The following is a 71210-nucleotide window of genomic DNA, read 5'->3' as shown; positions in this document are numbered from 1 at the left end:
TGATGATACCCCAATATGTCCCGGGCAGTTGATCCCGGGAATGCTAGGGTCATGGGTCAGGCCCATGAGCGATGCCCGGGTCAGGACAGCCCATCTCTCGAGTGGTTGATTCAGGACATAGCACCAGAGTTCTGGTATGACTTCTCTTCTGACATCTCGAAGCGAGGGAGGCATTTAATGATGTTGAAATACACGCGGCCGACCTATTAACATTAATGAGTGACTGGACAGATGGGATATGACCAATACATGATTTGACATGTCAGAACAATAGGGTATAATCAGCCGCCCTAGTATATTTAATGCGCACGTCCCAAAAAACGAGGTCATCATTATTTCCTCCACTATAAATACCAGGTTTTGCATTTATTCCTTCATTCAGATATTAATGAACATTTAACACACTCATTTATGGCACACCAATATCACAGCCATCACTTGGCTACATTGGTTTCTTGTTTGAGTACCCTGCTGACTTAAGCATCGGAGTGGCCACGCCGGGGACCCCCTCCGGCGCCCATTCACGTGGTTGTTTTTCTTATTGGCAGATCTTTCAAAGGTCAACGAAGAATCTTCTTCCCAATCCGCCGTCTTAGCTCATATTTCTTCCCGTATTCTTGATAGCTTACCTGGTAGAGTTACCGACCCGACTCCACTGTTCGACCCGGGTGGCATCATTGGCGCCGTCTATGGGAAATCTGAGTCCTAAGACGTGGATATGGCTCCTACTAGGAGAGCAAACCAAGACGCCTCTCGAGCTCCAGAGGAAAACAATACACGTCTCTCTGGCGCAGGTGGTCCCCCCCCTAATGATCCTCAACCCACCATTCATTTGACTCCCGAAGAATTGAAGAAAATCATAACCGATGCTGTCAACATGGCTAACGCCAAAAAGGCTGCTTCTCACCAGGCCAGTCAGCATGAACAGCAGCGTAAGCAAGCACAAGAGGAAGAGAGAAGGGAAGAAGAAAGGGAAAGCGCAGGTTCTAAATCCCCCACTATCGCTGGAGAATTGGAAGAATTAAGAAAAAAAGTGAAAGCATTGGAAGGGCAGGCTGTCTCCAAGGGCGGTATTTTCGTAATCAAAGGCTGCCCATTCTCTGACATCATCGTCCGGGAACCACTTCCCGGGCATTTCAAGTCGGCAAAAATCAAAGATTATGACGGAAGCTCTGACCCTGAGGAACACCTGGCGCGTTTCGAAAATATGGCCATGTTGCACTGCTATGAAGACCCAATCAAATGTAAAGTATTTCTTACCACTCTGGTCGATTCTGCACAGAGATGGTTTGAAGGGTTGGCGCCACAAAGCATCTGTTGCTTTGAAGATTTTCAAAAAGTGTTCTTGCATCAATTTAGCAGCAGTAAAAAGTACAAAAAGACCGCCTTCAGTTTATTCGAAGTAAAGCAAAGGCAAGATGAAACCCTGAGGGCTTATCTCAAAAGATTCAATCGGGTGGCCCTTGATGTGCCGACCTGTGCACCTGAGACAAAAACCACCGCATTTATGCAAGGGTTATGGGAAGGGGATTTCTTCCGATCCTTAACCAAAAAACTGCCTGAAAATTTTGAGGATCTCCTGTCACGAGCGGAGAAATACATCAATATGGAAGAAGCGCAAAACCAGAAAAGAGAGGCCTTGAAAAGAGCAAGAGGAGATCGGACTTACAAAACTGAAGAAAGAGCTCCTAAGAAAAGTGGTGGGGGTCATTTCCCCCATGTGCCTTTAAAGATGGCTCGGGACAGAGAGATTCAAGAGTGCAGGTCAAATGAAGTCCTTCCTCCCCGTTCAGAGGTCAGAATCTCCAAGCCAGAACAAAAAAGGTACTGTACCCTTCATAAAAATTGTGCTCACGACACTAATCAGTGCCGAGTCCTAGGAAGAAATGCTAATAGACGTCCCGTGTCCGCGCCTCACCCACCACGAGAACGATCTAAACAACCACCCTGGTTGTCCAGACGTTCATCGCTGAATATTCCCCAAAGAACGATGAGCACTTCAAGTGGAAGACGAGGAGGAGAAACGAGTACCCGGGAAGAGAGAATCAAGCCAGTGGGAGGAGAGGATCCTTCTCCGAGTCGAGGAGTAATCAAAATGATTTCAGGGGGAGCTACTGATGGCGACTCTAATCGGGCAAGGAAGGCAAGGGGTAGGAGGGAGTGTCTAGAAGTTGATAATAAAAGAAGAGACGAGCCGATTATAAGCTTTGGACCAGAAGATCTCCAAGGAGTGAGTTTACCTCACAATGATGCGCTGGTCATTCAGGCCCGCATCGCCAACTATGACGTGTTAAGAATTTTCGTGGATAATGGGAGCTCTGTCAATGTTATTTTCAAAGATGCCCTCATCCAAATGGATCTGCATGAATACCAGCTGGAAACTGTGGAAACCGCCCTGTTCGGGTTCGCTGGGCACGCCGTGTATCCAGAAGGGGAAATTGCTCTACCCCTGACTCTGGGCACTGGAGACTTGAGAAAAACTGTCATAACTACTTTCACAGTGGTGGACGCCCCATCTTCATATAATGTCATCATAGGGAGACCAGCCATGAATGAAATGAGAGCAGTGGCCTCGACGTACCACCAAAAGATCAAATTCCCAGTGAAAGGACAGGTCGGAGAAGTCAAGGGCGACCAGCCCTCTTCTCGAAGATGTTATGGAGAAACAGTCCGAATTGATCAGAAGAAGGCAAGAAGGGAAGGGAAGGGGAAAGAACACCAGGAAGAAGCCCGGGAAGGGGAAGTACACTTTGTGACGGAAGAAGAGCAAGAATCGGTGGAGATCGAGTCGGGAAAGACTATCCGGATAGCTCGGGACATCTGCGCCACCACCCGGGTAAAACTCTTGCAATGTTTAAAAACTAATGCCGATATCTTTGCTTGGTCTCAGCAGGAACTGACCGGGATCTCGCCCCAAGTGGCCGAGCATAGACTAAATATCCTCCCAGGGTCCCGGCCAATTAAGCAAAAAAAGCGACATTTCGGCCCGGAGAAAGATAAAATAATTGAAAAACAGGTCGAAGCATTGCTGAGGGCTGGACAAATTAGGGAAGTCCATTTCCCTTCTTGGCTATCGAATGTAGTTCTCGTCCCAAAGTCTGCTGGGAAATGGAGAATGTGCGTAGATTTCAGAGATCTGAATAAAGCTTGCCCGAAGGATTGTTACCCACTCCCTCGGATTGATCAGCTAGTCGATTCCACTTCTGGGTGTGAAATCTTGAGTTTTTTGGATGCATATCAGGGATATCATCAGATCCCTTTAGCTACAGAAGATCAAGACAAAGCTAGTTTCGTCACGTCTGGGGGAACTTTCTGCTATGTTGTAATGCCTTTTGGACTAAAAAATGCAGGGGCTACATATCAACGACTGATGAATCTTGTCTTTCAAAAACAGATAGGCCGAAATATTGAAGTATATGTTGATGACATTTTGATTAAAACCCGAGAAGTCGCCCATTTCATCGATGATCTGATCGAAACCTTCGCCACTTTGAAGCAGTATAGGATAAAACTTAACCCGGCCAAATGTGTGTTTGGGGTTAAGAGTGGCAAATTCTTGGGGTTCATGGTCACGGATCGAGGAATCGAAGTCAACCCAGAAAAAATCAGGGCCATCATGGATATGCCCTCTCCTCAGTCGGTTCGAGATGTGCAAAAACTGACAGGGAAAATTGCAGCCTTATCACGCTTCATTTCCCGATCTGCACACCGTAGCTATCCTTTCTTTCAAGTTCTGAGGAAAGCACAGAAATTCGGCTGGGATGATAACTGCGAGCAGGCCTTTCAAAATTTGAAAAAACACTTGGCTGAATTGCCTGTCTTAGCAAAACCCGAGCCCGGAGAAAAATTGTGGGTCTATCTCTCAGCCACCGAAATTGCTGTTAGTTCCGTGCTCGTCAAGGAAGAAGGGACCGATCAGAAGCCTGTCTACTATGTCAGTCACGCCCTTCGCGGAGCCGAAATGAGATACAGTGAAGTAGAAAAGATTGCTCTAGCTTTGGTAATGACTGCTCGAAAGTTGAGACCGTATTTCCTATCACATCCCATTGTGGTCCTCACTAATTCTCCTCTCGGCAGAATTATGACTCATGCAGAGGTCTCGGGGAGGATGATCAAATGGACTGTAGAACTCGGGGAATACGATATTGAGTATAAACCCCGGGCTGCAATAAAAGCACAAGCGCTATCAGATTTCTTAACAGAAATGATCCAGCCCGAGGAAGAAAAAGTGTGGAGGGTATTTGTTGATGGCGCTTCAAACATAGCAGGATGCGGAGTGGGGGTCGTCTTGATCTCCCCACTCGAAGAAAGGATTAAATTGGCTTTAAGGATTGACTTTAGGGTCACGAATAATGAAGCAGAATACGAAGCTGTCTTGGCAGGGTTGCGTGCTGCCCGAGAGATTGGGGCATCCCGAATCATCATTTATTCCGACTCCCAGCTGATTACTCAACAAATTAAGGGAGCTTACGAAGTTAAGAATGAAAAGATGCTCAAGTACTTGAATCTTATCACTTCTCAAGCGTCATCCTTCACAGACTGGAGTATCGAACAGATTCCCCGGGAAGAAAACACCGAAGCCGACACATTGGCTAAATTGGCGGCTTCCTTGACAGAAGTAAGCACCCGGGAGATTCTCTATTGTTCGAAGCTCGTATCCTCGCTTGAAGAAGAAACACCCCCGCTGAGAGAAGACTCTTGGGTGACTCCTCTCATAGAATATATAAAGGAGGGAAAACTTCCAGAAGACCGGACCCAAGCTGTAAAGATCAGGAAGCAGGTACCCCGATTTGCCCTTTTAAATGATGTTTTATATAGGCGATCCTTTCAGGGTCCCTTACTCAAGTGCCTATCGGGGGAAGAGACAGAGTATGTCCTTCGGGAAATACATGAGGGATGTTGTGGGGAACATCTCGGGGGAACGGCTCTATCGCGGAAGGTTATTTTAGCAGGATTTTGGTGGCCCCAAGTAAACCAAGATGCTGCCCGGCTCGTCCAGAAATGCCAAGGTTGTCAACATCACTCTAATTTCCACCACCGCCCAACTGCTAACATGCAACCGATCTCCGCATCATGCCCTTTTGACCAATGGGGATTGGACATCGTGGGTCCCTTTCCGCCAGTTCGCGCCCAGAAGAAGTTCCTCCTGGTAGCTGTGGATTATTTTTCTAAATGGGTAGAAGCCGAGCCGTTGGCAAGAATCACCGAGGATGAAATCATGAAATTCTTATGGAAAAACATTGTCTGCCGATATGGCATCCCCAGGAAATTGATTTCAGACAATGGCAGACAATTCCAAGGAAAAAAGATTACCTCTTGGTGTCAGGAAATGAAGATTATGCAATCTTTTACCTCAGTAGCCTACCCTCAAGCCAATGGCCAGACAGAGGTAACCAACAGGATCATCGTGCAAGCTTTGAAAGCCCGGTTGCAGGGGAAAGGAAAAGATTGGGTAGAAGAATTACCCAGCGTCTTATGGGCTTATCGGACTACTCCTCGGACATCTACTCGGGAAACCCCATATGGTCTGGTTTATGGATCTGAAGCAGTCTTGCCAGTAGAAATCGGGCAATCTTCCACTCGAGTGGAATCCTATTCGAGCAACAATGACTTATCTCGAGCCCTGGAGCTCGACCTTGTGGAAGAAAAAAGAGATCGGGCGGTCATCCGGATGGAAGCTTATCGCAGCAGGATCATAAAATCCTATAACAAGCACGTCCGAAGAAGTGATTTTCACGTGGGAGATCTGGTTATGAAAAAAGTTAAACCGGTGGGTGATGTGGGGAAGCTAGAAGCCAAATGGGAAGGGCCTTTCAAAGTAATCAGAAAAGTCAGTTCTGGTACGGCCTATTATCTCGAAGATCCTCAAGGACGTGTTCTTAAAAGACCATGGAATGCTTTTCATTTAAAGAAGTATTATGCTTAAGAAACATTTGTATCTATTATTTCTACACTGAATGAAGGAAATTACTCGAAAGAATTCTTTTAAGTCCAGGGACCCGTACCCTGGCCCGGTGGACCCGTACCCCGGATAATCTTTTAAGTCCAGGGACCCGTAACCTGGCCCGGTGGACCCGTACCCCGGATAATCTTTTAAGTCCAGGGACCCGTACCCTGGCCCGGTGGACCCGTACCCCGGATAATCTTTTAAGTCCAGGGACCCGTACCCTGGCCCGGTGGACCCGTACCCCGGATAATCTTTTAAGCCCAGGGACCCGTACCCTGGCCGGATGGACCCGTACCCCGGATTATCTTTTAGGACTTATACCCAACCCGGGTAAACCGTATCCCATTTAGCAATCGAAATTACGAAATTTTTCTAAAGGGAGCAAAATCGAAAAAAAGAAACATGCATACATAGATCAGAGGAAAGAGGTTACAAAAAAAAAAAAAAAAAAAGAGAGTTGTTTATTCCGCAGGAGGGTCCCGCTTATCCATATCTTCCTTGTCATCATCTGGGAGAGATGCAACAGCCTTCTCCAAATCTGGGAAATCTTCCATATCCGCTGGAACCAGGCCAGCTTCCTCGAATTGCTCCAAACACTTGTTAAAGCCTTGTTCAAAGTACGGGAAAGCTTTTCTGGCCAGCATTCGTTTAAAATCCGAAGACTTCAGGAAGTGTGACATCTGCTCTGTCTGGGTCTTCCTCAAAAGGGCCACTGCCGCCTGAAAGTCCTCAGCCCGGACCCGGTGGTATTCTGCATCTTCTCTGGCAGCCAGCATCCCTTCTCTAGCCTCAGCAGCCATCGCCTCGAAATCCTCGGCACGAGCCCGGGAGGATTCTGCTTCTGCCCTGGCCGACTGCGCCTCCGCCCGAACAACAGATAAGTTTGCCTGAAGCAGATCCATCTGCTGTTGCCAAATGGCCTTCTCCCGGGCCAGGACATTCTCATGAATTTCCCTGATCCGGTTTACTTCCTCTTGGAGCTGACCATGCGCTCCCTGAGCGGCCTTGGTTTGGGCATTAGCTCTCTTGGCTATCTTCGCCACTCGTTCATGCCCATGAAGTAACATTTGTAAACCCTGGTAATGAAAAGGTCAGGAAAATTTGCAGGAGAAAGGAAGAAGCAAGAGAGAGGGAACCCAAAAAAAATGAACTTACCGAGAAGGTCCGGGCCGCTCCTTCGCTTAGGAGCATATTAGGGTGCATTCCCTGAAGATGTGCCACCTCGTCAGGTCGGAGGAAGCTCCCGATCACTCCTAGTAGATCTGAACTGATGGTATCCCCAAAAATATTGGGTAGAACCAGAGGCCTCGTCGCCGAAGTGCCTGTAGAAGGATCAGCCAAAGCAGGGGAAGGGGTCATCCCCTCGGGCTCATCTTCCACCACTACCGTCTCCACCCGTGGCTCCGTGGTGGCTCTCCTCTTGCGACGGTTCAGGGAAGTTGAGTCTTCCTCCCCTCCCGAAGAGATAGGCCCCACCCTGGTAGAACTGGCCCCTGCTTGGGCATTACTCTCTGCTTCCCGGGCCAAATCTGCCTCGCTGGCTCTGTGTTCTTCTGTTTCTTGAGCTTCAGCTGCCTCCCTAGCACGGCGTGCTTCCAATTCACCAGCTTCGGCCGCAACCCTGGCCCGGCGCTCCTCCTGTTCCTGGGCTTCCTTCGCCCTTTTCTCCGCTCTAATCCTCTTTTGCTCCGCTTTCCTCTGAGCAGCAGCCTCTAGAAAGCTTGCTTTGATCATGTCTTCTTCGGCTACATCAAGAACACAGTGGGTCAGCAAGGTAAAGTTGCGAAAAAAAAAAAAAAAAAAAAAGCCAAGAAAAGCGATTTACCCGCCTGCGACCCGGGTTGATCAAACTCGTCGATGATCTGATCTACAGGGTCTTCAGGCCGGGACCCGATCCCGTAATAGGCCAGATTGTTCGACCCAATCAGCACTGAAGATAAGAAGGATTGCTTTCCTAAAGCATCCCAGGCATCGGTAAAAGGAGGAAGAAGTTTGAAATCTCGGGGAAGCTCAGGTTGTTTAGGCATGGAAGGAAGAAACCCCAAAGCACAGGTGGGGAGAGTCGGAAATTTAAGAAAGAAAAATTTTGTTTTCCATCCCTTCAAAGAAGAAGGGATGTCGGTTAAAAACCGATAGTGCATCCGGGCCATAAAAGAAAAAACCCCGTCATTAAATCGACAGGAATAAAAATAGTGAAAGACGGAGGAGTTAATGGGAATAAGTTTCATGCGGAACAAAACAAAAGTAGCTGCCATAATACGAAAAGCATTGGGATGAAGATGATTAAGAGGAAGGTTAAAAAATCGAGCAACTCCTTCAAAGAAATGATGAACCGGGAAACGGAGACCGCTCCTAAGCTGCTCAAGGAAGAAAGCGTGGTATCCGAGGGGAGGAGTATCAGGATGGTCAGTAGGTCCGGGAATCCTAATGTCATAAGTAGAAGGAATAGCCCCCAGGGACCGAATGTCTCCTAAACTACCCGGACGGAGAGTGGAAGACACCGTAGAAAACCAGAAGGGCCCTGTTATTTTACCCTTCCCTCTACTCGGGGAGCCCAGGGGTCGGGAAGAAGACGCTTTAGCAGTCTTCTTGGACAAAGATCGAGAGGGAATAGTAGGAATACCCCTCGGAATCTGAACAGACTGGTCAGAAGGGGTGGGAGAATTGTCCTCCGATAGGCCCCTAGCATTTTTGCCAGAGGTAGAAGAAGTGGAATTGGACATGATGGAAAAGAAGCAAATAAGACACAGAAAAGAGAGACTTACTGAGAGGAATTGAGGGTGATGGTTGATAGTCGGAGAGATCGCCGGAGAAATCTACAGGGAAGACCGAGGAAGAAAACAAGCAGGGCTTCGCCGAAGAATAAATTTGCAAGTGATTTTTAGAAAAAGCGATGGATCGCTATATATAAGGGAGAGATGGAATTTATGCCGTTGATCTAGCATAGATTGGACGGGCTAGATTAGCCTTGGAAGTTGAGCGGCATCATTCGGCGGGAAAATTGAAAAGACAGTTGCTCAAATCGAGGCGCCATGGTAGCTGAGAATACGTACGGGCTCTGACAACACGTCATCAGAATTCTATCATTATGACTGCGCAATGATTGACTGAAAAAGCGAAGAGAGGGATTGGGATAATGCCATATCTCGGCCTTATTCAGATCCCGGAAGAACTAAAGTTATCGAAGGAATACCCACTATACTCAGATTGGGACTTACCGATTTATCATATGACTATTCTTTTATATCCATGCGTGAAAAAGGTAAAGAGGTAATACGCCCCGATAGAATCCTTTTATCACAATCAAGAAAGAAAACATGCCAAGTCCCGGCCTCTTACGAGGTAACTCGGGAGCAGAGGATCCCATCACCCGGCTAAAAGGCCCGGACAGCATGGGACCCGACGTTCGGATATGTTTAGGCCTACCTTTTTCGGTTTTCGGATTGATGATTAGTTTAGCTGGTGTAAAAACATTTGCAAGGAATTAAAAGAAGACGCAGGAATTAATTGTCTAAATTTTCATTAAGGGAATGGTCGGCGTCTTATTACAGAAATTTCAGTGGCCACTCGACCTTTCCACTCATCCATCCAGTCAGTAACTTCTTGAATGCCAAGATTGACAAAGGAATCAGTGCTCGAGACCTTATTTAGATGCCGCCATTCCTTCCACAACATGGCATGCAGCAGGTTTTGGTCAGTCAGCAGCTCTTCAATGCGGGATACCCCTAGTTCCCGCCTGTATTTCCTCGTCACCATCCTTTGAGAACGAGTGAGGACTGTGCCGTTCAAATAAAGAAGGCCGATGAATTGAAGCTTATGCCAGGTACATACGACTTTGGCCAGAATGTACTCATCGACATTCTTTTTGAAAAGCTCTACATAGGGACGTAACTCCGCTGGGATTTGACTTTGCACACCAACAGAAGAGATGGCACTGCTGCAAGTGCTGGAGTCGCTGGAGCTCGACATTGTTCTGATTGATATGGGTGCATCTTATCCACTAATTTATTTATAGGAAAGAGAGGAAAAGACGTTTGGGATGAGGGAATGTGAAGAGCCTAAGGTTAATTAAAGCATGCCGTCATTTATTGGGAAGGAGAATGTATCATAGCCATTAAGACCAGTGCACGTGGGCGATTATTAAGGGCCTCGAAAATTACGTGGGGTAGACCAAAAGGCGGATGCAGTTATCAAAACGGCCCCGAATATGAAAGGTTTCCCGAGATAATGTTCAATGATAATGCATGCATCATTATGACTACCCGGATATCACAAACCTTGGAGCTTCATATCCTCTCTAAGAGATTGTCAGGGCCCAACGTAATGTTTCAAAGCAAAGCCGGTGATCAACCATTACCGTGGGGATACTTTTGTTTGGTTTGTTCAGCAGGTATTCAGTAATAAAGACTCATGCCAGATCTTAAAAATACAAAGCAAGGATGAAACAGAAGAATAACTTTATTCACTTGCTAGCATTTCTACTAATTACAGCGGAGTATTCTTCTTCTACAAAGAGTATCCACATGGTTTTCCATTTCCTTAGCTCATTTGGGGAAGACTTGAGGAAGCCCTCGGTGCTTGTAATGCCCGAGAGGATTTTCATCTCCTTAAGCAACATCAGCTGGTAGATGTAATCACCCTCGAAGATGTTCACCTCTTCAGTCACGTTCAGACGTTCCCGATACTTCTCCATCTTTACCACCAGTCTAGAAGCATTAGCTTCTCCGGTCTCGTGGAGAAGTTGTAATTTCTGAAGTCTCTCCCAGTAACGAACAATCTTATGGAACACTTCATCTTCTATCTCGGTTTTCTTCTTCTCAACTAATCGCCACGAGACTTCTTCCATATCTGAATTCGACGGATTACTGGAGCTCGCCATTTGACTCTTGTGACCAACTATTTAATGGTAACTTGGAAAAAATAAAAAAGATGTTGCTATATTTATAATAGCAAGGGGCTAATCACAACCGTCGAATCTTTGGATACATAGACGGTCAGGACGGACATTGGGAATTGCACCAGAAAGTTGAAAAGACGTACACGCCTATCGAAATATTGCGATAAATCATCCTCGAAAACATAAAAACGTGGGAGGTATGATTGATTGATGTACATCGCGAGTCCTCACCATACACCGACGTCTGTGTAGCTATGCTCAGTCCAGAAGGTGTATCAAAATGGCTTTCCTGACCGGGCACAAGGGACTAATCGGGACAGCGAGTAGACTCTAGCCCGACTATTTAAGGAAGGAGTGATGATACCCCAATATGTCCCGGGCAGTTGATCTCGGGAATGCTAGGGTCATGGGTCAGGCCCATGAGCGATGCCCGGGTCAGGACAGCCCATCTCTCGAGTGGTTGATTCAGGACATAGCACCAGAGTTCTGGTATGACTTCTCTTCTGACATCTCGAAGCGAGGGAGGCATTTAATGATGTTGAAATACACGCGGCCGACCTATTAACATTAATGAGTGACTGGACAGATGGGATATGACCAATACATGATTTGACATGTCAGAACAATAGGGTATAATCAGCCGCCCTAGTATATTTAATGCGCACGTCCCAAAAAACGAGGTCATCATTATTTCCTCCACTATAAATACCAGGTTTTGCATTTATTCCTTCATTCAGATATTAATGAACATTTAACACACTCATTTATGGCACACCAATATCACAGCCATCACTTGGCTACATTGGTTTCTTGTTTGAGTACCCTGCTGACTTAAGCATCGGAGTGGCCACGCCGGGGACCCCCTCCGGCGCCCATTCACGTGGTTGTTTTTCTTATTGGCAGATCTTTCAAAGGTCAACGAAGAATCTTCTTCCCAATCCGCCGTCTTAGCTCATATTTCTTCCCGTATTCTTGATAGCTTACCTGGTAGAGTTACCGACCCGACTCCACTGTTCGACCCGGGTGGCATCAGTGATCTTCATTAAAATTTATTAATACAAGATGTTTTGGATTGATATACTTCTGCATGCCCGCGATACAATCCTAAACGAAACAGGAACTGAAGTCCAATTTGGATTAGGTTAGGACTCTGTAATCAGTTATGTTGAGGGATTTGGATTCTTAATGGGAAAGATTTGTAAAATCATCAAACTACTTGAGATATAGATTGCATTCTGCGCACGTAACTTTTTGAATTCACATAAATTATGGATGGCGAAATTATAATTTTGATAATATATATAATTTATCACTCACTTTAGTCATATAAGAACTTTAAATTTGTATTTTTATTCCAGTATATTCTTCTTTATTTGCAGTTTTAATATTTTTTTATTGAAGTGTTGACGTTGTCAAACACATCAATAATTTTTTTTAAAAAAATAAATTAGAGGTGAGTAATCTTTAGAAAAATATAAGATTACCATTCATGCCCATGGTGCTAACTATTTACTTGATGATTTGCTGGAATGCATTTTATTGATAATATTGTTAATTTTTATACTCACGATATTAATTTTCTTTTATCCTTTTATTGCAATATTGTTGAAAATTTATGTCTATTTTTTTCTTATCTAAATGCATGAATTGAAAGGAATATTTTATTCCTAATTAATCTCTGTCTTTTATATAATACGAAATATAAGTGTTTTGCATTTGTTTGACACAATCTAATCTTGATATTTATCATACACAATTTGTGTTTTGATATTTATTCTTCAGATATAGTATCTTAGATTTGAAAAACACTTTCTAAACTTGTTTGACACAATATAATCTTGATATTTATCATACACAATTTGTTTTCGATATTTATTCTTCAGATATAGTATTTTAGATTAATTTGAATAGAGATTTATTTTAATAAACTCTTGTTTCCATGTTTGTAGGATTGGTTTTATGAAAAAATAATAGGCCAAGATATTTGTGAAGTATATCTACGAAATATTTATAAAAGAACAAGTGTAGCTACTGGAGTCTTTCAGAGGATATACAGATATCAGAGTTGAAGATTTTCGTGTGAAGAGTTTGTGTGTTTGATTCACATACTTTTCATGTTGATATTGATGTTGATGACACTAAAAAACAACACTGCGTGAAATGTTTGGTGGAGAGTTGTTTCGTTTGGTTTTAAGAAATACGATTTTTGTTTTATGCATGTAGTATTTGGTTTGTGTTTTTTATGCATTTTAATTCTTTGGAGTGTCAAGAAATTTATTTTGTTAATTTCATTAGTATTATTTTGTGTAAACGATTTACATATTTTCTATTGAATTTTTGACATAAGGCATTACATAAGTATTCGTACATGTACATAATTTAAATCTGGTGTTTATTTACTGAAGTTTACGTGTGTGTTAAATAATTAATTTCTGATGCATGTTATGTGCTGATGTTGACAACATCAGAGCACAATACTAATTTCTGATACACACACCATAATTTATTTCATGTTCGTTTATGATCAACAACAGCCTTTCATGAATTAATCTATCAATTTAAATTGTGAATTTACAAGTTTGCCATTTTATTCTCCAACATCATTGTATTTTAGTTAGGACATAAATGTAAATTACAATTATCATTATGTCTTACTAATTATATGATAAATAATATAATTATCATCAAAACATGAGCTTAATCTATCAATCTATTTTTTCGTATGTAAATGTGTTAATAAATATATTAGTTTAGAGTTATGAATTTACAAGTTTGCCCTTTTACTATTCAATATTGTTGTATTTTAGTTATGACATAAATGTAAATTACACTTATCATTATGCCTAACTAATCACGCAATAAATAATATACTTATGGACAAAACACAATTATGAATAACTTGGTTCTTTTAGTATTGAACATTATTGTATTTTAGTTATGACATAACTATAAATTACAATTATCATTATGTATTACTAATTATACGGTAAATAATATAATTATCATCAAAACATGGGTTTAATCTATCAACTTCTTGAACTTTATCACTCTAGATCAAGAAGATGTTTTGTGAGATAGTATCACGAATATTTATCTGTGAGACGAGTCAACCCTACCGATATTCACAACAAAAAGTAATACTCTTAGCATAAAAAGTAATAATTTTTCATTGATGATCTAAATAAGATATTTGTCTCACAAAATACGACCTGTGAGACCATCTCATACAATTTTTTTTAATCATAAATCAAAATATTTTTATTACTTATTTTGATAAAACATGAATTCATATTGTTGGCCCTAAAACTAGGAATTCGGCAAAATAAATATGATATATATAAAAGCCCAAGAAATTTGGAAATATTTTATGTGGCGGATTGACCAAAGTCGTGAGTTATTAGTTGGGCCGTGAAGCCACGATCCATGTCATGCAAAAATTTCCGAGAAGAGTCGAACAAAAGCGAGGAGGATCAGAAGAGAGGACACAACTCAATCTCAACTTCAGCATCTCTGTGACTGTTCGTATGTTTTCTGCAAATTTCCAACCTTTTATTTTTATCTTTCTAGCTTTTAAAAAATGTCATTTCTAATTTTAATGACATAGCCATGTCTCCTTGTCTTTTGAAGGATTCTCACTCCATTTTTCAGAATTCAATAGTTTTAGTCGCATCAAACCGAGGAGATCATATAAGCGAAACATATATAGTAACATTTTTAGGAATTCAATTTGTCACATGTATAGCACATACCTTATTTATAATCGAAAATTAAAAGTTAGTATATCCAAACAAAACTTCGTGGATCAAAACAAAAAAATTGAACAAGATAGTGTACCAAAAAATCTATTTTTCTAGTATCTAATATAAGAATCTTAGGATGAAATATAATTTAAACGAGGAAAATAGCCAATTAGTCCTCTAAATTACAATTTTTCTTTCCTGGTCTTCTAACTTGTACGTCAAAGATATATTTAGTCAATATAACCCTGATTTTGTTGAATTTTAGTCATATTTCATTGGAGTACTGCTGAGCGATCTTGATCGGGAGGAGAAGACTTTCTTGAAATATATATTTAAGGTTGGTTAAGAGTGGTGAACTTTGAGAACCTCTATGTATATATATGCCGTAAATTAAAATCTAATTAATTTTGGTACGCACTGTTGTTTCTTTTGGAGCATATTGAATTGTGGAATGAATGTATTTCTAATGGGGATCGATGAATTATGCCTTTTTTTCCCTTTACTCGGACAAGTTTATTTATAGTTGAAATGATCAACGTATGCTCATAATATTTCTCGTGCTGATTACGGGAAAAAAGAGTAGTCGATTTTTTGTTGAGATAATATAATTTTGACTACAATTTAAAGATATCTAGGTGAATCTACTTACGTAAACAAATTCAGCAATCCAATCTACCAACCAAGCAGTACCAACAAAATATTACACTGCCAAATTGAATCGAAGCAACATTTTTAAATTTCTTGTGAACTCAATCTAAATACATGTTGGGGGGCATACAAATGATACAATAGATCAAAATTAAAGATTTTGTTGGAGATGAGAAAGAAAAAACATATTTACAAAATCAAACTAAAAAAATCCTACACAGTGGGCACGTATCTTTCTCCATCAACCATGCTTTGATGCAGAGCGCATGAAACCTATGGTTACATGCTCTAATTCCGGCGCGGGTGTCGCGGTCTTTGTATTCTTGGAGACAGATTGCGCAGCCACCGGGTTCTTGCGGGTTTTCTTGAATGTAAGTGTCGAACACTATTTGTGCATCTAGTTCTGCATCCATTTGGGGCCGACTTTCTTGCTGTGTTTGTTCGTCGACGGCGGCATGATATGTGATCCAGATTTCAGGTCCAATATCCGGCGCCTCATCATCATTATTAGAAAAGCACGATTTAAAAAAGATCCAGAGAGCGCACAACGCGAAGATGATCTCCACGAACGATACTACTGTGAATCCCATATCTGCAAAAGATTTTCTGCTGCACAATTATAAGGAATTTTCGGAGAACTCATGAGAAAAAAGGCGTATGTATTTGTACGTACGAGATGCTTTAGGGTTAAATATAATATATAAACAGAGGTATTTGCGTCCTACTGCATGTCTGCTTTCAAAATCGCGAATGGATAAGGAGTTTTGAAATACGTAAGATTAGGATTTAGGAAAACATATTCAATCTTGATTATCTTAATGAAATATTATTGCATGCAGCCAACGATACAGGTGAAAGTAGATTTATTTATGAATTTAACTAAATGGCCGACAATAATATTTTCATACCTAGCTAGCAATTAATTTTTTTCCCTCTAGAAACCTAATAAAACTATTATTTTTTTAAATCCCTCCCTAATATTATAACTTTTGGACCCAAAAAACCATTTTTAAAGAAATAAAATGAATTTATTATCTGAAATTCACACCAAATTATTTTTACTACATTTATTGGATTTTGAATAAATTAATCCGATTCAAATAACACTTTGATTAAATTAATAGATGATATCCAATTTGTACTTTTATGTTAGGAAAAATTGAAAATTTAGTCACAATCTCTATGCAATTTTGATTATCTATATTGACAAATTTCAGATTTAGTCATATATTCTGTATTTTTTTTTTTTTTGCAATTTTTGTCATTTCACTGACAGGAAGTAGATATGACGACGATATGATATGTAAATGTGCAGTGTAACATACTACTTACTTCCAATGAAAATTGACTAAAAGTGACATATAAGACCCAATTTTATTTTAACATCATATATAGAAGACAAAATTTGCAAAGATATAAACGCAAATTATGAAAATCACAATTTTCACTGTTATGCTTTTATTCAAGATAAATAAATATTTGATTCCACGTCTTGTTACTATAATATGCATGATTTAATTTTCTGTAAATTTTACTATAAGGTTTCTTGATTTCAATATAGAGAGCGGTTCCCAAAAGCGAACAAATATTTAAATTTAAGGAATTACAATATTTAGTTATATATGTAATTTAGCAAATAACGGATATATGATTTAATTTTTAACTTAAATTTTTTTATTAATACATCATTTTAGCTTAAATTGAGACCCCGAAAGTAGGTTATACTATATACGTTAGTCATATGAATTGATTATATGATAAAAAATTTAGTTACGCAAACATCGTCTACCAAAAAGATATATTTAGAGAAATCAAAACAAAGAATTTCTGCAAAGTGGGCACGTATCGTTCTCCGACAACCACGACATGATGCAGCTCGCATGAAACCAGTGATCGCATGCTGTTCTAGCAAAGCGAGTCTCGTCATCTTTGTGTTCATCCAGACAGATAGTGCAGCCGCCGCCACTGGGTTCGTTCGAGTTTTCTCCAATCATGCAAGTGTCAAACACTATCTCCGCATTAGTTTCAAGCAGCCTTTGCTGCACCCTTCGTGCTGTGGCCTGCGGGGAGGTGGGCAGTTTCCGGCTCCAGCTGATCGATGGCCTTCGATTCGTCGTGTGGCCATCCAAAGCTTGTAGATGAACCATAGTGTTATTAGCAGGATGAACCTTTTTGCCATCACACTTGATGCCTAGATATGAACTTTTTCGACACCATGATTAAGGTTTTTCCGAGAAAGAAAATTGAAAGAGAATTATGACTTTGATATATATATAACAAAAACTTACGTGAGGTCAATTTTGTGATACAAATACTTTATTCGAATCATCCATAAAAATATATTATTTTTTATACCAAAATTATTACGTCGTATTATAAATATGAACAGAGCTAATCCATCTCATAATAAAAATCTGTGAGACCGTCTCACAACTATGAAGCCAACTGCTTGTTGGGATATTGTTAATTAGTTTTAGATTAGGACTAGGAGACAAAATATTTTTTTTCGTAATAATTGATTAAACAGATAATAATTTTTTAAATTACTATTTTTCAAGTATTTATATATATATGTTATCAAAAATTTCTAAAAAACGCATTTTTTAAGAGTGATATTTGTACGTAATTTCCAACATAAAAAAGTCTAATATCGTGTCGATAGGTGTAAGCAGGTTTTATTTTTATTATAAGAAAATAAAATTATATTGTCCATCTCGTTTAATTCATCATTAATATATAAAGTTGCAACCCAACGATGATTTCTGTTAATTGTAATATTTACTAAATTTACCAAATTATGTTAAAAGTAAAAAATATATTTTTTTTACCTAAAAAAACTTATATAATGTACTTTTAAAAAATAAATAAAATATTCATTATGCAATACAAATTGCAGATATTGTTTGTTGAGATTATATAATATCCGGTTTAAGTACTAAATTTTTAATTAAATAATTTGAGTTCTAAGTTCTAACTACTCAGAGCATGGGCTATTATAAAAGTGACAAAAACTTGTGTGAGACAGTTTCACGGGTCATATTTGTGAGACGGATCTTTTATTTGGGCCACTCATGAAAAGTATTACTTTTTATGCTAAGAGTATTATTTTTTATTTTGAATATGGGTAGGGTTGACCAGTCAATCCGTGAGACGGTCTCATATGAGACCTACTCTATAAAAATATATACGAAAAATTGGGTTTTTGGTCATGTATGTTTTTTTTTTTTTTTTGTGATTTTGGTTCTTTATTTTGTCAAAATTTCAGCTATAATCTGTCATTTTATTTTGTTTTTTTTTTTCGGCTTTAGTCTTTTTTATCTGGAATCAATGCGGAAAATGAATTGTTCGTATTTAATGAAGTTATAAATTAATTATTAAATGATCAAAAGAATTCCACGAGAACTTCTATGATAAGGTATTGAAGCCGATAAGATTCTAATGTTTAACTCGTACGATTGAACACATTTTATTTAAACTAGTGAATAACACACATGATTATTACACATATAAATCATTATTACAATCATTAATAGATCAAGTTTATTCATAAACTTTATTTACGCTTTTTAATTATTATTTGGATAATAATAATGCAATTATATTAAATATATAACTTGTAGATATAATATGTTTATTCTAAAGTAGATTAAATATTATAGTTACAAATGAAAAATATTATTTATCTAAATAAATAGAGTATTTTTGTAAAAACTAATTAATGCCACAAAGTTGGACGACTAAATATCTCAATATTTATATATAGTATATAGATTATCATCTAGATTTCAAATTTTTTGAATCATAATGAGTATGATCATGATAATGATGAACCAGACAAGGGAAAATCTTGATCTCTCACAAATGTATATCTTTAAAATATAGGTTTTGAACTTTTTTACAGATTTAAAATATCTAAACGGAAAACTATTTACTTTGATCCCGAAAAGAATATAATATTTATATTCCAATGTTACTTAGGTCATATATATATAGATATATAGATATAGATATAGATATAGATACACGGAGACACACATTTATTGTTTAAACCTTTTTCCATAAACACATACATCAATCAAGCCCCAAGTTTTTCATACGAAATAAAATTTACACATACACAAGATATCGGCCATCACCCATCACATAAATCCAGCAAGGAATTTGTGGCCAATGGCTGCCTTTATTCCATTAGCTTCAACCGCACACACTTGAATATTTATATTATATATGATATATTATATAATCACTTCTCCATCTTGGGGCATATATATATATATATAGATGTTGAATCAATCAACATTTGCAAGGATTGCAAGAGCAATTGGGTCCACACTTGCAACTGTTGCCTCCTTCTGCGCCAAAGCTTTTCTCTGATCCCTCAAAGAACCTAGAGAAACAAAAATAAATATATATATATAAACAAAAAAACGTATTAAATCATATTCTTGTAGCCTAAATTGTATTAGTCTACTAGAAGTTTATCGACCATATATCTTAGCTTACATCTTTACTGGCGCGACGCCTTCGATGATGGTTGAGGTCGTGGTCTTCTCCACATCTGGGTACATGCCACATCTGGAAATATGTATTTCGATCCGATGATAAAATTATACATAATTTTTTTTCTAATTTAATTAAATTGTAGGTAATGAAAGGGAGTGAAATCTTTAATTACCCACAGCCGTTGCCACACTTGCAGCCCGAACCACAGCTACAATTTCCTCCACAGCTAGACATTTTCTTCAACACAAAGAATTATTCTATGAAATTTTATTGACGTTGTTGCTCTTATTGTACGAAGTGGTAGCTCCTATTTATAGAGAAATATCCATAGTTTTTTTTATTGGTCAACATATTAAATGTTCGCGTACACGGAACTTGTAAGGGATTATAATTTTATAAAATAATTAATATGTCTCTTTCAATTTAATTTCTTAGATTGTTTCATTGTTTGAAACTAATATGAATATATGATTATCTTGTAATGATCGTGGAAAAAAAAGTAATTGAAAAATAAAATTCATTATGTTATAACTTTTTATTTAACCCTTGTACACGTTATTATAGATACATACGTACATACATATATATATATACATATACATACATATATATATATATATATGTATATATATATATAAGCTTTTCAATAAATTTTTGTAATCTAATTACTTGGAAAGAGAAACTGAAATATGATTTGAATTAATAAAATTGATTGGGGTCAGAGTGAAAAAAATTGAGTCGACCTTTAGGGGGAGGGGAAGTTGTTTTGAGTATTTCTAGAATTAAATAATAGTGTTTAGCTTATAGCTGAATTTGTCCTTATGCATAATTAATTAGTTCTTGAGTGCTAAGCAAATTATATTTAATCAATTAATTAATAATAATTTACGTATACATGTAATTAGAGAACGAAAAGAGGTGAGAAGCATGCTGCTAATGATTATTTGACATAGTCTTATATATATATGGTCCCATTTTCTAAGTATATTTATTATTATCCATCCCACCGGTAAGTGCTTGAAGTCATCGAACCATCTTTTAGAGTGAGTTGAAAATAGACCCTAAAAATAAGTTGATTTGACATCGTGAAATAACTATGAAAGATACATTGATTTTATCAAAAAATCAACCTTGTATGAGGTGTTACTACTTTGTTTGGTGCTAAGATTGCATTAACATTTCAAATCAGGTTAATTGTCTCACATCGGTGGGATAAATAACATGATTATCTAATTCTCTTGAGCTAGATTTTGGGGTTGAGTTAGGTCCAAGTTCCAATCTTAACATGGTATCAGAGTCTGGGTTCCACCGTTATGTGTTGGACTGCCTATAATTAGGTCATCCGTTCTGTTCATAATTGGGTCATTTGTAAACTCCACGCTCCATATGTTCGTTTTTGGGCGTGAGATGAGTGTGTTAATTGTCCCACTTCGGTTGGATAAATAACTTTAGAGTTCTATATATGAGGCTTGTACAATCCCCCATTGAGCTAGCTTTTGGGGTTTAGTTAGGTCCAAGTTTCAATATTAACAAATGAAAATTGATCAAAATTGTTAATGAAATATGCATGATTAAAACTAAAATGTTATAATATAGTATGATCAAGATCGCACAGAAATAATATATAAAAACTAAAAATCCAATTTCCCTAATTCATATCTACCTACAGTGAACTTGCACAAAATAATTGATTCTTCGAATATACGTAAACGCTTATAAATATAGTCTAAATAAAAAATAAATAATGCATTTAAACAAAAGAAAATATTTATGATAATTATTTAAGAAGGATCGAAATAGGAGTGAAAGTTAAGAAGATGAATATAATATGCTCTAATTATAAAAAAAAAAATATTACAGAAGATCGTGATATTATTATGTACACCAAAAGAACAAAGAACAAATTTCTTGTAAACTAAACTATCTATTATTCTCTAGCAAGCAAACTTTCAACATTTTTGGTTAAAGAAAAGGAAGAAATACAATACTTTCTAACTAATATACATGAAAATGTTAGTTGCCTTCCTTTGAGTGGAAATTCAAACTAAAAAACACACAAGTTCTTCCACAAGGTCATCAAGAATCATGTCTTCCAATTCAAGACCAATACACTCGCTCTCGAACTGAAGATTCATCCACCGATAGTCGTCCTTCAAGTCGCAAACCATAAGACGATCCAACGATTGCTTCTCATCCGTCCTCAGATTCAGTAATTTGCCTATGCTCTTGCTCACCTCCTCGACTATATGGTTTCCTGCTGGAAATGGTCGAACTTGGCAACTCGACGACAACGGTTTAGGATAATATGGGAGTGAAACATCATATGTTTCAACTAACGTTTCATTAACCAAATCAAAGAGCATCTGATGCTGCCAACATGAGCTGCAGAAATCTTGCCAACTGGTTATCTGATCGTGCTCATGTGGCCAGCAAGCTTCCAAGTCCTCGAGTATTTGTGGGCTTAGTGGCTGGTCTGATGCGTGCCACGCTCTTTCAGATGCGTCTTTTGCTATGCCAGATTGATCAAGAATAAGCCTCACATAACCTGAGTCTGTAGTGTGCCCAACACTTTTGACAAACTTGTCTGTTTATCAAAAAAAAAAAAAACTCAATTAAAACCACTTCTATATCGAGTCTAATGGAAGATCAGATCAAGTAGATCATATGGAAAATTTAATGATTAGGGTATAGCTTTGACCGAAAACGAGAGAATCTGAACAATACCTTCAGAAATTTTAAGCTGTTCGGAACCAGATAATTTTTCTTGTGAAATGGTATACGAGTCTGGAATCGAGCAAGGATCAGAGCCATTGATACTCTCCTGCACACAAATGAAATCGACGCTTGTCGGTTTTCGTGCTTCCTCTTCGAAATCTTCCTTTTTTTCACCACTTTCATCAATAGCATTCGAATTTAAGCCTGAATCATGGTCCATCTTTTGCATATCATCCACCGATTCTGTTTTGCATTTGACTGTCTCAATCAAATCCGGTGGCTCCTTCTCTGAATCGCTTGCAACTAGTCTGACTACGTTTTCTTCGTGTTCCACAACATCTTGACGAAAACTATCATCTTTTTCTATTACAAATGAGTCATTTCGAAAAGCATCATCACCAGCTACCCCGAGATTTAAATTCGAATAAAACGAATAAGCATTTGACAGGGAGCGGGAGCGAATCCTTCTTGAATACATCGAAGCATGGCCATTTTCGTTAGTTAACCTCAAGCTCCTAGACAGATTCAACTTGGCTTCTGTTCCATAACTGTTCTCGAACAACCGAGCATATTTATCTAGTGATTCATTTAGAGAAGAACTTCTGCTGTGGGAATAGTTCCTCATAGTATTTTCATCAACTCTGTCCATAGTAGTTTCTTCCCTTATATCAACAACGCTTTTTGCAATATCTAGAGGGGCCATCCATTCGTTTCTTTGTTGTATTTCCCCCTTCATCAGTGAATCTCGATCTTTTTCTTCCGAAATTGCTAATTTTTGTTCCAGACTAACAGCTTGCAATTTTTGCCCTTTAGGGAATGACCAAGTTTCCTTCTGCTTGTCTGCAAGTTTACTAGGCTTGAACTTTAGTCTCTGCGAAAAATTAAGATCGGGGAAAGATTTCGATTTGCTGAACTTTAGTTTTTCATTCGAAGCGAAACCATTATGGGAGAAACGAGTGACTCTTTCATCAGAAACTTGCAAATTTCTTGCAAACAACTCCTTGTCGATCTTGAGCATGTCCAAGAAATCAATCTTCTCTGACGATCCAATGTTAGCAGCACTAAAGATGTCGGATTCTCCGCCACTTGCCTCATTCTTGGTCTGAGTCATATGACTCATATCCACTGACGGAGGGGCAGAGTTCTCTACTTTACTGGGAATGAAAATGATCGGATTTTTCCAGTCTCTGCGGATTTTACTGATGCTATCATCAAGGGACTCCAGATGGTGTATGGAATAAGTTCTCTGTAATCTAGATTTGACCAAGAAACCTTTTTTGCCTTGTGCATCGTTGCTTTCCTTATATATCTCTTCCGCAATCAATGCTTTTATGCGTGATTTGAGAGATCGTTTGTTGTTTCCACGAGCTCTTTTCATTTTCTGATCAAACAAATGGATATAAACATCAGTCTCTGGTTCAGCCAAACTGTTGGGAAATTCACGTTGTTACAAGTTAACAAACACGAGAACTTACAAGAAATGGACTCTGTTTTTCATCCAATATCTTTTCAGCTTCACAAGAATCGTGACCAAGCAAGTTCGCTTTGGGACTCCAATCGCCTACAAACCAATAAGAAAATGTGTGATAAATCTGAGCTCGTAAACTTCTACTACAAAACGGTTAATGTTGAGGAGCAACACTTGTTTTCATTACTCTCATGTTGTTATTTTATGTGGCACAACAAATAAAAGATGGCAGCTACACTGTTACAAATCTGAAATATTTGACTAATTTGCATTGTTATAGTCAACTATAACTTTTCATTAACTATAATAATTCATTCTCACATGTTAGAAACATTGCAATGGTTTTAACATGATACAACAGTGTACAACCACAAAATGTTAAAGCTATCTCCAAGAGGGAAATTGAAACCCAGGCCTATTAAATGAGCTAACATATGCAAAACAGTAAGTTTCTCGTATGACTGCTTTTGATCTATACCTGTTTGGCCTGCATATTTGTTATGGTGGATCATCTTCCTGGTGTTAGAATGCCAATGATGATAGTCGAGAACGTTGATGAATCCGGAAATGCAACCTGGCTGCTTATGATCATGTTCGTCGCCTATGAGCTTCGTCCAGAAATGCCTTCCCATGTTACGAATCCTCCTCCCTAAAAACTTGGGGGGTTTTCAACTGTTTTAACTCGTTCAACCCAACCTGATTAAATAAACATTCAACAAACATATTAGTTAATATTTTTTAAACCACAAATCTGACTTGTTCTCACAGATCATAGGAAAAACATTTACCAGGATTTGTTTATATCTTTATCCTTCAAACCATGATGTGTGAAAATTTGACTATGAAAAGACAACCTTAATTTTCTAAACAAAACTTAACTCGTTCAATCAGAAAACATCACAAACTGATCATCACACACAGAAACAAGGCTGCCTTTACAGGTTAAAAGTACGAATTTATTCCTTCATGGGTTCGAGTTCAAGATTAAAACTCAGCCTTGTTATAGAATCTCCTCTGTTTGGGTAAGAAAAGGAAAGAAATAGAGCTCAAGAAAAATCACCCAAAAACGTATCTTAACACAAAGTCTAACCAAAAAATAGGGAGCTGAAAAGTCTTAGAAATTGGAGGGAAAAAAAGGGAACAAAAACAAATGAAACGCAGACAAAAGTTTATAACCTTCTTGGACAGAGAACTGCGCGAGTTTATGAGCTATGGCGGGTGAATGACATATAAGTTGGAGCCTGGAGGGAGAAGAGAGGCTTCAATACCAAAGATATAACTGCAACTACCATCTATATAAATATATACGTTTATAGCAAAATCATAGAATATAATTGGTTTATAGATATTAATGTAACCTTTCTATGTATAAATGAATGTACATATAAAATAAATAAACAGAAGAAAGAAATAAAGAAAGAAAGAAAGAACGAAAGGAAGGTAAGGAAAGGGCAGAATCGTGTATCAGTCTCTGCTTTGGAAAACGACCAGAAATCAGTCGCCAAAGCTTAACTGGTCAACGCTTCTAACCTTTCTTATTATTATTATTATAATTATTATTATTATTAAATATAATATGTCATGTTGGCAACTTTAGGTAGCGGTTTGGAGATGGAAAAATATGTTGCCTGGTTTTTGTTTTATTTATTTATTTATTTCTTTCTTAATAAATATGTCATTTTTCTCATATTCTTATTTCACTGTTTACATTTTCTAACATTTATTTAATTCATCATTAAAAATTATATGTGTATAATAAAATATCATTTTTATCAATAAATTATCATGCGACATGATTGTTAGGTTATAAAACTGCCCATAAAAATAAATTTTACTAAAAGTTTTCTGATCTAAATACTTAAAATTATAAGTAGATAGCCAACTTGCTAGTAATTAGAAAATTAATATCATGTTGTTCGAAATTAGGAAAAGTTCGGACCAACTACCGTTAGTTAAGGGGGGTGTATTGGTTATAGACTTTTAATGACTTTTATGGAGTTTAAAACTCTAGAGGTATTCAAACTAGACTTTTATATACTCCATAAAAGTTTCGCGGTATTCAATATAAACTTTTGTAGAATTTTAAAAAGTCATGTGGTATTCAAACTTGACTTTTAAAAACTCTACAAAAGTCTATGGGTATTCAAAATGTCAATAGACTTTTAATGACTCTATGGAATTCTATTAAGTACAAGAATTATAACCTAATGTACAACAATAAAATGTCAACAAAAGTCTTTGGTTCAACCTAAAGATTTGGATGTACATTTAATTGAGAAATCTCCCAAATTCACATATTCAATACAAACTTTCATTCTTTTCTCATCTATTTATTTTTCATTTTATTTGTACTTTTTAAAAACATAATTAAAATTTAATTTTTTTATTAATTATTATATAACATTTTATTTTTAATTATTTTCTTTAATTTTAGTTAATCTATATCTTAAATTATTGTATAAGCAAATTCATATCGATACTATACCAAAATTTTCGGTATATCGAACCAAAAAACCTTACATTTTAAAAAAAAATTATAATTTATTGTTTTAAAATATTATATATTTTAAAAATTTTGTATATTTTTTCGGTATTTCGGTATATACCAAAATTTTCAAATTGGATATGTTACTGTACCGAAATCTTCGGTATACTTAAAATTCGGTAAATTCAATATTTTTTTGTTACGGTAATCTCGGTATATCGAAAATTCGGTATTTTTTTCCACCCCTAATAGAGCTTGTATTGGCATGTGCTATATTACACAATTTTCTTTGAAAGAAGTGTCAATTTGATGAATTTCAAATTGAACTAGATAATGAAGCTCAATTGTCTTCATCAACACAAGTTTATGAAGGTGACGACTTTGATCAGTTATTTAATACTCAAAAACAACAACGAGCAAATGCTAATGCATGGAGGGATACCATAACCAATGAAATGTAGAACGATGTCGTTTAAATTGTCAGTAATGATTAGATTTTTTTTATAAAAGACTACTCATTATTTTGAGTGTTCTTTTAATAAAATTTTATTATGAACTTATAAAAATATTGTTCATTAATATATTGAATTGACATAAAGAATTGAAATTTTGATTTCAATAAATTGGATAGTTCATTTGTCGTTTTTCACAAATTAAATTTATTTAACCTTTAAATAAGTAAAATTCATTACATTTTCATAAATAAATAAAAATTTAAAATTGAATAGGTTATACGTGTCCAATAATTATTTAAAAAAAATTAATAAAAAAATAAATCACAATTACAAAAGTCTACAAAAGTCTACAAAAAAAGTCTATAAAAGTCTATGAAATATGTTTTACAATTCCATGAGATTCTATAAAAGTCAATCAAAATCCATCAACTCCACAAAAGTCCACCTTTTAAAAAAAGTCATTAAAAGTCATTAAAAGTTTAGATTGAATACACCCCCCTAAGTGTGCCTTTGTTTATATATTTTTTTTCCCGAGTTCATCATGCTTAGCGAGTGAGGCATAAGATTCAGTGTGATCATACAAAGTATTCTAAAATTTTAAGTAATGATTTCCAATTATTCATATAACTCTATGTCCATTGTTTCTGTTCTGATTCAAAAACTAATATCACACATAAAATTTCAAAAACAATCCATACAAATTACAACCCATGCATTCCGTGCCACCATAAAATCACCGATATAACGTCGAACAACAACGTTACAATCCAACTACTGCTTTAGCCCAGAACTTCTGCACAGTGGGAACGCTCGTTCCGACGAACGCTGGCTGTATGGTTTAAAATATTATAGTAATATTATTATCATCACTCTATCTTTTGATAAAGTGACAAACGTATGATTTACAGTTACTTTAATATCAAAAAAATTTGATTAAAATTTTAAATCCTCAAAAATAACAATTAATTACCTTTATTGATTAATCAGATATATCTGATAGTAGGTCTCTTGTAAGACGGTCTCGCGAATTTTTATCTGTGAGACGGATCAACCCTGTCGATATTCACAATAAAAAGTAATACTCTTATCATAAAAAATAATATTTTTTCATGGATGACTCAAATAATAAATACATATAACAAAATACGACATGTGAGATCGTCTCACACAAATTTTTACCTATATTTCTGATTAAATTTGAAACCGATGCAGTTACACTCATTAATCAGATGAGCGTGAGGAATGGTCCTAACTCCTAAGAGTCAATTCAATTCAATTCGAAAGTCACTCTCATCGGACCGTCACGAAGAAAAAAAATTGAATATAAGAATAAATAGAAGTCCACATTTCCTAGAAATTAATTTTTTCCCCATAATCTATCATGATAAATGATGGGAAATCCAAAATTTAGTTAATTACTTATATTATTATATTAAACACAAATACTAGAGGACGGCTTTAATTTGTTGCTATATTCATGTGATTTTTTTGATCAATTGACCGTAAACTATTTAGTATATCAAATATATTATTAGAAATTGATTTTTTTTAGAAGAATAGAAGATAATAACACTTTGAATTTTCAAATTCAATATCAATTGACAAATTTTATAATATTCAATATCAAATGTTACGAAAACGATTGGTTTTAATTAGACTGCCACCTTAATAATATCGTGTCTAACCAACAAAGGGTTTAGAAAAATGGCCAGCCAAATTGGGCAACTGAAAGTGACTAAAAATACATTGGATAAAAAGGATTTATTAGAAATTCCAATTTGGTGACTGAAACAAATTTCAATTAATAATAAATTATGTTTATATTTTTTTAAGTATGTTTCTTGTGAAATCGTCTCACAGGTTTGTATCAATTAGACAATTCGATAGACTTTATGTCTGCCATGAAAAATAATATTTTTTTACATAAAAAATAATATTTTTTCATGATTTATGTCGAGTTGAATATTTATCTCACAAAATTCACTCACTCACACCATCTTTTGTGATATTTTATGGATTAGTATGTGTGTTGTGTGCGTGTTTAAATAAATATTACAGTTGAAAATGGGTCGGGTTTACAAGTCTAAAGTTGCAACTTTCTAGATGGATAACAAATCAAAGTTCAATTTGAAAATTTCTTGAATTGACCAAGTCTTGCATGCAACTTTCGAAATAAATTAATTAAATTCTTAAAAAAGAATCAAGAAAATAGAAAATCCTTTGTCATTCTCACTTATCGGGTTATCCCAGCCCCTTGGTACTTTTTATACTTTGTTCTTGAAATAACTAAAATTTAAATTTTATAGTAATTTAAATTTTTAGCTTGAATTTTTATAATAATACATTGCTAGCGTTATTCTACAGTTAGGATATCACAAATTTATATTAACTGTTAACATACGAGGTTATTATTGACACGAGTTTGAGTATATAAAAAAAATCTAGGTGTCTTATGTGACATCTTACGTATTGTTGAATATTTTTCATAGATCGGTTGGATAGAAGATTCAATCTGACCCGTATTACAAAATTAGTTCATGAGATGGTTTCACATGAATTTTTATGTATAAAAAAGGGATAAAATTATAAATTTGGCCAAGAGAATATCAGAATCAAAGTTTTTTCCAGAAAAATTATGCACGGAATGCAGGTTGAGATTGCATAAATGGATTTACAAATATAATTTTTTTTAATTCCAGTCAACCTACCGGCTACCAACATACATTATAATTTATAATTATAATAAAAATAAGATTAAATATTGAAAATATTCCGATAATGGTTGATATTATTATTATTTTTATTTTCAATGCATCGCTAGTTGTATAAAATAATTAAAAGGATTAAAATTAATTATATCGTTACGAAACTAATTGTGATACTCGGAAATATTGGAAGAAAACAAAAACTAATGGTAATAATAAATAGTTAAGGCAAAAATTCGTGTGAGACGGTCTCACGGGTCATATTTTGTGAGACGTATATCTTATTTGGGTCATCCATGAAAAAATATTACTTTTTATACTAAGAGTATTTATTTTTTATTGTCAATATCGGTAGGGTTGACCCGTCTCACAGATAAAGATTCGTGAGACCGTCTCATAATAGACATACTCAATAATTAAATTATTATTAAAACTGTTAAATACCAAAAAGCTTCATATTTATATATACAAAGGACGAAACGAAAATTTATTAACTATTAGTTCAAACAAAAATCTGATATTATATGATTATATAAAGATTCTATCACCTAAAAGACATCGTCTTTTATTTCCAAAATTGTCCTTACACCAATATTTCTTTTAGTATTATTATTTCAACTTATTTTTAATATTACCCTTTCAAATTGCCCTATTATCTTTCACTAATTTCCTTCAATTATTTTTAAATTAAACATAAAAATATAACATTTCATAAAATTATATATAAACTAGTAAATTACTATTATGATTTTACACACACATCAACGTGTATATAATTTACCAGCGTATAATTGTTGTTAGAACATTTATACAGTATAAAATCGTTACAATTTTTATCGCGTGTGGGAATAAAAAGGCCATTGCTGAAGTATTTCATTATCGGGCCAAGTTTTGGGAGGCCCGACGTTAATAGCCCAAAGTATTAGAATAGGTGGTGGTGATCTATGATTGCATCTCACTGTAAGTATTTACAGTCAAGTGAATAAAATACTTGAATTATATTCGATTTATTATTGTTGTTCAATAGGGTGATGTCACATCGAGATGTCTATAAATTATTTTGACTTTGACTCAAATTTTACAATAATTTGAATGGGAAAAATAGCTACATAATACTTATTAATGTAGCCAAAATAAATTGTTACATGAATTAAGTAAATTCAGAGGAACACTAGAATGTTGGATCGGAGAATGTTCATGTCACACATGTGAAGCCTAAAAAAATTTGATGGATCGTCACATTCATCACGAACAAAACGGAAACGTTGGAAAGTGTCCGACGTATCCGACCCTGATTAAGTCAGCACTACATAGAGAACCAAGGAAGCAAAATACACGCAAATGAAATCTTACCTTTGAAATAGGTCAATTTACAAACTTTACAAGAGTTCAATGGACTTGAACCTAGGCGAGCTTTTATTAAAGTTACAAAAATAATAGTTAAATAAAAAGTAGGTTCAATTTTAATGGACTAAATAATTATCATAAAAAATTTTGAGAGACGATGTCATGAGTAAATTTTGTGATCTGTCTTTTATATGGGTTACTCATTATAAAATATTATTTTTTATGTTAAAAATATTATTATTTTTATTATAAATATGATCATGATTGACTCTTTTCACGAATAAAGATACGTGATATCGTCCCAACAATAACCTACTCGATAATTATATTGGATTATAAATTATAATTCATAGCTTACAACTAATTTTTTGTCAAATCTTTCGTAATGCCATCTAATCTCACTCTTAGAACAGTTACAATAGCATAAACCGAATCAAATACAACAGATAATTACATCATGGAAAAATTAAAATATAAGATAGAAGAGTATGGGTGCAAAATAATTGACCGATTCCCGAGATTTAGAGCCGAATCGATAGATATTTAATATACGAGCTATTGTTCGAAAAGTTCATGAATAAGTTCGAATATTTCGAGCCAAATTCGATCTCGAACTCAAACTTCAGCTGGAACCAAGATATTTGAATTTTTCGAGCTTTATATCGAAATTGAATTTAAATATATTTAATTTGAGTCAAATTCAAACTTTAATTTTTTATTATTATTTAAGTCGATTCGGTTTGTTTGGATCGAGAAACAGAAAATCGTATAAAGCGTGTTGGCTCTTGGAGATTAAATCAGCGGTGGGAGAGAATCAAGTATAAAGCGTGTTGGCTCCAACAAAATTAAAGGAAAAAGGATATTCAGCTCTCTCTCTCTCTCTCTCTGAGTAGCATAAGTTCTACGCGTCTATCTATCTATTGCATATTTGCATTCCTTCTAATAAATTACATTTGTTTCCGATGGACGTCGGTTTAGGCATTCACACTAATGGCGAATTGCGATCAGAATCAATCGTTTCCTTTGAAAACCGGCGGCGAGTGGAGGCACTGGGTGATCTATGCGTACTGCCGGATGAAATCTTGTGTTCTATATTAGCGAATCTCACGCCTCGTGATGTTTCTCGTCTCTCCTGCGTTAGCAGGTATGGTCGTCGATTCATCTTGTTTTCTGGTTAGATTAGATTTATAATGTTTTCAAAATTTCCTCCTGCAGTCATCATAGTGAAGATGGATAGACGATCAAATTTAGTCGCAGATATATAACCAGGACTAATACGATTTGAAAAGAAAAATGGCGTTCTTAACGTAAAAATTGTTTGTTTTGTTAGGGGATAGACTTTTAACGAGCACTGTAGATAAGAATTCAGCAAATTCGTGAAGCTCTCAGACGTCTTCTTGGATTGTTTGGAACTCAATTTCCTAGATTTTGTGTATCTGGATTGACCTGTATAAGCGAATTTTTCATATCCATTACGTGCTAATTGTTGACTTCTGAAGAGCAGAGAACTTTCAAGTTTCAACCTCAATTTGTTCACATAAGAATGGGCCATTGAACATTGTCTTTGATACCCAGGGTATGTTATACCCTGTATAATGTGGCTATGGCCATTGACCCTTAATTCGTCAAAACATGGGGTGGAGCCTTACTCATATTATCCAAGGGTATTGAGGGATGAGGGAGTTTTACCTAGAGCATAGCCATAACCTAAGAACGTCAAATGTTTCATGTTACGCCTGTTAAACTGTGAAAGAATGATTATATGTTGTCTCATCTTATACTCTATAAGTAGTACAACTTAAGCCATAGTTGCTTTGACACAGCTAAGAATGCTGCATATTCTTACTTGAATACATAACGATGAAATTGTGGAGGATATTGACTATTCAATAGGATTAAACTGGACTGCTGTTTATTTTATGCTTTTGTTGTTTGCACCATCTTGTTCATGTATACGTGCACACCAGGAACTTGGCAGTTTCTCTAAAAAATTATTTGGCTCCAAGTGTATTGAGATAATTAAATGATAATAGTTACAATAAAAATAATAATAGTTATAGTAATAATAAAAATAGTAATATATTCTGCATAATTTTATAACGAGAATAACATCTGAATCTTTCCATCTAGATTCCAGAAGAATAATGTTTCCACTCTTTCTGAGGGGAAAAATCCTTTTATTGCTGGTTAGGTGTGCTTATTCCATTTGTGAAGGAAACAAATCGGAAGAGTCTTTCTTTATCCCATACTTTGGCAATTTAATTTACTTTAAAATAGAATGACCTTCGGAGAAGATACTAACCATGTACTTCAAATTAGACAAATTGTTGAGTATCTAAAACTTCGTCCTTTGCCGTTCTTGTAATTTGATCTATAAATTGATTTTTTCCCCATACTCTGTAGGCTTATAAAGATTCAGAAACTTTCATTTCCATTTTAATATTTCTTGTTGATGAACAGTTCTGTAATTTATCTTCTTTTTTTCGCAGTGTGATGTATATATTATGCAGTGAAGAGCCCCTTTGGATGAGTCTATGCCTTCGCATCGTTAATCGCCAGTTGGAGTACAAAGGCTCGTGGAAGAAAACAGCTTTGCATCAGTATATGTTTTGTTGATTTTTTTCCCTTTGTTATCACTTCTCTACTATTCTTCCATTGAGTAACTTTTATAGAAGTCTGATAGTTTCATCTTATATGTCAGACTTGATTTGCCCCTTATATATGTTGAAGAATCTCAAAAGAAACCATTGCACTTTGATGGTATTCAAATTTATAATCTTTGTTTTGTTTTATTTTATTTTTTCTTTTGCGTGATGATAATGGCCTACCTGTTTTGATGGTCTTATCACCTCTTTCAGGATTCACTTCTTTATTTCTATACCAGAGGTTGTACCGATCTTATACCACATTAAATGGATTTAATTTCGATAGTGGAAATGTGGACAGAAAGGAGAATGTCTCTTTAGAAGAGTTTCATGAGGCTTATGATGGTCAAAAACCAGTACGTGAGCAGTAATTTGCCATCAATCTCATATTTGCAGTATATGCATGAAAAGTGCTATTTATTTACCTAATAATATTTACTTTCAAAACATTGTTAAAACTACACGATCCTGATGGGTTATTGTTCCATCGGGCTGTATTTTTTCTATCGATTCTTTATTTATTTTACTTTCTTCTTATTCCCACTAGCGTGGAGCAAATTTTTAATTTGCTTCAATTAGGAAAAGATTAATGTACAATTTACAAATTTCTGGTCACTGCTCGGTCTTGTCGATCTATCATTTGCTTGGTGTTTAAGACAGTGATGTACTTTAATTTCTCGATTTTTAACAGGTTTTGATAAATGGATTAGCTGATAATTGGCCGGCGAGGAAATCATGGACAAGTGAACTGCTTTTATCGAGATACTCTGATACAAAGTTTAAAATATCGCAGAGGAGTTCAAAAAAGATGACTATGAAGTTCAAGGATTATATTTCGTACATGAATGTTCAGCATGACGAAGATCCTCTATACATTTTTGATGAAAAGGTCTGTTAATTATACTCATTATTCGAAATTCAATGTTGAATTCTTGTCATAGTTGGTACAATTCTCTAATTCTGTTAATGCAGTTCGGGGAAACTGCTCCAGACTTATTGAAGGATTATAGTGTGCCCCAGCTATTTCAGGAAGACTATTTTGATGTTCTTGATGGCGAGCAACGACCACCTTTTAGATGGCTCATAATTGGACCAGAGAGATCTGGGGCCTCCTGGCATGTTGATCCATCTCTAACTAGTGCTTGGAACACACTCCTCTGCGGCCGTAAAAGGTAATTAATGTGGTTGACATTGAATTATCCTCATGTCATGCAACTTGCTCTCTCTCCGATAGTTTTTGGTTCTTCTTCAAATTATGTAGTTTCGAAAGTAATATCATATATCTTTAATAGGTGGGCATTGTATCCTCCGGGAAGAGTTCCATTAGGAGTGACCGTACACGTAAACGATGAAGATGGTGATGTCAATATTGAAACACCCTCTTCGCTTCAGGTATTGTCTGCAAAGATCTGCACTTTCTAAGCCCCTTCATTTTCTTTTTCCATATTTGTATTTTTTCCAAGTGTCGACATATTTTCGCAGTGGTGGCTGGAATATTATCCCCTTCTATCTGAACATGACAAACCGATAGAGTGCACCCAGCTTCCTGGCGAGACGATATACGTTCCCAGTGGGTGGTGGCATTGTATATTAAATTTGGAGACGACCATTGCTGTCACACAGAATTTTGTGAATTCTAAAAACTTTGAATTTGTATGTTTGGATATGGCTCCTGGTTATCGACATAAAGGCATTTGCCGGGCAGGGTTGCTTGCTCTTGATGAAGATGGTTTTGAGGATCTTCAGAAGAACGCTGTTAGAATGGATAATGATGACCTCACTAGGGTGGAGAAAAGGGCAAGAATGTGCCATTTCATTGAGAATAGATGCAATGGGAATGACACCGATGGATTGTCAACAAGTTGCAGTCTGGATAATCTAGAATATTCTTATGATATAAATTTCTTAGCTACGTTTGTTGATAAAGAGAAGGACCACTATAGTTCTTTATGGAGCTCTGGCAACAGCATAGGACAACGAGAAATGAGAAATTGGTTGTGCAAACTTTGGGTCGGAAAACCAGGACTTAGAGACCTAATATGGAAGGTATTACTTTTCTTGTTTATTTTTTCTTCATTGTTGGATGTTGCAAACTTTGTGTAGCTTGAATCCTATCTTTTGCATAAATTTCACTTGAATATATTTCATGTTCCAGGGAGCCTGTCTATCACTCAGTGCTGATAAATGGTTTGAACGCGTGGGAGAAATTTGTGCTTTTCACAACTTGCCCTCTCCTGTCCATGATGAGAAACTTCCTGTTGGCACTGGTAGCAATCCTGTAAGTTTTGTACTAAGATTTGCTTCCAAGGGATTACAAATTCTATGGTCTATTGTTTGTGGTAGAAATAAAATTCATATTTGAGATAAAGAGTGAATATTGTAATCTAATCTAAAAGATTATTAGAGTTTTAGCCCTTTGGGCACTGTGTCGTGGATATATTTCTTTATGGCTGAACCACATAGATATTGTATTGCGTTATGTACTTTCTTCACCATGTCCCAACCTATTGAAGGTACAAATGGTGTTGGAGCAGGAATCTTGAACTGTGGTTTTGTTTCTTGGGTGCTGTTTAAACTTCTATCCTTAAAAAAACGGAGAGGGGAGGGGGTTGCTGCCGACCTTAACAATTACTTAACCAAAACATTTGTCCTTTTCACTGCTCACGTGAACAGGAACCGTATGGCATTAAAAAACATGATTCTGCCTGCCAAACTGACACGTTCAAATGGTGGAATTGTTGGTGATTTTACGTTGTGTGTCTGATCTGACAAAAATGCTGTACAATTTATTACAGGTCTACCTATGTGCTGACTATGTAATAAAAATATTTGTTGAAGGAGGCCTGGAAGCATCTCTTTATGGTTTAGGCACTGAGGTATGATTTTATTGTTCCGACTTGTATCTAGTGGAATTTTCCCAACCCCCCCTACCCCCGGGGTGCAGTTTTACCGATCTTGACTTATTGTGGTCACAGCTTGAGTTCCATAATCTACTTCGGAATGTGAACTCTCCTTTGAAGAGATACATTCCGACTGTATTGGCCAGTGGGATTCTGCTTTCTGAAAATGGATCGTATAGAGTATTGCCTTGGGATGGTAGCTGCATACCTGAGGTGATTGACAGCCATAGTCTATCATTAAATCTTAAAGAAGTTGATTATCCATTTGGGGTCTGGAGTAAAAAACAATTTGAATATCAGAAAGCTCGAACACCATCATTCGAATCAGGTTCTTGTATATGGCCCTATATTGTGACAGAAAGATGCAGAGGGAAAATATTTGCTGAGCTGTAAGTATTACTCTTAACACTGATTTTTCTGCAGTGTTTTTTGAAGCATAGCCTGCTTCATGGGCTCAAATCAATGCGCATGCATTCTTTTTGACTGTCGCTTTGACATTGTTTGATCTGCAGTAGAGATACTCTTTCATCAGAAGAGGAGTTAAATCTGGCTTCTTTTTTGGGTGAGCAGCTGTGTAATCTTCATCTTCTTCCCCGTCCATCTCCTCAAGAGTCAATGCTAAGGGCTAGAGAAGGTCAAGCGCAGCTATCATATGGTGATGGATTAGAAAATATTTCCACTCATGTTGGCAATCCAGTTGAGTGGAAATTATTTATCAGCATTATAAACCAGAAAAGGAAGAATGTCCATCACCGCTTGACTGCATGGTATTAAAGGGTTTCTATCATCAATCTTTTGAGTTTCAGGTTTTACGAAATGAACTTTGTATATTAGTATGCAACCACAATAGTATTTTGGCCTTTCTCTTTGTCGTCGGTGAACTTGATGGTAGGGAAGACAGTATTTTACTCTTTTCATCTTTTGGGACATTATATGCTTCTTGATGTTGCATGCAAGGAGGTGCACACAACATATCGTGAATGAACTTTGAGGAGCTTAAATTAATTTAAAATCTATACACTTTCCTTCCTATCTTGCAGGGGTGATCCTATTCCTAGCAAACTGATAGAGAAAGTCGACGTTTACATCCCTCGTGATCTGACCATATTCATTGATATATTTGAGGTGATCATAGTTCTCTTACTAGTAATGATATCTTCAGTTTTTTTTATTCCTGACATCCAATTTCAAACTTTATCCTTGGCAATTATTAAATATCTTCAAGCTTTAATGCATGTATTTAATCTCTCTTCTCTGAAGAATGCTGCAGAAGCTTGCAAATCTTGTACCTGGATACACATGGATGTGATGGATGACAACATATACATGACACCATGTTGCTCGGCTTCTGTATCAGGGGAAATCGTTTCTGATTCTTGTTTAGCAGAAAGTGGTCATGTGGATGTGTCTAGTAGAACCTATAGAAGCAGCAGGCAAAGCTGTTCATGGTATCCTAGCCACATCCTTGACTTTAGTGATTTAACTATAGGTGAGTTTTTTTCCATGATGTCTGAGTTTGTTCAACTTCTTTTTGTTCTTCCTCAGCAACAAGATAATTGAAAATATATTTGCCTAGTATTTCTGTAAGCAGCCCCCCACAACTTTCATATTGAGATAATTTCACTGGTATTATTCATCCTATTTTCAGTGGGGTAGATGTTTTGTAGTAGAAGTATGAAGTGTTCAACATTCACATTTTTTTATCTTCAGTTGATATCTGAGCTTGTGGTGAAATTATTTGGATGAGTTTGTATACAAAAGAATATATGCTTCTTCAATGTTCAATAAAAGTCACCTGACTGACTGACTCATTAAAAAAAATGTTTTTCGTAATCCTGAGGATGACAATTGATTTGCAATATAGAGATATACTTAATTTGTGTGTTTCTCACCTGCAGCTATCTTCTTCTTTTCTTTCGCAGCAGGTGTCATATGAAGTCTACTCGTGTAAATAATGTCAATTATCGGCTATCAGAATGGAAACTAGTTACAGAATCGAATTCTATTTCCCTTGTGTTCATTTCCCTTTTAGTATAGACTCTGATATGATGGATAACTACTCATATTTGCTGTGGATACAAATTCAGTGGCTCAGTCTCAAGAAATATTTCTAGATTTGAGATAGCTATATGCTACATAGGATAAATATTTCATGTGCAGTTTGATGCATTAATACATGTGTGGGTTCTACATATGTTACATGTAGAGCGAATACGTCTGACGGTTATATTTTAAATAAGGAGTTCCTCTCCTGTTCAAGCATGGATTAATCCCAAGATTTGATGCACTTTATAGACAATGGCTCATCTTGTGTGCTTGCTGGTCTTGCGTGTACATCCTTTACTTGAATTTCATCAACAGAGATGTACTTGTACCAGAATCACCCAGAATTTTAATCTCCCTGCCTTCAATTTTCTAGTAAATTACTGATTGTGGATTTTATTCTTTCTGCCTTCAGTTGTTGAGTAAATTGGCATTATTCTATTCTACAGGGGATCCACTCCTTGACCTAATCCCGATATATCTCGATGTCTTCCGAGGAGATTCTCGTCTCTTGAATCACTTCCTTAACAGCTACAGGCGTCCATTTGTAGGAAAAGAATCACTGAAACCGTCGGTGGCTGATAGTAGGTTTGGGCGACTCTCATACAGAGCAATGTAAGTTCAGCTTTACAATCCCTTGTGTCCCTAATTGATCTTATAATTAGTCATCATGAATAAAGCGTAACTTATTATTTGATGCCTTTTCGATCTACTACTTTGCAATTATCAAAACTATGTTATTTTTCTTTCGTTTGTTCCATATTTCGTAATCTGTCTTTTCAGATGCGACTCCTTTCTCATTTATTTGGATTGGTTAATGTGTAATCAGGTGCTATTGTATTTTGCATGATGAAAACATTCTGGGAGCAATTTTCAGTCTCTGGAAAGAATTAAGGGTGGCAGATTCATGGGAGGAAGTTGAGGAAAAAGTTTGGGGAGAACTGAACCGTTACGCTGGTTGTTGATTTGTCTGATTAATACAAAATAAGTTCGACCCTACTATATTTGGGCAGTGTATACTTTCAAGAAGTGTCATTCGACTCTATTACGATGGATTTGTATGTAGGAAGTATTAATTATTTGATTAATTGGGACGTTTGCGTTTTATCTTGTGAGCAAAGGAAATAACTGTTGGTTTCGTCTCTTTGTAACATCTGCGTGAAAACTATGATATTAAATATATTTGCGTTGCCAAAAATGAACTAGAAATAATTAAATTTGGGGAAATTTGATAATGACCAAGTGGTCAATTTGATAATTCATTTTTTAAGTTATCACCTTTGTGTTTCGGTACAGACGTGTGACTTTCTTTTTATTGACTTACGGTTTCTGGTGCATCTTAAATTACTGTCACTAAATAATCTCACTCTTATTGATGACACCCATACGATTTATGCTGTATTATATTATTATTGAACAGATTGACAAATACAAATAATCAATTTGGTTACCTTTTAGTAGGTCTTGTCACAACTCCTAGAAAACGAGAATACTTCGAATAATTGAACAAAAAGTTAAATGAATATTATAGTATATAAACAAACTACCTTTTGAAATCGTTGACGCTTTAATTTTATTAAATATCATGCGTTGTAATAATGATTTAATGTATTAAAATTTTATTTCATAAACTACTGAATTGATATTGATTATAACGGTTATAATGCCGTGTATAATACAAGTGGCAATGTAAGTGTGTATCTTCAAGCGATATAAAATATTGGAAAAACTTCGTTTTTATTTTTATATATTTATTTATTTGTAAATTTGATTTTTTATATTGTTAAATTTTGATTTTTTGTTATGTATGTTTTAAATTTTTTTGACCATTTTATTTTTTCAGAGCATTGACATGATACAACATATGTCATCTCTATGTCGACATTATATCAACGTCATATATATATATATATATATGAAATGTCATAAAAATGAAAAAAATAAAGTAAAATAGCATATTAAAAGTGAAATAAAAAAAAAAAAACTGATATTATAAAGAGATATAAAACAAAACAAAAAAATACAAATTTTAATAAAATATTTTGTCTATCCCATTCACGCAAGAGGAAATGACGCAGTGAAGTGTGCAAACTTCAATCCATTTCATTTCAACTCCCAAATTCTGGTCTCACTCAGCTCACGTCAGGCGATCTTTTTCTTAATTCCCCCTTTCATCAGTATATAAAATAAATTAAATAATTGTTCAAAAAAAAAAAATTAAATAATAACTTCAAATATCTTGCCAAAGAAAATCCAAAAATTTTATTAGATTGAATATATATATATATATGCATTAAAAATCTTGGAATTCTGGCTCCCATCGTAATCGATTTCCATTCACACGCACAGTTTCTTCACTCCTACCTCCAAGACACAGAAATGGCTATCCGAAGCTTCATTCCCCATTCTACCCCTATCACTTTCCTCTTTTTACTACTCCTCTCCACTTGCCCACTCTCCGTTTTCCCCTTCAACATCACCCATCTCCTTTCCCCATTTCCCGATCTCTCCGATTTCACCTCGCTACTTTCCTCCACCGCCGTCGCCGCCGATCTCGCCGATCGATCCTCCCTCACCCTCCTTGTTGTTCCCAATTCACATCTCCGCTCTTCCGTCCGCCCCTCTTCCGCAACCCTCGCCGATGTCCTCCGCTACCACGTTCTTCTCGAGTATCTTTTCTGGTCTGACCTTCGCCGCCTGCCCTACAACGGTAGACTCGTCACCACCCTCTTCCAGACTACCGGACGCGCCACCTCCAATTCTGGCAGTGTCAACATTACCTTCGATGCCCACTCCGGAGACGTCACCGTACATTCTGAGACCTCGAATGCCACCATTCTCTCCCTAATTGAAACCATACCCTACAACGTGTCAATCTTCTCGCTCAGCTCACTCTTAGTCCCTTACAACCTCGACCTCATGGCTTCCGAAACCCGCCCCACTCTGGGGTTGAACATCACGAAAGCGCTTATCGATGGGCACAATTTTAATGTGGCGGCATCGATGCTCACCGCCTCCGGTGTTGTTACCGAGTTTGAAGCTGACGAGGGCGGTGCTGGGATAACCCTTTTCGTTCCTACAGATGAAGGGTTCGCCGATCTACCTTCGTCCGTCAGATTTCAGTCATTACCTGCGGACAAAAAGGCCATGGTGCTGAGATTTCATGTCTTACATTCATACTATCCGCTGGGCTCCTTGGAGTCGATCGTGAACCCAGTTCAACCCACTTTGGCCACGGAGCAGAAGGGGGCTGGCAGTTTTACCTTGAATATCTCTCGGGTTAATGGGTCCGTCGGCATTGATACCGGAATAGTTCAGGCATCCATCACGCAGACTGTGTTCGATCAGAATCCGGTGGCTATTTTTGGGGTATCAAGAGTGTTGCTGCCCAGAGAATATTTCGGGAGGAATCCGATTGAGGCGAAAAAGCCTAGTAACAGCGGTGGAGCGGTGGCTCAGCCACCGGATATTGCACTTCCTCCGGGAGATTCTCCAGCAGCAAACGGTCGGCCCAGTCATTTGTCATCACCGCCGGGGCTGGAAATGCGGTCGGAGGCGGGTAAAGCAATTAGGGTGCTGCGTACTGTGTTGGGTTTGTGGTGCATTGGATTATGTTGTCTGTTGCTATAGCTACAAGATTGGGCTTCATTTGGAAATTGTGATCGTACCATTTTTAACACGGAATTGCTGCCATTGTTCGACTGGGATTTGAGCATTCCAGAGGTGAGAATGTGCTTATTTGCCGATAATCTAGGCTTTATTTTTCATTCATAATTTAATTGTTAAAAGATCATCATTTCTTGATTCTGCATTCCCGTTGCTTGTATAGAACTTGGATTTTTTGGATTAAATTGTGTAATTTAATAACAAATTTTGGGGTACCAAGTGCTTCTAAAATTTTTGAGTTTTTGTTGCAAAAATACCAGTACATACACTGTTTGTACTCCGTATTTAAACAGATTGCAGGAAAAGCTATTTGTTCTTATTTTGAACAGAAGGCCAGAAAAGACTGCAGCTTTTTTGGAATTGTGATTCATTGGAAGAATCACCAAAAATTTCATGTGCATGTTTCTGATTTGTAATAAAGAGCGTAAGAAGTTCTCGTTTCTTGTTCTATTTTGGTAGAGTATCTCGCCTGGGAATTTTATCGATTTCCTGTCACCATACTTGTTTATTTCCTTTATTCTTGGCTTTTTGTATTTTAAAAAATGAGATTTTATATCAATTTGAATCCAGCAGGCTAGAGTTTTTAGGCGCATATGATACTAGTTTAGCGAAAAATATGCCCGGTGAGCTCCCTTAGCACCCATAAGTATAATAACTGAATTAGGAGGTCGTCTGGCCGGTCTGGGCGTTGGTCTTTAATTTCTAGTACAGTATACAAAAATGTATCCCAGTTTCATAATCCATCCCAGCGGAACAACAGGCCTAGTCCATGAATAAAGCTTGTTTTTTTCCATTTACATGGATGGACAGAACATGAAAGTAGAACCATTAATTATAACCGAGATTGAGCTGTCCAAAGTAGAGAACCAAGTTCAGTATGCACGCATAGATTTATGCACCTGGAGATGGCAAATAGTGATGCTTGAATTCCCACCTTCCATCCACTGTTTCTTGCTAAGGCTTAACTTGTACCCCTTATCCGCAGTTTCGTGGTAAATTTCTCGATTTTGTAGGTCACATATGTCACAATGAATTTGATTAATTATTTGCGCAACTAGATGTTCATCTCGACCAGAATTGACACCCTCCATTTAATCGCGCGTTCCGTAGAGCGGATCCGTGTTTCATCACTCACAGTAGTCACACCTGATCAAGATTCACATTCTTCTTTACATGTTAAGACTACACTGCTATCTGGTGAAGTCCATAGTATCGCACATTCTTTTGAGAAGAAGAATGGAGATGGAGGTATTTAGAGGGCAATACATCAGATGCATGCATGTCTATATTTCGTGAATTGATTATTGAAAAGGTTTACTCATTCACATGAAATTATTCAGAAATGTTTGATTGCATACCCCATTTTATTGTCGACTTTTAGAGTTTTAAATTAAAAATATTATACAAGCATATTTGAAATGCTCTGACATCTGATTGATTCTAGAGCAATACCGATCTCCCTCAAATATTTTTGAAAGATCTTTCCTTCTTTGGAAAACCAAATCGATTAAAAATTTAATTATTGCCATGATAGCTGGTATACATGTATACACCTCTATGAATTAAAAGAAGAAGAAAAAAAAGAAAAAAAAAAGAATGGAAAAAAAAAAGCTGTTACAGTTTCCCTCCATTGCTGATGACAGTTCAAAAGTAAATTGGGCCTTATTTTACTTTTGTAAGAGGCCCAGTATAAGCATTTTTAGTTGTCCTTTTTGGGGTATTTGAGGCCCACATTTTGAAAAGATAGAGGCTTTGATCCAAGGATTTTAAAAGTTTTTCTTTATAAGTTGGGTATTATTATCAGCAACATTTTCTTTTAAAAGTAATATTATAAATTATAACGACTTTCTTTTTAAAAAAAAAACAAGAAGAAAGAAAAACGACGGTGTTTTGTGGGTTTTGACTGGAAATAGACCTTTTAAGAAATGGGAAAAGAGTTAATCTTTTTGTTGTGAACATTCACTGATCTAAAGAGCCTTTGGTTTCGAATATTACGATGTTATTTAGCAAATAAACACACGTGGGACAACTCAGAAAATACAGAAAAAATCTTTTTTTCCTTTTTGCCTTTTTTATTTATTTATTATTTATTTTGATTGGAGGAGGTATTCACTACAATTTCTTCTAAAATGAAAAATTTTAAACTGCATTACATATTTTGGTACTCTGATGTTTTTTCTTGTCTTATTATATTTTTCTCTCCTTTACATGTGCAGATAACTGAATCATAAATCGGTTAAAGAAGAAATATTTCAGTCAATTTCCAGTTGTACGTTGTCCATTGTCGGTTACGTTCTAGTCAAACAGAACTTTGACCTTTTTTTGTACAATTTGGTCCTATTAAATTTTGACAATTACTAATTATAATATCATGAAATTTCTTCGTGGATGTGCATATGTTGAATTATTTCATTTATCGTTGTGGTTATCTTAATTTATATATTTATTCATTTTAATTCTACACTTTATATATATTTATATTTGTGTTGTTCTGATTATAAATATGTATTTACATATATATACTGAATAAACTAAAAATATATAAGTACTAAATAAATAATAAAATTAAGTGATAATTATTAGAGTACAAAATTGTATAACTAAATTATTTGAATGAATAATATCATATGTACATTCAATTTTTTTACTTATTTACAAGAATTTATTTTTTAAAAGTTCATGTTATAAATGATATTTATCATATATCTTGATATATTAAATTCTTAAAATGATTTTTAATATTTATATAGTTCATATTGTACAAAATATAACAAAAAAATTTAAAAAGTACGTTAAATAATATTTACATTTTCAATGTTCATCCCAATCTATTTCAAAATATTATATTGGATACGTGTCTTAATTTTACAACCATTTATAATTTTTGTTAAAATAACAAATGTTTGATCCAACAATGACATGATAGAAAATCTAGCATTCGAATTGATAGGCACGTCTGGTCAATTTGTAATTGTGATGGTGTTTGACTTCCTGCTACACCAGCAAATGGACTTAGGATCCGAATCTAGCTAATTTGGTACTAAAAAATAGGGGTTGGGTCAGATTTAAATTAAATGCCACGTTATTATTATTCTTATTATTATTATTGCATCCCAGTTAAAACTTTGCAGATACCTCACTTTTCAAACTTTATAAATATACTTGATTATTTTTAACAATCATATCATAAAATCTTTTAAAATCGATCGTTGTTATACGGGCTCATTGCATCAACATCTTCGTAAAAAATAAAAAAAAAACAAAAAAATACTCTGTATTAAATTAATAGTATTTTTGACACCGTGTTTTTTATGATCAGACATAAAATTCCTATGGTGATGATAAATTTGCCTGAATTTTTATAACATGATGTGAAATGTGTTTTATTTTGTATAAAATAAAAAAATATATTGACATATTAAAATTTTTAAATAGTTTTATTTATATTAGACTTTAAGATATGTATTTAATTATATAGATTGATTTATTTTTTTATTGCATTTAAAATGATTAGGTACGGAGTATAGGTTTAGGTGAAAATGATAATAAAAAAGGAACACAAATTCAATTACGTGAGAGGGTGAGTCAAGTAAGAAGAAGACAACAGCAAAAATGGGGGATTGAATGTGAATGGTGGGAGAAGGTGGACTATGAGTATTGCCCACTTGCTTACATTTCAATTATTATATTTTTTTAAATGTAATAAAAATGTTTTGTTTAAATAAAATTTGCATGGTCAGCCATTTCCATTATTTATGGGTTTATTTTCTTTCACATTAAGTAACGATAAAATTCTCTTTGGGTTAAAGAAAACGACGTGTGGGTAACAGTTCATATATACATTCATACTTATATATATATACTTATAGTATATAGATTTATTGTGAGACGGTCTCATAAATCAAATTGATTCATATTTATAATTATAAATATTATTTTAAGCATAAAAATTAATACATTTTCATGGTCCAGATAGAATATATGTCTCACAAAATTGATTCGTGAGACATTCTCACAAAAGTTTCAGTGGAATATTTATATATTATGTTTTGGATTGACACAGAAAAATTAGTATTATGGTATATATAGCAATGAAAAAGAAATTTTTTTATTTAACAATTTTTTGAAAAAAACTTCATAAAAATGTAAATTTTAGTGTCATAGTAAATTTTTCAATCCCCAAAATACATCTTACTTTTGTGGTATTACAAATCAAATTTATGTGAAAAAATGTTTTTAAAAAATTATCAAAAATAAGAAAATTTTAGATTGTATTTTTCTTTTTCGTATTAAAAATTTAATTTATAATTTTTTTTACAAGAATACTTATACAAAATAATAGAATAGTAATCTAGTATATATGTATTAGCTACGCAACATATATTCTCTTTTGAATGAAAATAAAATATTGTATTCGAATATTTGGTATTATTAGATTTTTTGTGTAATTTCTTGAAACTTCCAATTTTTATTTTTATTTTTTACTTTTTAAAGGTTTTTTTTTTTTTACTTTTTAATATATTAGAGAGACAAAGTCAAAATTTCGGAATTTTTTGTCGGATGAATCATTGTTAACCTACCATTTTTCTTCTTGAAAATAAAACAAATGTCTGATGTGAAAATGAATATAAAGTACGAAAACTGGACAACATCATTAGACTTCGATACCCTTGTGTCTGAACTTCGAAATAATGTGTAAAACAAATAATATATTAAATAAATAAATTAAAAATAAATAAATATCACTCTATAATTAGCATTTGAAAATGAAGGCGACTTCGAAGGAGATCTGTGGAGGTCGGGTGAAGACTGTAGCTTGACCTATGACGATGGTAAATAATATTTATTTTTATTATAAATATATGATTATATAACATCATCATGTGCTACTTTTAAAAAAATATACGCGTTAATCTTTCAATTAAAAATAAATAAATAAGGATATCGAATTATTTACAAATTCCAAATGTTTTAGCCGTCACTAGGGATGACAATTTTTTCCAAACTTAACGGATAATCTCATACCTACCCAAATTGAAAAATATATTGAAAATATTTTTTTACCTGATTAGATAAACAAGTGATTAAGTATGAGGATGCATGTGTTTAATGATTTTTTTGGGTGTTGTGTTTAATTCTAATACGGTTTTTTTGAATTATATTAGTTGGATGAAATGGAAAAAAATTATTAGTATACATATGATGTTATTTTTGTAAGATAAATTGCTTTTAATGCGTCATAAATATTTTTAAAAGAATTAGTTATATGACTGACAATCTCACATGTTTATATTTGTAAGATGAGATGATTTGATCTATATTTATATAAAAAATAATAATTAAAATTTATGAAAAAGAACTCCACCTCGATTCGTTCATAAAAATATATTATATTCATTAATTTAATAAATTTTATATTTAGTTTTTTTCGTTCCGATATCAATAATTTAGTAAATATTTATAGCTCACTAAAAATAATTCAAATTTGAAAAAAAAAGTGATAATATGATATCTGGATATAAAGTGAATATACAATCTTTCGATGTGTATAAGGATATATAGATTTCTTCATATTACCTCATACGAGTAGTGTTCTTATCCATTTAGTACATGATATATGTGATGAGTGAATAAATCATGATCAATTATTGAACAATGATATATGGATGAGTGATCATAACATGATAAATCACTCAACACACGTGTCATTCACTGAATCGATGAAAACACTACCAACATAAATAACATCTACTTACCGGTAACGTCGATGCTACCTGTGGGGGCAGTGCCCTCACAGGATCTCAGCTATTGATTTTACATGGTGATTAAATTTAGGCCTTTGATCATTTCATAGGGTGTATGTGTGTGTAAATCTGGGCCTTTGATCACCTCATGGGACAGTGCCTCACAAGATAAGGTGAAATGAACCTTACTTACCCTCGTAGCCACCTAAAACACCAAAGCTGCAATAAATGTATCATTCATGATATTCAGTGGCCACGCAACAACTCCACCTCATGAAATGAAATTAAATACATAGAACTAACTCCTTTCTAAATGTATTTATACAATTTATTTATTTTTTGACGCAAAAGTCAAGTGGAGCAAGTGAAATGTTCGGGGACAGGTTGACAAAATATGATTAATGGATTTGGGAAATTGGGTTTGCCACGTTTCATTTGCATGTTGTGTCATCCAACTTCAGCTAACGGCGGCTGTGGCACGTTTCACCATGACCATTTATTCCCATTTCTATTAATTATGACTGCTTTATTTCCATTTTCCACCGTAATTAAATCCAGTAATTATTTAGTAAAACAACTTAATTAATTATTTCAATATATATCCAACGTGTTATTCATATGCAAAAAGATCTTTCCCGTTCCCATTTCTTATGTCAACGTAATTAATTCGAAATTCACTTGTCTAAACAGGTCAATTTATGCACAGGAAAATTCAATATGAAACATATTTTTATTATATATAAAATAAAAGAATTATAATTAATTTAAGAACATAAATAACAATTATTATTTAATTAAAAAAATGTAGGAATCAACGCAACAATTATCCATGTACTTACTATACATAGACCAATTCACGCGTTTTTCCTTTGCTGTTGTTTAGACTTCGCACATTAAAAATTATAAAATCAACGTCCATGAAATTTATTTATTCCTAATATTATTGTTGTTTTCTTCACCAATTGTGGATTTAAAAAAAACTTATAATTAGTCGTTCATATAATTTTAGAGGAAACGTAAACATATAAAAATTAAACAAAACCGAAAAATAGTTGAAAAAAATTTAATTTAGGAACATATGTTTTGTAAATAATAATAATAATGTGGATTAAAACCATCATATATATTCTTATGATTCGACGACATTTAATTTCTATTATATCTTCAAATATACCAGATCCATGAATAACTATTATTTTTGTTTGTAAATATGGATCAGTGTCGTAAGATTTTGTCTTTTAAAGTGCAGCTCATCTCACGGATATAGATATGTAACACATCTTCACAAAAGATTAACTCAGTACCGTAAAATCAAATAACATGTAGCTATTTTTCGATATTAATTGAACTATATATTCAAAAGCAAAAATGGATTAAATACGTTAAATACAAATTTGGTCAAATTATGTTTTGACAAAAATGTTTCCTCCCGGTTAATAGATATAAGAGTAGGTCTCATGTGAGACCGTCTCACGGATCATAATATGTGAGACGAGTCAACCCTATCCATATTCACAATAAAAAGTAATACTTTTAGCATAAAAAATAATAATTTTGCATGCGTGACTCAAATAAGAGATACGTCTCACAGATACGACTCGTGAGACCGTCTCACACAAATTTTTGCCTACATATAAATGTTGATGATAATTCATGTAGAATTTGAGGCAAGCGAATTTATAAATGTTGACTCCTCGTTTACGTGTGATAATAGATAAGATCGTCACATATTTTCAAAGTTATGTAATTGAAAAACTTTTGTGCCATACTATTTCAACGGGTTGTCGCATCTATTTGTCTTATGTCATAAAACAGAAACAAGTCAAAATGAGACCTTAACATTCTTTATTGAGACCATCCACGTATTTCAATTCCATTTTATATATTATAACATTATTATGCTGAACATTTTAAAGTTGAAAACAAATTTTCGCACTTCATAAATTATAATTCAATACCAAAATATATTTGGTCGTTCAAAATTTATATCGCCTAGTGGCTTAATTTTTGGTGTTGAGGTGCAGTAATTGTCTGAGTTCGATTCTCATTGAATGTAAATAACGCAATTATTGGGAGGGAGATTGATGAGGTGAAATAATTGTCCCTGCCAGGTACAACAATCGAACCATGACGCTTGAGTTGCTATAGATTTAAAAGATTTGAGTTGCACAATTACCACCAACAATAACTTTTGGTAAAGCGCTTGCTACATTTAGTGGAGATTTTTCCACAACACATTCACGTGATCTACAACCTAAAGATACCAAGACTCTATAAACTATATTAACAAATTCAAATTCGATGCAAATGATAAATATTTGTCTTTAACACGAATATTTATCGCACATTGTGCTCAATATGAATCCAAACGTTCTTCATTTGAGAAGAAAGAAGAAGAATTTCCAAATGTTCTCCATATGCTATATCATCTCATTTGATGTTATTTTATATTTAAATCGTATTATTTTATTTAGATGAATTGATACTTAAGTGACAAATCAAAAAATATGACAAAAAGATATTTTTTTGTGACAAATATCCATGAAAGCTTGTAACAGGAGGCATCTAGGTGCCTTCCTTGTGGTCTGATTTTCTCCATACTACTTTGGGGCGTTGAGGCACCCACTATCGTATGGAACAATCCATTTCGAGTTTTATATACTTTGTAGCTTAATTTCTATTCATTAAACTTTAAATTTATCCAATAATCTATCACATAAATAAAATTAATGCATGAATGAACATGATGTTAAAAGATAGTTTATACGAAAAGTCACCGCATCATGAGACGTAGCTTTGACTTTTAACATTCCTTAGTAGAATACTATCAAATTTACCAGATCAAGAAATGAATATGATATCTTGAACTTCTTGGCGTTTTATGTAAAATCAAACAACAATACATCTACGATGATTTCCCTATAATTTTCTTTTGGTATCCCCGCTGTGTCCGTATTGGACTTGAGACACATCTTGGATTCATAAAGCTTTCGTTGAGAAGGCTTGTCCTCACAAAGTGGTCTTCCTTCGAAGAATATCCTATCATATGCTGTTTTTTACAAGCAAATGAACTATTAAAAATATAAACTTATCATCACTATATTCGTAGGAACAACACTTTCCATCATAGAAATGGTAATAGAGAAATTATCAAGTGCTAACACATGTTCTCATTATTAAGTTGTCCATTGAATCAAGATCTTATGATCTTCGATCAACAAAGTTGGAGTTGCTATAGACTTTCTTTATCCAAAGCTTTTTACTACGGATATGTCAAATTATTTTATGATTTCACTTAATCAAAATTGAAAACACTACTGAAGATCAAGTTTAGTATGATATTTTGTATTTGATGCACGCGTCCATACATATCATCATTAATTTAATTTTCTTGTCGTATTTTAACATGATATTTCTACTTTAGATATGAAACCCCCACACTTTGAGTTATTTATATAACTTTATGATATTTTTTAAATTACACAAACTATGAAAAATATAGAGCGCTATTAAACTTGAATTATAAGTATTAAAACTTACAATTCCAATTCCAAGAATTAATTTTTTGCAAACTTTGGTTTGAGCACATTTACTTAAAAAATTCGAAACAAACTTATAATTTAATTCTAAAGTTCGAATTTTAATTGCACAATTTAGAAAATTCAAACTCAATAATTAATACCTTGTAAATTTTGGATTTTATGCATGAAATCTTGTAAAATTCGAATGTATAATTAAATTAGAAATAAAAGATAATGAAAAATGATGCAATTCAATTACATTTGTGAAATGTTTCTCCCACAAATTTGGATAAACACAAAATTGAAATTTTAAGCATGCACAACTTACAAAATTCAACTAGATTCAAATAACATAGAATACAAACATTTTCACCACTTACACAATATATTGTATATAATTGGTACATTACTATTTTGTCCGTCAGAAGCCACAAAAACTTCATCTTTCATTTCGCAAGATATAAATCTCATATCTTATAATGTCATCAATAAACATGATGAAATATCATGTTTTCCTATTTAAAGAGCCATATAACTTTCTAATAAATGCATTAATACCATTTAAATTTCAATGCATATCTCATTTGATGTTGTAAAATTATAAACATATGATTGATTATCTTTCTCAATTCATAGTCTAAATTTAAGATCTTGAGTCTCATGTTTTATGTTTCATTAGTTTCAAGAATCTTCTTAAAATCAATACACAAAATATTGAATTTTTGAGCCAATAAACCAATTGAATGGAATTACTCATATTCATGTGTTTACCACAATACACGTGGTCCATAATTTTCAATATTTGTATATTGCAGAGAAAAATCAACATATTCCTAATTTTTTAATCGAAAAATTCGTAAGAACATCACATGTAATGATTATAACAAAAAGAATCAATGAAAAATTCGAAAACGTAATATTTGAAATTAAGATATCACAAATCATCATATTTTCGTGAGATTGCATAAATTGATTTCGTTCATATTCATGGTCAACATATCTTCAAATTGCAAAAAAAATAAAAAAATAACAATTACAAACTTCACCTTAATATTATTTGTGGGGATTTCTCCATAATACCTTCACGAGATCTCCAAACTAAAGATAATGAGACCCAAGAAACTCTGTTAACAAATTTGAAGTTGTATAAAGAGAGAACTTTTCATCCTCAAGACGAACTTGCTCCGCACACGGTGTTAATAGGATATGTCAACCGTCTCCCAAAATACGACTTTCAACTTGTGATAGTAGCACTATAAATCACGAGTTCTATAACCAGTGAATCAAGTGAACTCTGTTTTGAGAAGAAAAAAGAAGTTCAATATGAACACAAATGCTATTATTTTGTCTGATCCTCTCAAAGTTGATGTTATTTTGTCTCTAAATTATATTAAATCATTCTGATGGATTGATATTTAAGTAAAAAATACCAAATATGTTACCAAAGGCGCCTTTTTGTGTTAAAGATCAATGAAAACTCGCAACTCTTATAGAATATCATCGCCAAACATCTCAGCACCACTTTACAAGCCGCATTCAATTGGAACAATTCGTTTCGATGCTTACCGGTTTTATATAAAGCGATGCTTACCGGTTTTATGTGATGAAATAATTTTTGGCAATTGGATATTTCGACAATCCTCTATTTTGACTTGAAATTGTTGCCAATTTCATATGTAACGCGTTTTATCCACGACTGATTAATATTCGACATTCCTGCATTCAGACTGTCTCAGAAGCTGTTGATCCCAAACTTTGGACCACTCTCATTCTGTTTATTATTTTTAAAATCTATTGGTTTTCATGTTTTATTTTGTTCTATAAAAATGATTAACCAATTATAAACATTTATTTTTAACTATTATTATGAGTTTTAGAGATCACAACACTGATTGGTGGGTATAGATATCATTCATTTGAAATCAATTCTATTTAATTTTTTGAGACATTTCTCATAGTATCAAGGAGTTTGAGTGATTAATCTTGAAAAAATATATTTAGATGTTAATAACGATAATTTGTACTATATCTATATATGTGTATGATATTTGAGTAGGTCTGTAGGTGTTATGTGAGACGATCTCACGAATATTTATCTGTGAGACGAGTCATCCTTATCGATATTCACAATAAAAAGAATTACTCTTAGCATAAAAAATAATATTTTTTCATGGAGAATCTAAATAAGATATTCGTCTCATAAAATACGACTCATGACATAAATTTTTATCTGATATAAATTATGTGTGAAAAATTGCTAGCTTTTGATAATCGAAAATGTAGCATAACAATATTTTAGATTAATATAACCAAAGTTGAATGTATGGGCACGCGCAGCGTAATGAGTGTGGGGAAACGAAAACCTTACCCCGTCCCACTATCAAAGTTTCAAACTTTAGCAGTCAACCTCTGTCCCCTTCCTCAAATAATAATAAAAAAATACAAAACAAATGGGGGAAAAGCATCCACCTCGCCCCGATTCCAGTCCTCTGTTTTTATTCTCTCCATCAAAACCACAAAGTCAACGCCTCTCACCAGCTTATTGTGTCCTACTTCATTATTGCACATTTTATTGCTTCATTTCAACTGAAGTTACTCCATTCTCTCTGTTTTCTGTATTGGAGTTTTTTTTTTTGTTTTTTAATTTTTTTTTTGCTTTGGAACAAGTGAGTAAATGGGCAACAGAGTGGGGAAGATGACGGTTTGTTTCACCGGAATGGAGCCCACCGACGACTATGCACGGCGTAGGAGGAAGGATATGGCGGCGGGTATGATGATATCGGACCCTTTGGATGATCTGGGTCATTCCTTCTGCTACGTCCGGCCAGAGTTGGCGCGGCTTTCATCCTCTAAAGTTCATTCCGAATTCGACGAACCAGCAACGACGACGTTTAAGTCGATTTCTGGCGCTGCGGTGAGTGCCAATACTTCAACCCCGCTCTCAACGGCTTCGCTCGACCTTTACTCTTACAACAGTATAGACCGGGCCTCCGCGTTTGAGGGCTCGACCTCCTTTGCTTCCCTTCCTCTTCAGCTCGTACCGAGAAATTCGTCGATTTATTCTGGACCGTTGTATAACTCCGGCTTGATTCCGAATTCAGGCCCGATGGAGAGGGGATTCATGTCAGGCCCGATCGAGAGAGGCTTCATGTCGGGCCCACTTGATCGTGGGATGTTCTCAGGCCCTCTTGACAACGGCGGCTCTGATCAGTTCAAGAGAAGCTATTCCCATGGTGGATTTGCGTTCCGGCACAGATCGAGAAAAGGGTCGTTCATTCGGGCCGTTAAACGGGCCATCTCGAAAGGCATCAGTAGAGGTCAGAAATCCATTGTTGCACCAATCAAAGGCGTTGTTTCGATGAAAGAACACGATTGGATGGTGGGTTCGGAAAAGCAAAATGAATTAACATTCAGTAGTGTTAATTTCAGCAGCGAATGTAGTTTGGATGACTGTGATTCACTAGAAAACCAGAATCTTCAGTGGGCTCAGGGAAAAGCCGGCGAGGATCGAGTTCATGTCGTAGTTTCCGAGGAACATGGATGGGTTTTCGTGGGGATTTACGATGGATTTAATGGCCCCGATGCACCGGATTATCTGTTGTCCAATTTGTATTCAGCTGTACATAAAGAGCTGAAAGGTCTGCTTTGGGATGAGAATAACAAATCTGATAATTCATCCATTTCAAATCCATGTTCGGCAACGGAAACGGATTCTAATCCAAATCCTATTTTGACCGATGATTCTTTGCGGGATAGGGCGATCAATAGCTGCTCAAAATGTATAGAACAAGAGAATTACTCTCATATAAACGGGGATAATTGGTACAAGAAAAGGAGGGGTAGACATTCAAAGATTAAGTACCGTAGCGTGGCGAAAAAGTGGGAGGAGAATCAGAAGAGATGGAGGTGTGAATGGGATCGGGAAAGATTGGAACTTGATAGAAGATTAAAGGAGCAATTGAACAAAAACAGGTTGAATGGCGCAGGTGCGACTAATCATACCGAAGTGTTAAAAGCTCTTTCGCAGGCATTGCAGAAAACAGAAGATGCTTATCTTGATCTTGCTGATAAAATAGTTATGGATAATCCGGAGTTGGCCTTGATGGGTTCTTGTGTTCTTGTGATGTTGATGAAGGGAGACGACCTTTACCTGTTGAATGTGGGCGATAGTCGAGCTGTTTTGGCTCTGAAGAAAGAGCCCGATCTTTGGAGACAGGATTTGGAGAGAATCAATGAGGAAACGTTGTATGATCTCGAGTCTTTCGATGGTGATAGGTCAATTTTGCAGCCGAGTTTGGCTAGTTTCCAGTTAACCATGGATCATAGCACCTCAATTGAAGAGGTAAAACCCCTCGAATGAAACCCTTTTTCGTTCATTTGTTCCGGCGTTGCTTATGTTTGATTGATCATTTTGCTGCATATTGTTGTGTTTTGTTTCCAGGAAGTTATGAGGATTAAAAACGAGCATCCCGATGATGCTTCGGCTGTGATCAATGACCGTGTAAAAGGCTCGCTAAAGGTTACCCGGGCTTTTGGTGCTGGTTTTCTCAAACAGGTGTGGCTTTTTAGTTTTTTTAATAAGCAGATTCCACTTTTATTCATGAAACTGAAATGTTCCACCAATGAGTAGAGATCGAAAGTAAGACAAGTGGTGTATTTTGAGAACCCGTTAGAACGCCCCGAGGCAGAGAAAATTGGCTTTTCTTTACATGTCTAAAGGCATATTTTCGTGTTTTCTGATTGTCCATTGATATTTTTATGATAAAACATATACGTAATTCACTATCATCCGAATGCGATATACAACTACACGGGTCTGTAGGAATTTTGTAGAGATTATGTAGAAATTGATTGGCTACATTTGCTAAAGAGTGGAGTAGATTTTTTTGAAATGCAGCTAAAGAAGAAAATTTGGCTTGTTTGTATCTCTTTGAATGATAGAATTCATCAAATACTTTTATCGAGTTTTATTTTATTTTCAATGTTTCGTCAGTTCTATTGTTCATTTTGCTGTTCGATTGTGTTTCTGCAGCCTAAATGGAACGATGCACTGCTAGAAATGTTTAGAATCGACTATGTAGGGAAGTCTCCATATATAAATTGCATCCCTTCACTTCACCATCACCGGTTAGGATCACGAGATCGGTTTCTAATACTGTCGTCGGATGGACTTTACCAATACTTCACAAACGAAGAAGCTGTGTCAGAAGTCGAACATTTCATTTCTTGGTCACCTGAGGGAGATCCTGCACAACACCTGGTTGAGGAACTGTTGTTTCGTGCAGCAAAACGAGCAGGTACGTAACTTTTACGTTCAATAGAATGTTTGATATGAAATGTATGCATGCTAAAACGTTGCATCTGCTGTTTATGTTCGATTTCAGGTATGGATTTTCATGAGTTGCTCGAGATACCACAAGGTGATAGACGTCGCTACCACGACGATGTCTCGATTATTGTCATCTCTTTGGAGGGAAGAATTTGGAGATCTTGTGCATAATTTGTGAGAACCAAGTAGAATAATATTATTTAATGTTCAAGAAAAAAAAGTAGGGGACACCCATTTTTTATTTTCTTCTATGAAAGCAACCAAGTTTTGAGATTTAAGAGAAACTTGGTCGTTTGTTCTTTGGGGAGTCCTTTATTGTAAAGATGAACATTTCTCAATCACCTGTTGCCATAGAAAATTGAAATATTTTTTTTGAAATAAATTACATCCCAAGAAATATTGAGGCCATGAAATTAATGAACTTCTATTATAAAAACTTAAATTCTTTCACAATCTCCTATATTTAGGTTTGTTTGTATTTTCTCATTTATCAAGAAAATTATTAGGAATAAAAAAAGTTTTAGCGAGTGTGTTAATAGACTTAATATGATATAAAAACTTATTGAGAACAACTAATATATTTAGGGTGTGTTTGGTTGAGTGGATTAACTAAGGATAGATTAATAGTCCAATATTTATCGTTAAAATTTTAAGTTGTTTTAATAATCATTTTGACCCGGTTTAAGATCTAATTTTATGGATAATTATTTGATTAATAAATATGGATTGTTAAAATAATAGAGAAAATATAAATACTCGATCATATATTAAGAATTTTTATATTTGAAATTGAGTGACTGATAGAAATAGATGTAACATGGCAATATATGGACGTCAGGTTGCTTAAAAAATTCCTCAAAATTGTAGGGAGTTGCAATGTGGTCGAACCCTAAATTCTTAACTGCTAACCAATCGAACAAATAAAGGAATAAATGCGTTTGTAGTTGGGGATGGAGTAGATATCAGATATGCATCAGTAATGGTGGTGGAATCTGTCACACAATCATTAATATTGGACCAACAATTCCAGTTGCCTATACTTGGATGCAACTGTTTTCTTATTAGCAGTAAGATGTATTTATCGGTGCGCAATTTTTAGGCTGTAAAATTTCGTTGATGTATGGGGTTTTGTTAATACTACATACATGGATAGTAAGTATTTTGATCTGTTCAGTACATGTGTCATGTATTAGGTAGATGAGAGTACTACCTATATAAGTAGCATCTACCAAATCCATATTTGGAGAGTGAAACCACACAAGATATGTCATATCATTGAGTATACGACTCTTACATTGTATATATAAAGACCCGAGTTTTCACTTAAAAGGAGTTTTGTTATAAGAGCATATCCAACCGTCCTCCACAATGGAGACCGTGCTCTATTTGTTTACTCCATTTTAGAGTATGCAACAGTGATCCTCTATTTATAGAGAGGATCACTGTTCATATGGAGGATTGAAAAAGAGTGAGAAATAATTACAAATTATCAAATAGATAATTTAAAAATTGCAATATATTCTTTTATTGATCGACTAGTGGCTTGAAGAAGAAAAGATCCACCCACACACAATCTTAATAGACTCACACACTCACACTTGAGTCGACCAAAGCAGATTTGGTGGTACTTTGGTCGACCAACCAAAGCACCATGCTTTGGTTGTGCTTTGGTCAACCACAGCCAAAGCAAGATGCTTTGGTATCTTGCTTTGGTCGACCAAGATAAAGCACCAAAGTGGGTCGACTTTGTTGTTCAAACTTTGTTTTAATTTTTTAATAAATTAATTATATAAGATATGAGTTGAAAATGAAATAAATTAAAGAAACAAAGTATTTGATAATATTTAGATGATATGGGTTGAAAATAAAATAAATTAAATAAATAGAGTATTTGATAATATTTAGAGGATATGGGTTGGAGAAGGTTTTTGAAAATAGAGATCATGGATTAGAGATGGCCTAATGAACTTCATACGCAAATCTTCTTATGATATTGTTCAGTTTCAGATTAAGTTCTGATTGATTTATTTTTGGACTTTATATCAATGAAAATGTATTTTATCTTATAAACTTCTGATCTTCTTTGTATATTTTCAACGTGAAAATTCAGTTGCATTATCAATGCTTACGAACGAAAAATCATAGCTGTTTATTGCATGCCATATTTTTTATTTGATGTGGCATGAATTTGACCTTCGGGTACTTTATTATTCAGTCAAATGAGTATTAGCCTCTGATGATGTTTCACAATGTTGACCCATTGATGGATAGATCGTCCAACATGACCATATCTTAATGGAAGGCTCTGCCTCTTACTTTTGATTTAGTTTCTTTAATGATTTTAGAACTGGGAATTCCATCCTAATCTTCAAAGTGTTAATTAGTGATCCTAAAACTTATTCGGGATTAAATTTATTAATCCAAAACTATTGGATTATTTCATATTTTGAGTATGCAATGATTTTTTGTTTATCCACGTTACATGGGGATAATTTCTTCCCGTATAGCATTAAAAATCATGTCACCGATCTTTATTTGTGAGACGAGTGAACTATGTTTATATTTACAATAAAAATTAAATAAGATGATTGGTTTCAATAAAAATTACATCTGATTATTGACTCTTATAAACTTTCTTGTTATAAATAATTATCATTATTTATTTAATTTTGTTATCAAAATAATATCTGTAAATATTATATTATGTTATTTTCCCCATGATTGATTTCAACATACTACAAATTATATTATATCTTATTCATCAATCTCTTTAAATTATCAATATATTAGATCTTATATTATATATTAATTATGGATTTCTTTCAATTTTTTCATTAATCTCTTTTGATTCTCAATCAAGAATGGGTATCATGTGAGGCCGTCTCATGAATCTTAATCTGTGAGACGGGTCAACCCTACCCATATTCACAATAAATAGTAATACTCTTAGCATAAAAAGTAATATTTTTTCATGGATGACCCAGATAAAAGATCAGTCTCACAAATACGACCCGCTGAGACCGTCTCACACAAGTTTTTGTCCTCAATATAAAATAATAGTGTGCTACTTTAGAGCCATAATCATCATAATACTTCACATACATCAATGTATCGCTAATTATAATTTTGCTACTTTTAGAGTACCAACGAATATATTGTTAAACTGGATATTGACAACACGTTGTACTACTTCAACAACATCAATAGATGAGAATTACTTTCATCCTCAGTTAGTTAACAGGTAAGTACGGAAAAATAGTATCCAAACTGATATTTAGATGCAATGATTGATAATACTGCTATATCCTAGTACTAAATGATTATTGATGATCCGATACTATTATTTGTAAAGTATGCTCGACTGATTGAATTCTTCAAATTCAGATATCTAGAAGTTGAATGATTGATTCTCAGTAAAAGTCACCTTACTAAATTGAATCTTTTTTTTATATATATAGATGTTTTAAAATAGACCCATCTCAAACAAAAATTGTCAGTTGGCTTTTCTTTAGTTCATCTTCTGACAGTGTACATTGTTGTGATCAGGTTTGTACGAAATTTTTTTATCCAATCATCAGTTTGGGCTTCTGATGTAAACTGATTATGGTGCAAACTGATTCTTTGAAATTAAATGAAGAAAAATGATAAACCGATAATTCGAGTAAGTTTAGTTCGACTAGACCAGTTTAGCATAAGAAATATTTCAGTTTTGAGTCTGAAATGCATATCAGTCGTAAATGGGTATATGTTTTCGTAATTTATTTGATATTTGATTTTATTATTTAGTTGATTCGATAATGATAATTTATATTTTTAGTTTGGTGTATAGACCTAATGATTAATTATATGAACTTTTAGATATTGATTTAAATTTTTTGATGACGTGAAATTTTGTGAATTTATTTTGTCGGTCAATAAATTACATGAGATATTGCATTAATTATTTTATGCAATTTGATGATCATTTTTCTAATTGGAGATTTTTCAAGGACATTGGATTGTTAAATTTTTATTCCATAAATTTTGATCTTTCTCAATTTTGATTGTGAATATAATTTTTGACTTTTTTAAAGTTATTTTAATTTGATTAACATTGGAATATATTTTAAACTTTTATTATTATTATTTTAAAATCATTGATAAAGAATGATAAAAGGTCCCGGTCTCGGAAGAGACGCATGTAGGAACAAGGTTCAAGTCTACCGATCTATTAGGATGTCCGTATTTCTTCTAGAGAATCTCTTAATTCTTTCGGTAGAACCATCTCTATCAAGATGACAGACCAATTCTATAAGTTATAATGCTAAAAGATTAGCAAAACATGTTTTCTTATATGTATTGCAAATTTAGGAACAAAAAATTCAGCGTGAAATGATAATCATGATAGACTGAATGTCATTGTTTAATGTAAAAGATTTATTTGGTACCCATAAGAATTTGAAAAGATATATCTAATTTCTCATTTGCAATTCTTCCAAAATAATGAAGAAAAATAATGATGAAATATCTTAATTATTATATTTTATTGATAAAAAAAATAAAATATTGAAAGACAATTATTGAAAGTTGTCAAATTAATATGATTCATTATCTAAAATGAATGTGACAGTGCCAATGAATAAAATTGATACACTGTGGTTGAGTAGTTTTTCAAATAAGAAGAATATATTTATCATATGAAGTCTAATAAGAATTATAATATCGACACAAAATATTGAGATAAACGTCTTAATCAAGTTTGTATTAATTGTACAATTTATCTCATATAACGATATAAAGTGTGCGGATGACGTTGATATCTACCCAAATTATATTTTCATCGTAAGATAATACAAATGTATTAAATATCTAGAAAATCTTTTGATTGACAATGAAAAATGCATGTTTGATATGATAGAATAGAGATAAACATTAACGTATATGTATTTTTGAATCCAGTGCTAATATTGATTTGATAAAAATATAATATTACAAATTAAAAGCTCTAGAAGAACTATATCGTTCAAAATAAATTATATGCATTTTCCCTTAACCTCAATAATAAACTAAAAAGGTTTACTGGCATTGTAAACGAGTGAGTTTTTATAGAAATAAAAATATTATTGATATAAAAATGCTTCATAGTTTGGAATAACGATTGGCTTGAGCAACCACCTTACACAAATAGTTAAAAACTATTGATAATATACAAATATTTTAATGAAGGATTCCGAAGTCCTAGAACGAAAAATATGAAAAAAAAAATTAGTCAAAGATCAGGAATATTTAATATTTTATGAAATCTTATTTTCTGACTTATTAAAATTGATATTACTATCATTATCTCAAATTGACAAGAAATCCACATATTATCGAATAAATAACTAATGATAAATGTAGACCCATGAGTCGCAACTTGATGTTTGCGAAAATACTTATTGAGAAAAATTTCCAAAACATTTAATGATCAGTAGCTTGATTAAGAGTAGGTCTCATGTGAGACCGTCTCACGGATCTCAATCTGTGAGACGGGTCAACCATGCACATATTCATAATAAAAAATAATGCTCTTAGCATAAAAAATAATATTTTTTCATGGATTATCCAAATAAAGATCTGTCTCACAAAATACGATCCGTGAGATCGTCTCACACAAGTTTTTGTCCTTGATTAAAATAAAAGGTATACATATCAATTTTATGATTATAAATATGTTGTTCAAAACAAAATAGTTTAGTTGAATTATTTTGCCTCAAATCAACTATTAAAACCAATTATTCAATTTTGAGAATAAATGCATCATATTTTGAGGGTGCAATATATTACTTAGTGCATATAGTGTAAATATTATGCCAACTAATTATGATGAAATATCTCATTCGATATTTATCTTTGGTTTGGAGCCAAAGTTTATGTGTTGATATATTGGTGTGACAAATGCACGACAATGAATATTTTTGGAAGAGATTGAAAATATGTTGGAAATACTTTAAATTTGTGATAAAGTATTCTGAATGAATAAAAATAAGATTTTTGAGATATAATTTTTCATTTTTAAAAATATCATTGAGAATGTATTGTCGTTTTGTTTATTTGATTCTGAAATTTCCAGTGATGCTGACAACTGAGAGAACGATAACATTTTTACTCTTTTTCCTTGTCTATGGTTTTTCTCATACGATTTTTCATCGCATTGTTTTAAAGAGATAATTAACAAGTAATGAGATATGTCATGTTCTTTTTCTTTCAGTAGGATTTTGTCTTACTAAATTTTTCTTATTAAGGTTTTAACGAGGCTCGTCCATCGTCGAGATACATCCAAAAAAAAATATCTATTACTGCAATAATTTTCTTTAGCTCAGATTTTTCCCACTTGGTTTTATTATCAATGTTTTAACGAAATAACACTTGAATCCTGATGAATTTTCAAAGCATCCATCTTGCCAAATTAATATTTTAACGAACAAGTTATTGCGCAAATAATCACTAAATAGAGTATTATAGATATTTTTCGTTGTAGATGACTATCTTTATTTAGTTAGATTTACGATCAAGATAATATTTGTAAATATTTTTATTATGTTACTTTCTCCTATAAATAAAGTGATCGAGTTGAATGAAAATTACACATGAACATTAACTCTTATGAAAACGATCGAATTTAATGAAAGACAAAAACTTGTGTTAGAAGGTCTCACGGATCGTATTTGTGAGACGAATATCTTATTTAGGTTATCCATAAAAAAATATTATTTTTTATGCTAAGATTATTATTTTTTGTAGTGAATATGGGTAGGATTGACTCGTCTCACAGATTATGATCCGTGAGAATGTCTTACATAAGACCCACTCTTAATGAAAATTACACATAAATATCAACTCTTATGAATTCTTCCTATTCACCTTGTCTTTCTTTTATGTATTATAACAATTTGAAACTTATTGCTTCCAAAGATATCTATCTTCGTGATTGTTTTCTTTATAATTTTCGCAATGATTATGCGCCAATAATTTTTAAAAAATATATGTATTTCAAATGCTGTAAAATGGGCTACAATGATTGTAAATGTGCAGCATGAATTTACCACCCTATTTTAGTGAACACAATTTCATCATTACTTACACATTAATTCTTTTGCAATTTCTTGATACGTATATCTTAATATATATTCTAATGAATACTTTCTACTTTCATTGAAAAAAACATCTCGAATAAAATTCTCACAAAATAACTACAAAATATATTTTAATATAAATTACTATACTAAATATCTATTTTTAAACTCTGACTAAGTTTTTGGTTATTCTGGAAAATATGAAATTATCGTGGAATTCTTTCTTGTTAATATTCTCATCTGCCTCCCCGTCATAGGAGAGGATACACATATGGACAATATTGCTTGAATTTATTTGATATTTCATGCCATGTTTGATTTAAGCCATCTTTTTATACACGTAAAACTATAATCATTAACATGAGTTGTGCTATTATTGTAATTTTTTTACATATGTATTTTAAAGTACTTAATATTTTCTCATTCTTTGGTGAGACGGTGGACAATTTTGTGAGACTAATATTCTATTTGGGTCAATCGTGAAATTTTTTATTTCTTATGCGAAAAATATATTTTTATCATAAATATAGACAGAATTGACCATTTCACGAATAAAGATGCATCGAAATGCTTCATTGAGATGTCTCCCCTGTTTCATGAAAGCGGCAATATGTACAACAGTACACATTCATTAACTAAGCTCACGCATAACTTCTTACGCATTTTTGTTACAAGTTTCACAAGATAGGGAAGCAACTAATAATTTTGAAGTTCAAGATTGAAAGAATCAACACCACCTTCCTATTTACCACGAAGTGATTCAGACCTGCAAATGTGAAATATTCACTTATTTCTTAAGCTCTCTGTAACTATACTTGAAGAGAATATGATCGCTTCAATCCCAAGTCGACGGTCGAGTGCTGCTATGTATCGAGTGTTAATGGTTTATCGAGCCATTCGTTCTCCGATAAGATCCTGCCTGAACCACGGCCACCCACTTTCCCAAAAGATATGCCCTTAAAGCTGCTACTTCCCTCACTCAAGTTCCGAGACCTCCAAGATTTTCTAGGATTGTCATTTTCAGTTTCGACAACCTTAGCCACCACTAATTTGACAATGCTTCTTCTGCAGAAAGGGCAAACGGGTACAGAGTGGCACGCGGTTGTAGGGTTGGGCTTGTTGTGACAGCATAAGGCGAGTGTGCAATGCGCACACATTCGGTGCCCACATTCTCGAACTTCAATGGCACAAGCTTGATCAAAACATATGCAGCAAAGCTCCGAGTCACTTGCCTACATAAGAAAATTTGGATAGATCACACGATTCCTTCGAAACAATACATAATTGCCAAGATTGGATCATGGAACTTTATGTAAAATTCTCGTGACGTATTTATAGCATATCTTGAAATGGTGACACATAAACCAATAAGTCCTCGCCTAATATGACACATTCAAGAAATATAAGCCAAAGAGTAAAAACATCCGCATAGAGGTCAAGGGAGAAACAGAAGATAGAAAGGAACGTCTTACAGAGGTAATAGTGGATTACCTCAGACATGTTATCATCAATACCAGAGTCAGATGCTGATGGAGATGGCAGCGAATAAACGGTTCCTTTTAATATCGTTTTCTCCTTCTCCCTATTGGCCTCCATCAGGGCATGTTCCAACAGAGATTTTGCCTCCTGATTAAGCTCACCTATGAATTTCAAAGATGACGGCCAGACAAGAGGCTCTGGGGATGAAGGATTCAGCAAAGCTGCACATGCTTCACGGTGATGCCTTAAAGCTATTGTGTACGGTATTCTCCTAAATAATGTTAACCAAAATCCTCATTTTATGATACGTTCATTGGAAAATGAAATGTGTATTAACTAATGAAATAGTGTGCACGGTTGAGAGAAATGGACTCTTCGTTCACAAACTTCGAAAAATAAGAAAACCGATATTATGAAAAAACAGCCTTCGTCTATATTTCTTGAAAGTTTCTTCCTTGAATATGACATTAGTAATAAAACAGTATTCCTTGAAGAAATTTGATATGAAGAAGCTGACAAGAAAATGATATTGTATTGAGACAAGCATGAAAAATATTAACCAAGTGTTAAATTGCTTTTTGTACATCAAAAACTAATGAAAAGTACAAGAAAAAATACCCTGACGCGTCTCGCTGAATTCGATCTGCACCCCAAGCCAGCAATTCTCTAATGCAATCAAGAGAGCCTCCTCTTGCAGCAAAATGCAGGGGATTACTACCCGCAAAGCTGTAGTATAGCGCAAGGTAATTAGAAAAACCATGTCAAATACACCAAGGGCATGACTATGGACTTGAATTGACAACATTACCCTACCCGTATCCACCAGTTGAAGCAGAAACAAGGGCTCCATTGTCCAACAATATGTGCACACATTCAGGATGTCTTTGACGAGCCGCCAAGTGCAACGGTGTCGCTCCTTTACGATCTCTGATGCTAACGAAACGGGAATATCCCCTAAAACATTTTTTTGCAAAAAACAGAGAAACTGATTAGAACTTGCAACTTATAATGAAAGATTGGAAGGAATTTCACTATCTCGTACTAGGTTCATCAAAGTCAGAGAAGGGCCTACCAAGAAGCAGCCACCGGGGAGGTGCTGGCAGCGGATAAAATTGCCTGAAGGCAGCCGGAGTGGCCATAGTAAGCAGCATAGTGCAAGCAGGTTCTCCCACTACGTGCATCAAACATTAAAATCTGTTTCCAAAGCTCAAAGTTAGGAATGTAAAATAACATTAAACTTGACCTTCACGCCACTGAGAATTAGTGTCAGAACTTATTGGTTTTATATAAAACTTGCATCGCTCCACTCGTTATTATTTCAGGTTCTTCACATTAGAATTAGCACAATTTTTGGCGTATTCGGAGAGTAAGATGGCACTTAGTTTGGAATACTTACATTGGCACCAGCTTCAATCAGCTTATTAACGCAGGAGATATTGCCACGCATTGCAGCCAACATCAATGGAGTCTACAAACAACACAATCACACCCAAGATCAAATATTTAAGTAGCCAGTAGTAGCACTCACAGGAAAAAAAATGTTGAAATATCATATTTAAAACCAGAAAATATTCCCATACCACAATAAAATAAATAAGTTTCCGGAAATATCAAAATAATGGGAGGTCTACGTGCGAAGGACTACACATCCATAATTTCCGATTCAAACTCCTAACTTTACACTCAACCATACATTGTTTATTTATACACGAAATAAACGGAGAAAACAAATACAAAGGCACCTGCTTGAATCGATTCAACACATCCGGTTTGACAGATGCGTCCAGAAGATAAGAAAGAACCTGAAACCCACAAAAGAAAAATCACCATAAACCAAACTAAACATCCAAAGAAATTGCATAACCCGGGAAAAGAAAAATCAAGAATCCCACCTCGATCTGGCCATTCTCTGCAGCAATATGCAAAGCCGAGTTGCGATCATACACCGTGGAGCTGTGAACAAGAGCTGAATTCTTACCCATAACTTCCTTAACAGTTTCCAAATCTCCCAGTTGCACAGCGCTGAACAATCCCAACTCCTCAACACTTCCGCAACTCAGGCCCTGACCCATTATTCCTTCCTCAAAATCAATACACACAACCTTTCTGCGTATGTATGTATGCACAGGTGGCGTCGCTGCCACTCCAACCGGATATACTCGCCACCTTCTGGACGTGGTGGCGGAGAAGAAAGTGGTTTACAACTTTACATAGGTTATTTTAGAGAAAAGCTGACCGTGTCAGAGAGAGCGTGTGAGGACGGGCAGCAGTGAGATATACTACGGGCAGCTAGATTCCGAAATAATACACTACAACAGTAATAGAAAAAGGTACAGTACCTGTTTGTCGTTGATTGTAAGTCAATGTCGATTGGTCTTTTTTTGCTTTATTTATTAAAATTCGGAGTCTTCACACTTACCTTTGAACAAAAGTTTAGAATAACAAATATATTTATTTTCCAACAAAATATTATTTTTATATTGGTCTTTTGCTTTATTTGTTCGAATTCACAGTCTTCACGCCTGCCTTTGAACAAAAGTTTAGAATAATACTATAATTAAAAAATATTTTATTTTTCCACAATTTTTTTTTTAATTTATATATGTAACTAATTTCGAAATTTATTTGTTGGGCCGGTTGGCATTACTCACATAACTTGGAGAAGAAATATGGATTAATTTGATAATAAAATACTTGATTTTAGACAGTTTTTTTTTAAAAAAATTGAAGTTTTTTGTTCACCAAAGGAAAAAAATGTAGGGTTGAATATATTGGTATTACTAATTTGGTACAAGTTTGGAATCAACTCGTGACCTTTATACCGTGATTATTTCTTTATTAGTAAATTATAGAGAACTGGTAAAATTTGATGTTCCCTTGGACAAATGTGGAAAATAAGTTCACGGTTTTAACTATTTTTTCATTTTATATCGCTGTCTTTGACTTAAGGTGACATCGTCATTATTATGATCTAAAAAAGCATTATATTTTTATTTTTCAAAAGCAGTTTTATTGTTTTGTTAATCAAACGAAGTTATGCTTGGAAATAGGTATTTAAATAATAGGTTATTGGTATCATAGATAATTTCTTGTTGAACATTATTGTGGTTATTTAGTTAGATTTGTGATCAAGATATTATGTTATTTCTCGTATAAATAGCTGATTGAGTTCGATGGAAATTTCATTTCGTTATTGAAACTTGTGAATTCTATGTATTCATCGATATATTCTTTTATGAATTATAATATATTGTCATCACGAGGTTGTAACCAACTGAGAATGAAAAAATAATATTGATTAAATGGTGCAATATTTGTTAATATTGTATCCAAGATCTATAAGTATTATCGAAAGATATAGATCTAACATAATGTATATCAATATTTATAAATAATATTGATTAAATGATGAAATATTTGTTAATATTCATGAAAAATATTTATATAAGATCAAAGTTTTTTGGGTTTTTTAGAATCCTACAAATAGAAAATTCATTACAGTTTTTTAAAATATATTGACATAGATCTGAAATTGTCAATATTTCCAAAGAAAATAATTAAATATATGAGTTTATCAACAGATATTGACATGATATCAGTTCAAATATATATTTGTTGTTAGTGTACATGTGACAAGTTCAACTTGTCTCAATCTATCAAATTATTTATAAAATTGTCCAGGCTCATCAAGTCGGCTCGCCTTCTCATCTAAAACAAATATGTTGAATTGATAATTTCTCAACTCATCAAAAGACGGGTCGGTCTGCACTATTAGCCCATTTTAACATGTCTACCCAAAGTTCTCTCATTGTTTCTGTTAGGGTTCTATTTTCCTACTAATATAGTCTTACATTTTAGAACATTACACGATAAGAATCTTAAATGATTGGTACTAATACAGGGTTTGTCCTTTGGACCACGGTGACACCTTTGCGAGGTCCATATTAAATTATAATAGTGGGGTCCATTCTGAAGCCGCTGTCCTGTGATTTCTAAAGTTGAACTTGTTATTCTAACATTTTAATCCCAAAATGAGAAGGATGAATAAATATCTTAGGCCCAAACTAAAACATAATGGGCCGCTTCTTATTAAGGGCCTTATATTTGGGCCAGTTTGATATAGTTAAGTCAATTGAGAATGAGATTCTTGGGTTTTGTTTTTAGACCGGATATTGGTATAAGATGAAATACAAGTTATCGATTTGATTTTTGAGTTACTTGATATCGAATATTAAAATTTTATATGTAAAGAATAACCCTTAAGATTGTTAAAGAACAAAAGTTAAATTATACAATTAAATTTCGATTAGTTATTTAATTAAAATTTTAAAACTAAAATAAAAATGGAATCAGCGAGTTCAAGTACTCGAGCCTAAAATATTAGAATTCGAGTTGAGTTTTGATCGAGTCGATGGTTTAATTGTAGCCCACATACGAGACCCGAGGAAGCATATTTTCAACATTATGCATACTCATAAGAAAATGCTTAATAATTATATAATTAGTGCTAGTATAAAATACTCAATTTACCAAACATCATTTTGCTAATCTACACTTGTATGCAATCGAGGAATACAAAATAGTGTTAGTTGGGAACAATATGATTAAAGCATGAGAATTAACTAATTATATGCCATGACTGCGCCTACACTTTAGCTACCAACCTTAATGTCCCACAACATTTTATTTGCTATATTTGCCACTATCATTTCTTGAATAAAATGCTTGTGTGTTCATCACAAATTCAAATAAATTATTCATAGTAGATATGTCACGTCCCGAGTCCGGGTCCGCGCCTTCGTGACTGCACAGTGGACATTTATAGCAACTACTTTGTATTTGTCTTTGCTTTACGAAAATGATTTTGTCATAGAAGTCCACTGTAACCTATTATAAACTCATTTTAAATCTTTAGTTGCTATCATATGGGACAAAATGTATCACAACATAATTAAATATTCAATCGTACATCAGATTTATTTTTCTTAATATATATTTGGTGTCAGATATGGAATCAAAAATTCTTTTTTTTTCCCTCCCAAAATACTATTATTTGAAAGTGATACATATGTTTATATAATCACATGGAATTCAGTAGCTTCCAAGTTTGATCCTTGGAATTCCCATATGTCTGGTTTGAATTTATCCGATCTAGAAACTTTTTACAATTATATTACATTAAAAAGATTTATATCAAAGAATCTAATTAAAACGTGATCTATTTTAATTAAATGTACGATTATATGGCAAATTTGAGTTTTTACAAATGGAAAAATAGTGTATAATAATGATTGAGATGGAAATATATTTTTAAGAAAATGTGAATATTTGAAAATATTGCTTTTTGAAAAATGGGTATATATTTGAGTGAGGGTATGGAATTCAAGTACGTCAATAGTAATTTAATGGATTTATTTTAAAAATATTTTTTTTTTGTTACTTCTACTTCCTGCAAAATTGGTTTTTTTGTTTAAAAAAATAAATGTTTTGCCCATTTTAAATTTAAAACATAGTTTTGATAAAAATAAAATAAAATGAAATAAAATGAAATAAAATAACGTAAAAATGTCTATTTAAATATAATTTTTATAGTCTAGATTTTTGTTGTTGTATGTATGATATTTTTTTTATTTAAAAAAAAATAACAGTTCCTATGTAATAAACGGTAAAATTTATATTGGAAAATATTAAATTTGAAAAGTATAAAACATAAATATGCACAAGTAGATATGTGATAAACAACTACTTTGATTTTTGTCGACAAACACCAGAAAAGGAAATATGAAACAATGATTTCATTGGATATTGAATTTGCTATCACAAATAAATTCGGCAATGGATTCATTTATTAATATACTTGGGAATCCAATGCAAATCTC

At 34.3% G+C, this 71210-nt stretch overlaps 6 protein-coding genes across 13 annotated transcripts; 3 read left to right on the top strand and 3 right to left on the bottom strand.

Moving 5' to 3' along the window:
• Positions 1-19268: 19268 nt before the first annotated feature.
• LOC140809327 (metallothionein-like protein type 2) lies at positions 19269-20067 on the bottom strand. Its single transcript, XM_073166915.1, has 3 exons — positions 19908-20067; positions 19736-19807; positions 19269-19619 (listed from the first exon to the last, which is right to left on the bottom strand). Exons 1-3 carry the CDS (start codon positions 19967-19969, stop codon positions 19526-19528), a joined length of 228 nt encoding a protein of 75 aa, XP_073023016.1. The 5' UTR covers positions 19970-20067; the 3' UTR covers positions 19269-19525.
• A 1467-nt stretch (positions 20068-21534) lies between these two features.
• LOC140809740 (uncharacterized) lies at positions 21535-25338 on the bottom strand. Of its 3 annotated transcripts, none has more exons than XM_073167455.1 (5): positions 25095-25338; positions 24397-24614; positions 23926-24011; positions 22460-23831; positions 21535-22319 (listed from the first exon to the last, which is right to left on the bottom strand). In XM_073167455.1, the coding sequence occupies exons 2-5, from the start codon at positions 24548-24550 to the stop codon at positions 21775-21777; spliced, it is 2157 nt and encodes a 718-aa protein (XP_073023556.1). In that variant the 5' UTR covers positions 24551-24614; positions 25095-25338; the 3' UTR covers positions 21535-21774. The 3 variants fall into 3 exon arrangements, with proteins under 3 accessions (XP_073023556.1, XP_073023558.1, XP_073023557.1); XM_073167457.1 differs by lacking the exon at positions 25095-25338 and adding an exon at positions 24858-25061; XM_073167456.1 differs by lacking the exon at positions 25095-25338 and adding an exon at positions 24707-24848.
• A 6410-nt stretch (positions 25339-31748) lies between these two features.
• Positions 31749-39649, top strand: LOC140808788 (lysine-specific demethylase JMJ21). 2 transcript variants are annotated; one of them, XM_073166048.1, is made up of 16 exons: positions 31750-32054; positions 33400-33510; positions 33612-33670; positions 33769-33911; positions 34247-34444; positions 34528-34727; positions 34848-34947; positions 35038-35601; positions 35711-35833; positions 36351-36431; positions 36531-36844; positions 36968-37222; positions 37496-37580; positions 37716-37944; positions 38948-39113; positions 39328-39649. In XM_073166048.1, exons 1-16 carry the CDS (start codon positions 31873-31875, stop codon positions 39461-39463), a joined length of 2946 nt encoding a protein of 981 aa, XP_073022149.1. In that variant the 5' UTR covers positions 31750-31872; the 3' UTR covers positions 39464-39649. The 2 variants fall into 2 exon arrangements, 1 of the variants encoding a protein (XP_073022149.1); XR_012113014.1 differs by lacking the exon at positions 39328-39649 and having other exon boundaries at positions 31749-32054; positions 37726-37944; positions 38948-39111.
• Positions 39650-40809: 1160 nt separating this feature from the next.
• Positions 40810-44517, top strand: LOC140809825 (fasciclin-like arabinogalactan protein 4). Of its 4 annotated transcripts, none has more exons than XM_073167567.1 (2): positions 40810-42221; positions 44381-44517. In XM_073167567.1, the coding sequence occupies exon 1, from the start codon at positions 40878-40880 to the stop codon at positions 42126-42128; it is 1251 nt and encodes a 416-aa protein (XP_073023668.1). In that variant the 5' UTR covers positions 40810-40877; the 3' UTR covers positions 42129-42221; positions 44381-44517. The 4 variants fall into 4 exon arrangements, with proteins under 4 accessions (XP_073023668.1, XP_073023671.1, XP_073023670.1 ...); XM_073167570.1 differs by lacking the exon at positions 44381-44517 and adding an exon at positions 43223-44034; XM_073167569.1 differs by lacking the exon at positions 44381-44517 and adding an exon at positions 43178-44034.
• Positions 44518-53888: 9371 nt separating this feature from the next.
• Positions 53889-57096, top strand: LOC140809308 (probable protein phosphatase 2C 4). The gene is made up of 4 exons (XM_073166894.1): positions 53889-55771; positions 55871-55984; positions 56462-56726; positions 56814-57096. Exons 1-4 carry the CDS (start codon positions 54104-54106, stop codon positions 56927-56929), a joined length of 2163 nt encoding a protein of 720 aa, XP_073022995.1. The 5' UTR covers positions 53889-54103; the 3' UTR covers positions 56930-57096.
• A 7387-nt stretch (positions 57097-64483) lies between these two features.
• LOC140809345 (putative E3 ubiquitin-protein ligase XBAT31) lies at positions 64484-67608 on the bottom strand. Of its 2 annotated transcripts, none has more exons than XM_073166939.1 (8): positions 67224-67608; positions 67074-67133; positions 66728-66799; positions 66404-66525; positions 66145-66285; positions 65950-66045; positions 65344-65602; positions 64484-65084 (listed from the first exon to the last, which is right to left on the bottom strand). In XM_073166939.1, exons 1-8 carry the CDS (start codon positions 67401-67403, stop codon positions 64716-64718), a joined length of 1299 nt encoding a protein of 432 aa, XP_073023040.1. In that variant the 5' UTR covers positions 67404-67608; the 3' UTR covers positions 64484-64715. The 2 variants fall into 2 exon arrangements, with proteins under 2 accessions (XP_073023040.1, XP_073023039.1); XM_073166938.1 differs by having other exon boundaries at positions 65950-66057; positions 67224-67606.
• Between the last annotated feature and the right edge of the window lie 3602 nt (positions 67609-71210).

The sequence above is a fragment of the Primulina eburnea genome, chromosome 13, assembly GCF_022965805.1.
Source record: "Primulina eburnea isolate SZY01 chromosome 13, ASM2296580v1, whole genome shotgun sequence".
Taxonomy (NCBI): domain Eukaryota; kingdom Viridiplantae; phylum Streptophyta; class Magnoliopsida; order Lamiales; family Gesneriaceae; genus Primulina; species Primulina eburnea.
Note: the sequence above shows the minus strand (reverse complement) of the source record. Positions and strands in the feature narration are given on the sequence as shown.

Excerpts from the sequence above, each read along its gene's own strand:
- LOC140809327 (XM_073166915.1), bottom strand. The coding sequence starts at position 19,969 with ATGTCTAGCTGTGGAGGAAATTGTAGCTGTGGTTCGGGCTGCAAGTGT. Across the intron at positions 19,808-19,907 it reads AAGTGTGGCAACGGCTGTGG|ATGTGGCATGTACCCAGATG; the intron begins GTAATTAAAGAT and ends ACATATTTCCAG. Across the intron at positions 19,620-19,735 it reads GGCGTCGCGCCAGTAAAGAT|GTTCTTTGAGGGATCAGAGA; the intron begins GTAAGCTAAGAT and ends TTGTTTCTCTAG.
- LOC140809740 (XM_073167455.1), bottom strand. The coding sequence starts at position 24,550 with ATGGGAAGGCATTTCTGGACGAAGCTCATAGGCGACGAACATGATCAT. Across the intron at positions 23,832-23,925 it reads AAAAACAGAGTCCATTTCTT|AAAATGAAAAGAGCTCGTGG; the intron begins GTAAGTTCTCGT and ends TTGTTTGATCAG. Across the intron at positions 22,320-22,459 it reads ACAGCTTAAAATTTCTGAAG|ACAAGTTTGTCAAAAGTGTT; the intron begins GTATTGTTCAGA and ends TTTGATAAACAG.
- LOC140808788 (XM_073166048.1), top strand. The coding sequence starts at position 31,873 with ATGGACGTCGGTTTAGGCATTCACACTAATGGCGAATTGCGATCAGAA. Across the intron at positions 33,511-33,611 it reads AAGAAAACAGCTTTGCATCA|ACTTGATTTGCCCCTTATAT; the intron begins GTATATGTTTTG and ends CTTATATGTCAG. Across the intron at positions 39,114-39,327 it reads CGACTCTCATACAGAGCAAT|GTGCTATTGTATTTTGCATG; the intron begins GTAAGTTCAGCT and ends ATGTGTAATCAG.
- LOC140809825 (XM_073167567.1), top strand. The coding sequence starts at position 40,878 with ATGGCTATCCGAAGCTTCATTCCCCATTCTACCCCTATCACTTTCCTC.
- LOC140809308 (XM_073166894.1), top strand. The coding sequence starts at position 54,104 with ATGGGCAACAGAGTGGGGAAGATGACGGTTTGTTTCACCGGAATGGAG. Across the intron at positions 55,772-55,870 it reads ATAGCACCTCAATTGAAGAG|GAAGTTATGAGGATTAAAAA; the intron begins GTAAAACCCCTC and ends TTTTGTTTCCAG. Across the intron at positions 55,985-56,461 it reads GTGCTGGTTTTCTCAAACAG|CCTAAATGGAACGATGCACT; the intron begins GTGTGGCTTTTT and ends GTGTTTCTGCAG.
- LOC140809345 (XM_073166938.1), bottom strand. The coding sequence starts at position 67,403 with ATGGGTCAGGGCCTGAGTTGCGGAAGTGTTGAGGAGTTGGGATTGTTC. Across the intron at positions 67,134-67,223 it reads CAGAGAATGGCCAGATCGAG|GTTCTTTCTTATCTTCTGGA; the intron begins GTGGGATTCTTG and ends TGTGGGTTTCAG. Across the intron at positions 66,526-66,727 it reads TGATTGAAGCTGGTGCCAAT|ATTTTAATGTTTGATGCACG; the intron begins GTAAGTATTCCA and ends CTTTGGAAACAG.